Below are 56,137 nucleotides of genomic sequence, written 5' to 3'. Positions count from 1 at the left end.
TTCACTGAACAGCTTGGCAGGATAAGTTGTTCATTGGTTTTCTGGGCAGCTTGTTCCTTGGTTTCAAAGTTTGGTGTATTACTCGGTTACTCTCCTGGACACTTTCCAAGCGCATAACTTGTAGCCGCTGGGGGGGTCTCTCTTTGTTCTTGCTGCATTCTTTTTGGAAATTGGATCTTTCGTTCTAAGGTTACACAGTGAAACTGGTAAGGAAGTAAAATAAGTGTGTGCAGCATGAATGTTTTCAAGTACTAATGTATATGTACATAGATTAGTACAGCCTAAGCTGCACATCTATATTATTTGTTCATGGAAGCGACATAATAAACACAAACATTTGCCCAAAAAAATGCATTGCTTGTTAATGTGGTTATCTATACCCTCAATAGATAAACACATAGCCAATCAATGGGCGTCCTAAAAAACCCCCACAATTAAATAAAATACAATCAATGTGTTTCTTACCTTTGCCGGGGTGAAGATTCATCCTCCTCATCCAACAGCAGCGCCAACTCTTCACCCACGACGCTATGATCCTCAGCTTGACGTACGCCAGGAAGCGCAGACGTCCACGATCCTCAGTTGCTTGCAGAGGAAGCCCTGGTATCTCTCTGCAGGTTTAATTCTCCCACGTACCTTGACTGGGACATTTAAACTTCGCAGAGGTTCCGGCACCCGATAACGGGGCCTTTAACTGGGGAAGCAGCAGGTCCCAGGGGCTGAAATTGATGCAGTTCAGCTCCGGAGACCCCTCTGCTTCAATAATATGTTATTAAAATAAAATAAAAGCAGCGCGATCCCCTGTTAGAGGTGCGCAGACAGAGTGACTGATTCTGTCTACTCTCACTGCGCATCTCTTCCAGGCTGATGCAGCCCGGTTGGACTAACACAGCGAGAGTCCCATTCTGAATAGGGTGACCAGATTTTGAAAATGAAAAACCGGGACATTTTTTTTTTTTACATAACAGTTTATTTATTGTAGTACACTTATACTTACTACCATTAGTCCTTGTTACATAGTTGTGTGTGTGTGTGTGTTGACCTCACTAATCGAACAAAAAAAACCCAGATGTGAATGATTCTGAACCCCTTAACCAGTGTCAGGATGCTCCCTCTTCACAATTTCTAAAGCAGCAATCCCGCCTGGGATCTTACCTGATCCGCAGTCCCTCAAGGTACTATACTGGAGGGGAGGTGTTCCCTACCTGTCTTCCGAGGTCTCCCGTGTGAAAGTTGAGTCAGATCTGGAAGAAAGAAGGGTAGGCTACTTCGGTGAAGGTATACGGCAGTTAAGATAAGACAGGGAGGGTGAGAGAGACAGAGACAGAGAGGGTGAGAGAGACAGAGAGAGAGAGACAGAGAGGGTGAGAGAGACAGAGACAGAGAGGGTGAGAGAGACAGAGAGACAGAGAGGGTGAGAGAGACAGAGAGACAGAGAGGGTGAGAGAGACAGAGAGAGAGAGGGTGAGAGAGACAGAGAGAGAGAGAGAGAGGGTGAGAGAGACAGAGAGAGAGACAGAGGGTGAGAGAGAGACAGAGAGGGTGAGAGAGAGACAGAGAGGGTGAGAGAGACAGAGAGGGTGAGAGAGACAGAGAGGGTGAGAGAGACAGAGAGGGTGAGAGAGACAGAGAGGGTGAGAGAGACAGAGAGGGTGAGAGAGACAGAGAGGGTGAGAGAGAGACAGAGAGGGTGAGAGAGAGACAGAGAGGGTGAGAGAGAGACAGAGAGGGTGAGAGAGAGACAGAGAGGGTGAGAGAGACAGAGAGGGTGAGAGAGACAGAGAGGGTGAGAGAGACAGAGAGAGACAGAGAGAGACAGAGAGAGAGACAGAGAGAGAGACAGAGAGAGAGGGAGGGAGAGAGGGAGGGAGAGAGGGAGGGAGAGAGGGAGGGAGAGAGGGAAGGAGAGAGGGAGACACACACACGGGTACACACACACGGGTACACACACACGGGTACACACACTGGTACACACACACACACACTGGTACACACACACACACTGGTACACACACACACTGGTACACACACACAGACACTGGTACACACACACAGACACTGGTACACACACACAGACACTGGTACACACACACACGCACTGGTACACACACACGCACTGGTACACACACAAACACTGGTACACACACACACAAACACTGGTACACACACACACAAACACTGGTACACACACGCACACACACAAACACTGGTACACACACACAAACACTGGTACACACACACACACACACACACACACACACACACACACACACACACACACACACACACACACACACACACACACACACACACACACACACACACACACACACGTACACACACACACACACACACACACACACACACACACACACACACTGGTACACACACACACACACTGGTACACACACACACACACACACACTGGTACACACACACACATACACACACTGGTACACACACAAATACTGGTACACACACACACACACACACACACACACTGGTACACACACAAACACTGGTACACACACACAGACACTGGTACACACACACACAGACACTGGTACACACACACAGGTACACACACACACACACACACACACACACACACACACACACACACACACACACTGGAGTACAGACAGAGGCAGCCACGAGCAGACGGCTCCCCACCTCCCCCTGCACCCCCCCCACTCGCCCATCTCCCGCACCAAGGGGGGGGGGTGGATAGGAGCGCCGGGACGCAAAGGTACACTCTGCCGCCCCCCCCTGGCGGGCAGCCACGGGTTCCCGGGGCAGAATGGGGGGACACCGCGCAGCCACCACTGCCAGCCCCCGCACCCATCTCCCGAACCAAGGGGACCAGGGGGGGAAGGGAGAGCCAGGACAGGAGGCAAAGGATCAAAAACCCACCTCATATCCCCCCGGGCAGGCAGAGGGGGGGAGACACCGCGCAGAAGATCCAGGAGTGGGCAGACACACACCACGTGTGCTCTGCCGTAGGAAGTGGAAACCCCGCCCCCAGGCACCCTTCCTTCCATCCATTCCACATGCCCGGCCTTGGTGAAGGATGATGCTGGGGGGCGGGGCTTAATGTCGGGACGCAGGGGATTGGCCAACAAGGTAGGAAACTGCTGGGGGGGGGGGGCATTAAAAAAAAAATACTTACCAGCCGGGCTGCTGCAGTCTCCTCCTCCGCGCCGCCGCAGACTCGCGCACTGCAGCTAATCACTCATGCACCGCCGGCGATGCTAAAAAAAAACGGGGATCGTGGAGGAAAAAACGGGACATTTCCGGGACACACAGGAAACCGGGACAGCTCTCGAAAAACCGGGACTGTCCCGGCAAAAGGGGGATGGGTGGTCACCCTAATTCTGAAGCAGGGACCTCTGCTGTTGAGCAATTAGTCTGGTCGCGGTGAATCCATGGGCAGGCAGTTGCCAGGCACGTGCCATCTGCAGTTTCCTGGAGGAATAATGAACAATATATCTATCTACATCTGTGCTTCTAGCTCTTTTACCTCTCTGCTGGGCACTCAAAATGAGCAATACAGTATCTCCCAAAAAAACTGTCGCACTGCACCTCCAATACACTTCCAACTCCAAGAATAATTTTAAGGTCTTAACTTCAGAGTCCTTAGTCCCTGTTTACTAGGAAAAATGTGTACAGTAATTAACACAAAACCTAGTGTAGCAAAATGTGTCCAAAAATGCAGTGACTCTTCTGAAAGGTACTAGGTTCAAATTGGAGCCCAATGACAATACAGTACAGTACTTAAATGTAAAGCTGCAGACCAAGCAATATCCTACATGTTTTTAAAAAAAAAAAAAATCAGTTCTGTACTATGAGAAAATACTTGTAGCATTTAAAAAAAAAACCCATCTGAATGACATTTTTAATGTATTATAATGTAATAAGCATTTTTGGTTTCTATAGCAACCATTTACAAAGTCACATCCCCTTCCTCTTGTGAAACAGGCTCTGGCACACCCCTTTTTGAGCCCCGCCCTCTCTTTAGCAGTGCACCAATTGTATCTAGTGACTTCCTGGTCACATGATCTTCCCCACAGAACTTTGCATCTTTGGTCCTCTTCTGCTGCACTGACAGCCATTTAGTGAACCCCCGAGCCGAATCTTCGCCAATCGATCACAGGAGAATGGATCGATCATCAACTTAGCTAATTACTTCTCATTGTGTGGATTGTATTGATACAAATATTAAAAGGAAACAAAATCAAACATTTTTAATACGGCAGCTTGGACTGCTGCTTTAACAGAGCTTCGTGGATCCGGGCCAAAGCCTCAGATGAACTTTCCATAACATGGAAGTAAGTGTATGAATAAGCATAGGACATAGGCTGATACAGGGTAGGAACAAACCATTTAGTGTACTTACTGGCAGGGGGATAAGGAGCTTTCTCACTCTTGGCTGCGCTCAAAGCAGACTTGAAATCCAAAAAGTTACCTTAAATCTTAACTTTGCAGTGTATGAAATATGTGCAGGGTACATACAGTACGTGTATTTAGGAATCCGGCTGGGTGCAGTAGCTGTAAGTATTGACGCCCCTCTGTTGCAGGATGGGACTTTCTGTGGGTTACAATGTAACTGGCTGGGATACTCCCCTCTGCAGAGGCACATTGACATCTCACAGTGATTAGTATGGCAGGTAAGTCACTGATCTGTATGGCAGGTAAGTCACTGATCTGTATGGCAGGTAAGTCACTGATCTGTATGGCAGGTAAGTCACTGATCTGTATGGCAGGTAAGTCACTGATCTGTATGGCAGGTAAGTCACTGATCTGTATGGCCGGTAAGTCACTGATCTGTATGGCAGGTAAGTCACTGATCTGTATGGCAGGTAAGTCACTGATCTGGAGTTCTTGGGGACTTCTGAGGTTTCCTATTTGGGGTGACATGCCTCATTTTTTGGGGGGGTCAAACTTAAGAGAGTAACATGATCTAGTAATGCTGCTTTTTTTTGCCCCCTAAAATGTTATTTCTGTGTGTAATATATAAGTATATCTTCATTTCCATAGTGCCATCCATGTACACAGCGCTTCACAGCAGTAATACACGTGGCATAATAATAATATAACACATGATGGGAATCAGCTCTGCAGACATGAAAGCAACAATAGGAAAAGGGGTCCCTGCCCCAAAGAGCTTACAATCTAAGTGGGGAGATGTGACAGAGACAGTAGGAGGGTGTTCTGCGCCCTGCAAGGGGCCAAGGTCTATACAGTATATATAGCTCTGCAATGCTGTTACAGGTTAATATTTACCAGTGCAACATAGAACAGGGCGGATAATAATAACGAGTAATTCTGAGGACAGTTTAACCCTTTCAGTTCCGGGGATAACCGCGATCACGTGGTCGGTGATAACATAGGGGGAGGGGGAGTCCTCTTCCCACTACGAAAACGAGTCATTATTTTATGACACAGCTGCTACGTGGTGGGGTCCCCGGAGTGGCAGACCCCATAACGTGCCAGCTACGTCTTTGGGCACCCAATGGGTTAGTGCTTCGGGCACCCAGCGAGTGCCGGAGGTGCCAACCGTCTTCGGGGCGCTCAGCAACGCAATCGCTTGGTGTTGCGATCGGATGATGGCGGGAGGCTCCCCTCTCGTGAAGTGGAGGATACATCAGCTCGCTGGAAGTCGTAGAGCCCCGAGAGCAGGGGTGGCCAACTCCAGTCTTCAAGGGCCACCAACAGGTCAGGTTTTAAGGCTATGCCTGGTTCAGCACCGGTGGCTAAGCCAACGAATGAGCTATTGATTGGGCAACCTGTGCTGAAGCAGGGATATCCTTAAAACCTGACCGGTTGGTGGCCCTTGAGGACTGCACTTGGTCACTGCTGGTATAGAGCGCCGGCCCTTATGACACGCAGACAGAACCGCCGACGGGGGAGAGAGCAGAGACAAGTGTCTCTCGCCCGTCGGCTGCGGGGTGCCTGGCCGGCCGCCGCTGCCAGTTAGGCCCAACCTCTGGCGGGGCCCGGCGGCCGGTCCTCTATTTGCCGCCGGGCCCCCGGTTCTGACCCCCAGCTGTGGGCCTCCCTCGCTGAGACCCACACGGTCCCACACAGAGTTTCTGACTTCAGCGCGCGTCGGGCCCCTCTGACGTTGGCGCGCAACCAGAAGCAAGCTGGGCTCAGCTTCCGGCTCGCACCCGCATGAGAGAGCGGCCCGGCGCTCGCGGCGTCAGAAATGCGGGACGGTGTTTGGTGTCAGGGAGGCCCACAGCCGGGGGAGAGCCGAGGTTCGGCGGGAACGAGGGGACCGGCAGCCGGGCCTGGCCAGAGACCATCCCCAAGGTAGGTAAGTTTGTATTTTTTTTGGGGGGGGTGGGGAAATTACCACAAGGGTGCTCAACTCAGGTCCTCATCCTTACCCTTTTTTTTTTAACTGTGCGGTTCTTTGCCCCAGGCTGGGCTGAAAAAGCTGTGTAATGCTGCGGCCAGGGTGGGGAGACGCGCTCACGAGGCGTGACCTCTGCGTCTGCCTGAGCGGAAGCGATTGGCTGTCCTGCTCAAGGCTGGGTCCCCGCTGGCGCTGACCGCGCTCATGCTTGAGAGCGGTGACGTCGCCAACTCTCCAAGCATGAGAGCCGGGTGTCCTGCCTATTTTGTAAGCGCGCACATGGGGGCTTGTTGAGCGTGCTTCAAAGTCTCTTTTTTTTTTTTGTCTCCCCAATTGCCAAGCTTGGGAAAGCGTGCGTGCCTGCGCACGAGCGCACCACATGGGCGAGGACGGGACAATTTAAATTACAGGAACTAAACTCAGCAAGCGCACAGCGCTAGCGTGGACGCAGCCCAATGCGTGCTCGAGCAGGGGGGGGCGTGCCACAGACGGGAGTGGGGCATGTCAGACTGGAGTGAGAAGTGATGTCATATCCTCCGCTCCATCTGATTGGTTTTTGTGACTGCTGTGCTCTCATTGGCTCACCATAGCGCCGGAAAAACAAATTCTGATGTCTCTCCAAGCACAGCACTGCTCCAAGCGCACGTGCGCACGCACGAAGCAGCACTTTGGACGCGTGCTTAAGGTAACCTGTATTTAAACCCGCCGAGCGTGAGCGCGCATGCGCGTGTCTCCTCACACGGTCCGCAGCCTTAAAGTGGACAAGAGGTAAAGAGTGACTCGCTCTGCATATTTCCCAGAATCCCTTGCTTCAGTGGAAGCACTGCATGCTAGGAGAGAATGGGGAGAGGCAGGGTTGCAGACCTGTCTGAGTGTGTGCACAAGGGGTATTTGTATTTGCTGTGCGCTGGAGGGTTTGTCACTTTTGTTTTACCCACCATAACTTTTTTAATGTCTAATTAAATGACCGAAACGTTGGTTCACAGTGATGTTGGCGATGAACTGAACCATTCCTTTCTCGCAGATAAAATGTTGGCTGCCTTTTTTGATGCTCCGGGAGGGCCGGAAAATCTGTACGTCAAAGAGGTAACTGCACCTAAACCGAAGGAAGGCGAAGTACTTATACAGATCCAGGCCAGCGCTCTGAACCGGGCCGATTTACTTCAGGTTTGTAACACACTTTGTAGCTGCTTTACCAGCCTGCCAAAAAATGTCTTTGGTTCATTATCTGATATCCCTGCTTCAGCACAGGTGGCTCAGTCTTTGATTGAGCCACCTGTGCTGAAGCAGGGTTATCCTGCAAACCTGACCTGTTGGCAGCTCTCGAGGACTGGAGTTGGCCACCCTTGATTTGGAGCAGGGCCGACATATTGCTTCCCCTGCAGAAGAAAACAAAATCTAGGGGGAGTAATATTTTAGGAGCCGGTGGGCCCCCCGGGAATTGCAGCTGTCGCAGTGCAGCTCCTGAGACCTCGGTTTAGATCAAAATAATTACCCAAAAAACCCAGTAGCATGGATTGCCGCTGTAGACTTTGCAGTAATGTAGCCACCGAGTTTAAACCTGTAAGTGCCCTGGGACATAGCTACTACGTCACAGGCTGTGGTACCCTGCGTGCTCCAAGACGTAGTAGCCATGTCCCCTCCCCTCCCCCCCCCCAAGTGAATGCTCGTTGTTTTAACGCAGGGGTGGCCAACTCCAGTCCTCAAGGGCCACCAACAGGTCAGGTTTTCAGGATATCCCTGCTTCAGCACAGGTCAGTCATTTTGACTGACCCACTGATTGAGCCACCTGTGCTGACGCAGGGATAGCCTGAAAAACCCTGACCTGTTGGTGGCCCTTGAGACCCTCCGGTTGAACTTAAATTATTTATGACTGCTGCTGTAAGCCCCCCCCTCACTTAGGAAAACCGCAGTGGACCTTATCTGAGAAGATGAAGATATTGTTTCGGATGAGATCCTTTGCAGGCTTCACGGAAAACAGCTCTGTGCTGCCTGCTGGAGGGGAGTGAACAAACAGCAGGTTCTGCCGTATAAACGCTTCATGGCAGACTTCATTCACATTAAAATAAAAACAAAACCAAATTGGTAATCTGCTATAAAGGGCATCGCAAGGAGCTCGCTTTCAGACTCCGTCATTGTGGGGGAGCGCGCCTTTATGAACGAGGTTTGAGGGGGATATGTTGGAGACACACGTTGACGGGAATGTGTACTGTAGAAGAATGCAGTTTGTAAGGAAGAGAGGAGCCCACGGGTGATATCTACCCTAAAATATATTCACAAACGGGAGAATATTTTCATCCAATTTTTTTCTTCCTTCTTAAGTGACCAGTCCGGTGAAGTTTTCAGGCAGAGAATCAGACGGGAAAATAATCGTTTGATTGTATTTACACTGCACAAATAGTCTGAAAACCCAGGATTTAAACAGAAACAGGCCTAGAACTCCCATCACTGCTGTTTAATGTCAGTACAACATAATACACAAGATTAGAGGTAATAATGGACATGTATGTGTATACCAGTATTACCTCTCTGGACATAGTGACCTGGCCGGCTTGGGGGGGCTGCGGGATTTCCCTGAGCAGGGAGAGAGCAGGGCTGTTGCCAGGGGGCTGGGCAGCTTCCTCCATCCTGATTGGCTACATTACCCAGCAGCCAATCGGTAGGAGGTGTCAGGAGCCTGAGGGTGGGGCCAAGAAGAGGAGGAAACCGCATAGAGCGGAAAGAGGTGCATGTGTGTCTCGTACTTTTCACCATTGTGTCCAGTATTTTTGAGACGCCACCTGGCATCCCTAAGTGATACTATTTGGCAGGCCTGCAATGTGGCCGCTTGGAGCCTGGTCAAGGGGTCCACTTGGCTCCTACCTCGGGGTTTATTGTTTTTTTTTGTCGTTGTAAAAAACGTTAATATTTAAAGGTAATGTCAAAGTAATTTTTTCCCTTTAGTTAGGTATTACAGATTGCATGGTGGAAAAAGCATTATAGCACAACCCACTTCTTGTGCACGCAGCAGATTCGGAAAGAGTAGAGTGATTCTGGCAGCAGCGTTTAGGATAGATTGTAGGGGAGACAGGTGAGAGGCAGGAAGGCCGGACAGCAGGAGGTTACAGTAATCAAGACGGGAGAGAATGAGGGTCAGTGTCGGAGTTTTAGCAGTTGAGTAACAGAGGAAAGGGTGTAGCTTTGTGATATTGCGGAGGAAAAAGCGACAGGTTTTAGATACGTTTCGAATGTGAGAGGAGAATGTGAGAGAGGAGTCGAACGTGACCCCTAGGCATCGTGCTTGGGCTACTGGGTGAATGATAGTACTTCCAACAGTAATGTGGAAGGAGGTACTAGGGCCAGGTTTGGGAGGAAGTATAAGGAGCTCTGTTTTTGCCATGTTAAGTTTAAGTCGGCGGAGGGCCATCCAGGATGATATCGCCGAGATGCATTCAGAAACTTTGGTCTGTACAGCAGGTGTAATAAGGTCAAGGGTTGAAAGTAAATTTGTGTGTCGTCAGCATAGAGGTGATATTTGAACCCAAGAGATGTGATTAGGTCACCTAGAGAGAGTGTGTACAGAGAAAAGAGAAGAGGTCCCAGGACAGAGCCCTGGGGTACCCCCACAGAGAGATCAACAGAGGAGGAGGAGGTGTTAGCAGAAAAGACACTGAAAGTACGATGGGAGAGGTAAGAGGAGATCCAGGATAGAGCTTTGTTCCGAATACCTAGAGTATGGAGAATGTGGAGGAGAAGAGGGTGGTCCAGTGTCAAATGCTGCAGAGAGGTCGAGTAATATGAGCAGAGTGTAATGACCTCTGTCTTTAGCAGCATGGTCCTGGTCAAAGGGCTTATTCCTCCCCCCCCACTCCTTGGTTAGATGACGATGTCCTGCGTTTGCATGGAGCGCAGGACGCGATCATACCGGTGAGGAAACGGAGGAGGAGGAGAGTACCTCCCCTTCCGATTTCTCCAAAATGGCCACCGCGGACACGTGACTGTGCTGGAGGGGCCGTGGCACTCAGGCACCACGACACCTCTGGCAATCAAATGATGGTTAGAACCAAAAGCATAACAGAGGATGTCATGAAGCGGTATCTGGGAAGACTGCCCCTTTCCCCTGCCCCGTGGTATTTTGTGACGTTCCCCACCAGACCTATTCCTGTTTTGCAGAGAAGGGGGAAATATTCTCCTCCTCCTGGAGCCAGCGCCATTTTGGGTCTGGAGGCCGCAGGCACAGTGGTGGGGTTTGGTCCGGGCGCTGATGGACGCTGGAAAATAGGAGATCCGGTGATGGCTCTGTTGTCCGGGGGAGGCAATGCGCAATACTGCACGGTACCCGCGGCCCACCTCATGCCAATCCCCCCTGGCATCACCGTAACGGAAGCTGCTGCTGTCCCGGAGGCTTGGCTCACTGCTTTCCAGCTGCTCCACCTTGTAGGTGAGGCTTATTTTACTTGACATGTGGTTATCAGGGCACATGGGTACTAGTAAGAGGGGTGTGGAGGAGACACGCACTGAGCTCACTTACAATAGGTTTCAGGTACCTAATGGAGAAGTAAAGGTGTCAGGTCACTACCAACGTCCACGCTTATATCTGGACTGTATGGTTTTTCCATATTTTAGCTGTCCATATACTAGCATTGTATGTATGTATATCTTTATTTATATAGCGCCATTAATGTACATGGCGCGTCACAGCAGTAATACACGTGACATAATATAAATAACAAATAGTACAAATAACACATAGTGGGAAGAAGTGCTTCAGACATAAAAGTGACATTTAGGAAAAGGAGTCCCTGCCCTGAAGAGCTTACAATCTAATTGGTAAGTAGGAAGAATGTACAGAGACAGTAGGAAGATGTTCTAGTAAGTGTGTCTGCAAGGGGCCAAGGTTTATGTATGAGGTGTAAAGTATCTGCCAGCTGAGCTACTCATATGCTTCCCTAAGCAGGTGTGTCTTAAGGTGGGTCTTAAATGTGAATAGAGAGGGTGCTAGTCGGGTACTGAGGGGAAGGGCATTCCAGAGGTGCGGGGCAGTCAGTGAGAAAGGTTTAAGGCGGGAGAGGGCTTGAGGCAGAGAGAAGACATCATTGAGCAGAACGCAGGTGTCGGGCAGGTGTATAGCGAGAAATTAGGGCTGAGATGTAAAGCATTAGTTACATGGTTAGTATGATAACAGAATACTGCAATAAGACATTTGTGTTGCTTTAGTAAGAAAATTAAGTGTGAACCTGAATGGGCCATGTTACTAAACGGTGCTATTCCAGAAGACACCTACCTGACCATGTACTTGAGCAGACTTCACTGTGTCTCCCGGCACAGAGAGGTGTGTTATGGCAAAGCACTGCTTAGTAAATATGGAACGTAATCTTGTACTTGTCCAGATTAGCATCTGTACTATTTACTGGGTCAGGTATTGGTTGCTGGGCAGATCTGTGCTGCGGTAAAGGGTAGAAAGGTGCAGTGCCAACTAGCACATAAAGCAGCTATCTCCCCCCTCCCTGCCCCCCACACAAGCCTATATAAGATTAACTCGTATAATAAACGCCCCATGAGCATTCCCAGCTCTTTAAAAAGAGGGGGGGGGGGGGGAATACTGCGGCTGAAAGACCTCTACAGTTTAACTTGTCTTATAATTCAATAGCGGTCACATGACCGCGGCGGCCATTTTGGAGAAAACGGAAGAGGAGGGGCCTACCTTTCCTCACTGGTTAGATGGCGTACTGTGCTCCGTGGGAACGCAGGACGTGATCAAACCAGAGCAACGGTCATTATGTAATCAGTACGTCAGAGGGTCCCCGGAGTGCCAGTCCCCCTGACGTAGTAACTCCATCCTGGGGCACTCAAAGGGTTAAAGGGACCGTCCCTACTACAACCGAAGTGAGCTAATGGCATTGGGATGTTTAATAGGTTAAATGTAGGTGACTGTCACATTAAAGAAAAAAAAGTTGTGCAAGTGAGGATTAAAAAAACAAAATACAATTTCAATGTCTCCACATTAATCACATGCGTTGGAGTGTTTTTACAATCTTTACCTAGCCTCTTATAGTTTTCTTGTATTCTAATTGGCGGTTTTCCATCTTTTTAAAGGCAAAGTGCAGAAGGGGGAGACAGTTTTGGTACACGCTGGCGCTAGCGGAGTTGGCACGGCGGCCATCCAGCTCTGCCGATTGGCTGGGGCAGTTCCCATTGTAACCGCGGGGACGCCAGAGAAGCTGCAGATGGCAGAGAAACTCGGAGCGGCCGCTGGATTCAACTACAAAGAGGACGACTTCGGTGAAAAGTGCCTCGAGTTCACAAATAGTAAGTTCCACTTTGTCTTATCAATGACTAATGAGCAGGAACATTTTTAATATGAGTATAACTTATCAATGACTGTTTTCCCCACGCTACACATTTCATGTCACACCCCCATTTTCCTCTTTCTTCTCCTTCTCATCCTTCCAACTCCACGCTGTCCATCTCTTTCCCCCATTTCTCTCTGTGTCGCTGTCATCTGTCGTCCCCCTGGACATACATCCCAATTTTTTGGCAACTTTGCAGCTTTGCTCCCTCACTTCCTTTCTTCTGACACCTACTGTCATACTGGGAGACTTTATCATACCTATTCACAATCCCACTGCCACCTCAGCTGCCCAACTTATCTGTCTAACCTACGGTCTCTCTCAGTCGACCACGTCTCCCACTCACTGCAATGGACACTCCCTTGACCTGGCTTACTCCCGCTTCTACTAACCGCTCTAACACACCCTTTCCTTTCTCATTGCTCTAGACCCCTCCAATTTTCAATATCTTTACAACCTCTCCTCTTTCCCATCTGTAACCTTTCCTGCACAGAAATGGCAACCTCTCTATACAACAGCAGCAACCTCTCTATACAACAGCATATTCTCATCAGCCTTAGACAAGACAGCTGCTGCCACCACAGTCACAGCCGTGGCACACAAGCGTTTCCCGCTACCTCCAAAAGTGGTCACGCACTGCTCAATGTTACTGGAGGAAATCCCGCTCTAAAGCCGATTTCCGCCACTATAAATTCCTACTCTCCTATAACACTGCCCTTTCCAGGCAAACCTACTTTTCTTCTCTCATACAAACTCTGTCCTCTAATCCTCAATGCCTGTTTGCCACCTTCAACTCCCTTCTTTGCCCAACCGCACCTTCACCCTCTTCCTTCCTCACGGCCCAAGACCTTGTCACCTACAGTACTTCACAGATAAGATTGAGTCCATCAGACATGACATCTCTTCATGTAAAGCTCAACACGCAACCCCTATCACCTCGCACACCTAAATCCACTCTCGGCTCATTTTCCCCTGTGACTGAGGATGAGGTCTCCATGCTCATCATCATCCCACCTTACAACATGCCCCTTTGATCCTATTCCCTCACATCTCCTCCACTCACTCCCTCTTTAGCACACAAAACCCCACCGTAACTACCTTTTTAACCTCTCCGTCGCCTCTGGCAAATTCCCATCTTCTTTGAAACATGCACTCGTCGCACCCATTGTAAAGAAACCCTCTCTTAATCCAGCCTCTCTGTCTAAGTAACTACCACCCTATCTCTTTTCTCCTCTTTGCCTCCCAGCTACTTGAGCAACTTTTATACAACTGCCTGACTCTCTCCTCCAACTCCCTGCTTGACTCTTTGCAGTCTGGGTTCCTCTCTCTATACTCCACCGAGACGGCACTAACAAAAGTGTCCTACTCACCGCAAAGTCTAAGGGTCATTTCTCCTTACTAATTCTCCTTTATATCTCTGCTACCTTCAGCACTGATGATAACCTCTTTCACTTGAACACTCTCCAGACCATTGGCCTCCATGATGAAGCCCTCTCCTGGCTCACGTCTCATCTCTACAACCGCTCTTTTAGTGTTTACTTCTCTGGTGTCTCCTCTTCACCCACTCTTTGTTGGGGCTCCACAAAGCTCTGTCCTTGTACCTCTGCTCTTCTCACTGTGCACCTCTTCTCTCGGTGAACTAATACAATCCTTTGCCTTTCCATGTCATCTCTATGCTGATGACACCCAAATCTACCCCTCCCTCTCTTTCTTGCCCTGTGTCACAACCGTCTCTCTGCAATCTCCTGTATGTCCCACCATTACCTGAACCTTAACATGTCCAAAATAGAATGCATCATCTTTCCCCCCTTCCACTGCCACCCCTACCCCAAACTCTCCCTCACTGTAAATAATACCACAATCTCATCAACACACCAAACCCGCTGCCTAGGGTTATCTTTTGTTTCTGCCCTCTCCTTCATTCCTCATATTGAAGCCCTCAATAGGCCCTGCCGCCTTCACCCTTTTCATCATGTATGTGAGTGAGTCATGATGAAACTAAAATCCTAATACGCTGACTTATCCTATCCCACCTTGACTACTGCAACCTTCTCCTAGCTGGTATTCCCCTCGTCTGCCCGTCCCAACTCCAATCCATCCAAAATGCTGCTGCCAGACTCCTCTACCTCTCTCGGCGCTCTACTTCTGCTGCGCCAATACACAAATCCCTACTCTGGCTTCCTACATCCTCTAGAACAGGGGAGTGCAAGCTTTTTTCCCTGCCGGCTGCCCCCCTCTTACCTTCGATCCGGCATCTGGACGTCATGTTGCTATGGCGTCATTTGACGCCACGTTGCCATGGCGACGTGTCTCCAGAAGCCGTCTGAGGCAAGGTAAGTGCAGTTTTACGGAGGCCTTCCCCGGCACTTCATTTAAGCGCCTTCGGGATGCTCGCGGGGTCTCTGTGAACACTGCGCCCCCAGCAGACAATCTCGGACGCGCCCCCCAATTTGCGCACCCCTGCTCTAGAATGAGATTTAAAACCCTAGTTGTTACTTACAAAGCTCTCAACAACGCTGCCCCCCCCATTACAGCTTATCCCTCGTCCCAAAATGTATTACTAAAGGCCCGCTCTGTTCTGCCCACGACATCCGCCTTTCCTCCTGCCTTATTACCTCCTCTCGCTCCCGCCTGCGCATTCTCCCGTGCTGCCCCCTCTGTCTGGAATGTCCCACCACGCACCATCTGGCCCTCCCCCAGCTTCCAGATGTTTACAAACTCCCTGAAAACTCACCTTTCCAAAGAGGCCTATCACGCGTTCCCCTAACATCCACACCCCCAAACCTGAATAGCTCCAGCAGTGCGGCCGGACCATACTCCGTCCCACACTGGGCAGCCGCTTTATCTTTTCCTTCAACGTTGCCCCATTATTCCCTGTAGCGTGTGCACTCGGGAGCAGGGCCCCCTTTACCTTCTGTATCTGTTTGCGCGCGCCTGTCCTTATTTCTACGTGCACGCCGTATTATTGATGCCATTGCGGTCACTCTGTACCGCGCTGCGGAATATGTTGGCGCTTTGCTAATAAACGGTGATAATAACGATGACTAATAAGCACGCGATGTAATACGAGTGAACGCTTTAGATTTAGTTTCGTTATTACGTGCTCTGCGCTATTCTGCATCACCGCGCCGTTCTAGAATGAAGACAAACGGCGGCGCACAGCAAAAATAACTCCTCGGGGGCAGGCAGGTGTAGTAAGAAAAATGTATTTATTGGCACATAGAGTGGATAAAAAACACTATTTTCATTCATTCAAATCAGCTGCTGCATGTCACTTCCTGACTGTGTTGTGTTGCTGGTTTTTGATGCACTGTTTGAGTTTAGTACTTAGTAAACTCATTATCTGCAAAGCCGTTGTAGTTACATTTCCCCTTTTTCATTTCTGTGAGGGGGGAAGCATAAATGTAGGTGAAATATTTCAAATATACAGCGAGTCCTCGCTTATCCGACGGAATGCGTCCCGCAAACAGCCGGCGGATAACGGACAGTCGGATTGCGGGTCCCATGTTAAACAGGGGTTTCAGTGTTTAGAGCAGTAAGGGACGGAATCAGACATTTGCTCGCAGTTGACTCACCGCGACCATGTCTCCGCCGGCGTTTGGCCACAGAGGGATCTCTGCCGCAGCCGCTCCACCGCTGGACAACCAGCCCCCAGACCCTTCACGAAGGTTTATCAATTGAAGTCCAAATCAAAGTTAATTTAAGAGTTAATTTAGTGATTAGGTTTGTAGGGTAAGGGGTTAAGTTTTTATGGGTAGGGGGTACATTTTTTAGGGTAAGTGGTAGCATTAGTATGAGGGGTTAAGGTGAAGGTTTTTACGGTAAGGGGTAAAGTTAAGGATTTACCTTGGCGATACGGACGGCGGGGCGAGAGGTCCCGGAGGCGAGGTGAGTAGCGGTGAAGATTTGTTCGCGGTATAACGGCCTAGACTGGTAATGGATAAGCCCTCGGTGAGGAGTGAGCTGCTATCTTGGGGGAGATGATGAAAGGAATAGATATTAGTTGGGGTGTAGCTCGGGATATGGCATGCACAGGGATTGCAACATCCGCCCTGCAGAGGTAGTAGAGAAACACACAGCCCGGAAGAAGAAATCCCAGGAATAGCCCCAGCAGGATCCTAAATGCAAAGTAAAAACCGGAAATCACGTACCGGCACCCCATACTAACTCGGGAAGTAGGGGGTCCCCGAGGCTGAAATCAACTTTGTTCAGCTTCGGAGTCGCCTGGTCACGCACACTATGAATACAAATAAAAAGTAAGCAGCTTCATTACCTTAGCAGCTATCCGCTAAGGTAATGATTTTTTATTGGGGGTGGCGGGGATGTTTGATACTAGTGTGAGGGAGCAGGAGTCTCCTGAGCTGAACAAAGTTGATTTCAGCCTGAGGGACCCCCCTACTTCCCGAGATACAGGCCCCGGTATGGGGTGCCGGTATCCCTCTGCTTTGTTTAGATCCCACGGTCACGTGACCCACAGGATTTTAACATGGGGATACCGGCACCCCTTAACGGGGCCTGTAACTCAGGAAGCAGGGGGTCCCCGGACCTGAAATCAATGCGGTTCAGCTCCGGAGACCCCCTGCTACATTACTGTAATGTTGAAATTTGAATAAAACCCCTGCGATCGTGTGTGAGAGGCTCGCAGTTAGAGTGACTGATTCAGCCTCTTACTGCGCGTCTATTTCATAAAGGCAGACCATGGTCGGATTCACACAGCAGGAACCCCTGCTGTGTTACTCCGGCGGGCCATTAGTCTGTCGCGGCGCAACTCGCAAGGATCTCGGGCATATACCGAAATTCCATTTGGAGATTTGTTCGAATAATGGCCGTTGCATCTGTAGGTGTTACAGTAAGTGGGTAACATTGCCCTGTTAGATTATTTGCTACCTTTACTGTAGGTAGTAGGGGGACCTACAATCTTGATTAATGTAAACGTTAGAGAAACTGTACTATAGCTCCTCCTTTTTATCAGAAGGCCGCCAAAGGCCCCCCAACCTCCTCTCCGGTGCTGACGCAGTGAGTGTAAGAATACTGGAGACATGACACTCAGATTAAGGCTTCTATTATATTCCTGCCTCCCCTTTACGTGGTTATTCAAGTCCTGACTTAAATTGAAGTTTTTTTGTTTTTTCCCCCCAACTATTTGTATTTGTGTTTTTTTCAGTTATATTCAGGGTGGGTGGGGGACAATAGAACCAACATAATTCAATTGAATGGTAGTTTTTGTCCAATAAGAGTGCGATCTCCCGCTTCAGGGCATGCAAGGGTGGCGACGTGGGCAACGTGGGCGATGAGGTTCTGATGACCTCAAGTCACTTTAGCAGAACCATGTTCTGCCCACGCCCACCGTTTACACTGTTTAAAGATATTGCCATGGTACAGTGTGTGCACCACTTGAGTACATTAGTCTGCTATCTCTGAACCATCACTGATTACGTTGGCTCACTTGGCATGTAAGTGCCACTTACGTGTGTAGAACACTGTGGGTTATTTATTATGTGCTTTGTTCTGTCCTGACTGTTCCAGTAATTAAGGAACACAGACCCCTTCCCTTTGTCAGATTCAGACCAAGAGTGTTTTTGACGAGTGTTATTCCTGTATCACAGTGCAGTCTTCCCTGCTGTTTATGTTGGCTTCCTGCAGGATGTATAAACCCACTGCATTTTCAATGCCTTATTTTCATAAGTGCGGGGAGTGCCCGTTCTGTTTCAGCCTTTTATTTGTCCTTTCACAAACAAGTACAAATGTACATACAGTATGTTGTACAAATATTTGTACTCTAGATCAGAGGGCGGAGCCTGTGCACACCCGAGCCCTGATACACATTTTCCGCACAAGCTGTGCTTGTATGGGGGGATGTTATCTTGAAGTTAGAGAAAACAGCACGCGTGGGATCTTGGACTCCAGTGCCCTATTGTAATTCTGAAGCTACTGTAGAAACACACGGTATAGAGGTGACATCTACTTCTCACTGTGACATATCGGCAGCCTTGAAGAACACCTGTATACCTTTGAAAAAGCCCAATTTGCGGGTGAAACGCGTTAGAGGGGCAGGGGTATGCGTCCCCCCTCTTTTTAACCATGCTTCATTAAAGGATTTGTTATACAGCACAGTCCAGCTTCAGCAACTTTTTTCTTCTGCATTGTGGTGCCCGCTGAATTGCCTCTCCTCACCGGAACAGGTACACTTCGTCTGTATACCTTTCCCTCTGACGAGACACACTCGCTCACCTGTCTTCCTAATACACTTGCATTCGCTATTTTGTTTCTGTGTGTTTACTAGCATGCCATTTAAAGTGCAAGTTATATATTTATATACCGGTGGTGATCAGCAGGCTTGACGTGCCGACCCTTTGATCCTGCAGTCCTCAGTCAGTGGTACTCCTCCCTTTCGCAAGAAGTAGTCATCAGAAATCTGACGTGCCACATGGGGTATGTAATGCATTGCAGAGCAATGTGTCTCCGGCTGGAACGCTGACCGGTCCTGCATCTCAAGGTCACCCTGGCACAGTGGCCCTCAACACCTGCCCGCACCCCTCCCGTTCTCCTGCTCAACATCTTCCGCCATTACTTCCCACCCCATGCTCATCATGGAGCCCCTGTGGGTAGTGGCTTGACTCCTTACTGGAATACTGGGCTCTAAAATGCCTCTGGGCAGCCCCATCCGACAGTGAAGGGGTTAATGGTAAAACAATGGGGACATCGTCTATATGACGCTGCCGCGTTGTGTATTCATTGGTTCTTATTGATCCTGGAAAACTGCAGGTGTTGAAATGGCCTTCGTGTCAGTTTACAAATAGCTGTGCACGGGTTCTTCTTCATGCTGCAGTACAGAGGTGCGAACGCCCTAAGGGAATGAATAAACGGGCTTCAGCGATTTGATGCAGAACGGAGGTAATACTTTCTCCAACCCGTGCCAAACCTTCCAGGACAGTGTTCAAATAGATATATATATATATATATATATATATATATATATATATATATATATATATATATATATATATATATATAATAAAAAAAACACAGTGTAAACTATTTAATGCTAACATGGACAATAAATTAAAAACACTTACAAGATGCCAGATTAAACCAGGACACAACACCCAATGCTTGTTTGCTCTGGCATCTTGTGTGTTTCATTTATTATCCATGCGTGTTAGCATTAAATAGTTTACACTATGTCCTTTTTTTTATATACAGCATAAGGGAATTTGACTATTTGAACTTTGTCCTGGACGGATTGTCACTGGATGGAGAACGGGGATATTACTACCTCCATTGTACATCACATCACTGACGCATGTTTATTCATTTCCTGAGGGTCTTTGCACCTCCGTAACTTTTTAATATCACTTTAGGATGAATGAGGAGACCGCAAACTGAGAGCAGCATCCCCCACAGCAGGGGTGCGCAAACGCTTTGTCGCGCGCACCCTCCCCTCCTTCTTACCTGCTCTCTGGCATCTCCTTCTCTGCAAACGTCGCTGCGTCATGTGACATCGTGTTCTCATGGCAACGCGTTATCATGATGATGCAGGAGGAGAAGGCAGGTAGAAGGTAAGAGGCCGTTACAGCGGCCTCGCTCTCTTCCCCTGGCAATCAATGTAAATGTTGTGGGGAGAGCGCAGGGCCTCTGTAAGCCCGGGACTCGGTTCGATGCCCCCCAGTTTGCGGACCCCTGCCCTACAGGATATGTATTATCTTTTATTTTGCACATACTCCAGTATATCTGTTGTGCTTTTGCTTGTTGACATCCTGCTACAGTACATCTGGAGCAGAGTGAGGTCCCGAAGCTTGTGGACAGCTATATCTGTGAAGACCTCTCATTTTGCTTCTGTGAAATGTGTCACAACCTGCACCAAACTTGAATTTGAGCCTGATTTTAAGTACTATTTACTCTTCATTGAAGCGACCAGACTATTAAAATGTGGGTATTTCGCTGCTTATCTTTTAACTTGGGATTGGCCATTTTTCGAGTCCGACATGGATCTAGCCGCCTGGTGGGATTTGAGGACCACGGTTGTGGCCCTCTGGTTAAGCTCCGTGCTCTGCTGTGGCAGCACGTAATGCGTTGGGCCGTGTTTCTAGTGGCCGCGCGCGCGACGTCACGCGCGGCTGTCGCTCGTGCAAACCATGCACTGTGCAATTGTGATGTCGCGGGAGGCGTGGCCGTGACGTCACGTGAACGGTTGGCCCTCATTGGCTGAACCACACACACGTGACCTGGCCATCACGCGACAACCACAGAATTTTGTCTGGCCGAGAATCGTGGTCGCGCTTCATCACGCGCGCGCGCGCTCCATGGGCGGCCTCGTAGAGAAGAGGTCTGTTGCTCGTGCCGCGTATGTGCGCGCTATCGCTGCCACTCTAATCGCGGCCTTAGACGCAGTTTTCATGCGCATAATGAATAACTGTGTGCACATGGTTGCATTGGACATCATTACTGCTTTATTGCAGATGTTGGAGCAGACGTCATATTGGACTGCATTGGAGCATCGCACTGGGAGAGGAACCTGAAGTGTCTGAACACCGACGGCCGCTGGGTTGTGTATGGGCTGATGGGCTCCGGGGAGATTCATGGGGACCTGCTGGCAAAGTTGCTTTGGAAAAGGGGGAGTCTCCTGGGCAGTTTACTGAGATCTCGCTCGAGCAAGGCAAGTGGGCACCTGTGATCTGCAGACATTTAAATAGGTAGAAAAAAATCAAGAGACTAAAGGATATCAAAAGCCTCTTGTATGCACAGATGCAGCAGGTTGCAGCACTTTTACATTATGTATGTATGTATGTCTTTATTTATATAGCACCATTAATGTACATAGCGCTGCACAGCAGTAATACACGTGATAATCATATAAATAACAAATAACACATAATGGGAAGAAGTGCTTTCAGACATAAGTGACATTTAGGAAAAGGAGTCCCTGCCCCGAAGAGCTTACAATCTAATTGGCAGGTAGATTGAACGTACAGAGACACAGTAGGAGGGAGTTCTGCTAAGTGCGTCTGCAGGGGGCCAAGCTTTATGTATGAGGTGTATAGTATGAGCCACGGTGCTACTCATATGCTTCTTTAAGGAGTTGGGTTTTAAGATGGGTCTTAAAGGTGGATAGAGAGGGTGCTAGTCGGGTACTGAGGGGAAGGGCATTCAAGAGGTGTGGGGCAGTCAGTGAGAAAGGTTTAAGGCGGGAGAGGGCTTTAGACACAAAAGGGGTAGACAGGAGATATCCTTGAGCAGAACACAAGAGTCGGGATGGTGCATAGCGAGAAATTAGGGCTGAGATGTAAGGAGGGGCAGAAGAGTGTAAAGCTTTAAAAGTGAGGAGGAGAATTGAGTGTGAGATGCGGGATTTGATCGGAAGCCAAGAGAGGGATTTCAGGAGGGGAGACGCAGAGACAGATCTAGGAAAGAGTAGAGTGATTCTGGCAGCAGCGTTTAGGATAGATTGTAGGGGAGACAGGTGAGAGGCAGGAAGGCCTTATTATGGTGTACTGTATGTATGTTACTGATTCATATATACAGACCAGCCACAGAGAACAATAGTGTCTGCGCTCCTGGACTTGGATATGCCGAGGTTTTATGTTGGATACATCCAAATGAAAGATGAAATGCTTCAGTGTGCAGAAGGAAAGTAGGAACACATTTCATAAACGGAATAGTGTAGTAAATAGGTAATAGTATTATGTAAAAAGAGTATAAACCACAGTTGTAAGGAATAGTGCTACCACCCAGTACCATTACACACATTCACTGGGGCATTTAGTATCATTGATTTTATTAGGTGCCAACATATGCCTCAGCGCAGTACAATGGGTGAGAAAGATAATGTAATACTTTACTAGGTTATATTACTTTAACATTAACACACAGTGCAGGGGGGCTCAACTCCACTCCTCAAGACCCCCCCCCCCCAACAGGACAGGTTTTAAGGATATCCCTGCTTCAGCAAAGGTGTCTCAATTAGTCCCTGATTCAGCACAGGTGGCTCAATCAGTGGTTCAGTTTTCAACCGAGCCACTGATTGAGCCACCTGTGCTGAAGCAGGGATATCCTTAAAACCGGACCTGTTGGTGGCCCTTGAGGACTGGAGTTGAGAACCCCTGACATAGTGGTACAACCGTTCGATCAAACCCGGCCCCAAACGATAGCACTGAGAAGTCGCTAATATTGGTCTGTTCTGTGTGTGTTGCAGTACAAGGGGGAGCTGGTAAAAGCCTTCACAGAGCAAGCCCTGCCTCACTTCACCGCGGGAAGCCCCGTTCAGCTGCAGCCGGTAGTGGACAGCGTGTACCCCCTGCAGAAAATCACTGACGCGCACCGGCGCATGGAAGACAACAAGAACACCGGCAAAATCGTTCTTCAGATCCCTCTGTGATACTGAAACCGCAGAGAAAACGGCCACCCTTGTTTTCTTTTAGGATGGGCTGAGGTTTATAATGGACAGGGTTATCATCTCTTTGCAATGCGTTGTTGGCGCCTCTGGTTAATGTGTTACACCTGTAACCTGGAAAGCTTTTACTTCCGTCGGCTCCTCCCTTTTGTGTGATGTCACTGTGTCTTGAGTAGGTTTTCCCCTCTCCTTCCTCCATTTTGTTTCTCTCTGATAGGGAGAGTGGTTCTGCTGACATAATCATGGCGCCAAACCAACTCATACTGGCAGCGCTCTCACAATATAAGGCAGGGGTCTCAAACTCCGTCCTCAAGGGCCACGATCAGGCCAGCAGTTATGGATATCCCTGCTTCAGCACAGGTGGCTCAGTCAGTGGCTGTGTGACTGAGCCACCTGTGCTGGAGCAGGGATATCCATAACAGCTGGCCTGATCGTGGCCCTTGAGGACTGAGTTTGAGATAAAACAAAAATGCCCAAAGCTACTTCCATTGTGACAAAAATACACAGTGCAATACCTATATATCTCTTGTAAAAAGGGTCATTTAGTTTAACCCTTTGGCCAAAGCGTCTTAAGCCTGCTGCCACTTACAAGGCATGAACCTGAACTGAGTTTGAGATCCCTGATCTAAGGTCTCTGCTAAAGAAATAAAATACAGTATACTGTATGTATTTCAGACAATCCAAAAAACATTACATTTGTAAGTTGTTCAAAGAAATATTCTTTTGTTGTCTAAGTGGGATCGTCCCTTTTTAAAATGGGATTTCCGTGACGTGGTTTGCAGGCTTAAAATATTTTGGCCAAAGTATTACACTAAATGGCCCATATTTATAAGGAAAGAATATAGATAAAATACATATTAATTTGTCAAGTTGGATGTAGCATTGTGGCCCTTTTAGACTCTTGTAATATTCAAAGCTGCCTTAAAGCAATCCTCCATAAGGATACAATCATAAATATAAAGTAATATACATACAGAAATAGTATAGTCTCAATGTTTACATACGGTCCTACACAAAAAAAAGGGGGGTTGGGGGTAGAAAAAAGAAAACGTTGTGAGGAATAAAAATAATAATAATAATAAAAAAATAATAATAATTTAAAAAATAATATATATATATATATATATATATATATATATATATATATATATATATATATATATATATATATATATATACACACTGTATAGAAATATACAATACAATAAATGACACAAACCGCATTACAAATAATATAGTTACATAGTTTAACTAAGTGACCCTCGCTTATGAGAAAAGAACAGATACGTATTGTAACTGTATGATTTGTCATGTTGGATGCAGTATCTGGGCTCCTGCCTTCTGTTTAGACATTGTCACATACCCAGGAGCACTCCTCTGACATAAATCTGTATGGTGAGGTGGCTCGGGGTTTAAGCTTACAGGGGTTGTGTGAATAAATTACACAAGTGGGGTGTTTTTTCCTCCCCTAAGGCAGCACCCCTTTCCAAGGCACAATTATCTCAAAAGTCCCATTGTGACGCAGCCCGTCGTCACACAGTAACATTTTTAGTTTTCTTATAAAAATGTCATTTACATAAAGAAGTTATTGGTGTTTCTCGTGTCACTTTGGCTTCGTTAATTACTGACGCGATGATCCAGAGCGGCTGTGTTTTCACCCCTTGGAATTCCCGGTTGTCAAGGCTCCGTATGTGAGGAATAGGATATAGCATCGTTCAATGGTGCAGGAGCACCAGCCGGCATCCCAGAGAGGCCGCCGGCCGGCGTCCCAGAGAGGCCGCAGGACGGCCTCCCAGAGAGGCCGCAGGACGGCGTCCCAGAGGCCACCAGCGCATTGCATAGGTTGTGATACATTGTATGGGGCCAAAATTAGAGTTCTTCATAGAACTGCTTCTTTAAAGCCAGTTAATGCCTTGTGTTTTGCTACAATGTAATAGTGATTATTGATTATTGTAATCATACCAATATGTGCTGTGTTTATTTTGCAACGAATAAAGGATACGGTTCATAGTTCTTATAAATTGTCTTTAATATATGTCCCTAAAGCTTCCATCTTTCCCCCATAACTTACAACTCACTTTTCTATGGTTTATTCTTGTGGTCTGTTTCTAAAAACATTGTAAACAATAGTGATGGCGGAACACACAACTGAAATACGTTTGTGCTGAGAAATGGAAGTGCGATGGTACTAGTGTGTACAGTATACAGAAGCGCTAGTTTTTATTTTCAAACCTAAAGTATCATATATGCCAGGAGATAACAGCAAAGAAGTCACGGGAGACCAGGCATTTACACCTTTTATATCGGGATCATAACACTAACGAGTTGATGAAATAAATTGTCATTTATTCACTTAAACAGGCAAACACACTATGAGACACAAAATACATAAGAAAGACATGTTTATATATATACAGTGCTCGACAAATCCATTAAAATACAGGCCCGTGGCGACTGGATTTGACCCCGTGGCGACCTCATGGCCGACACCAAGCAGGGCGGGACTAGGTTCGGCGAGTAGATTTTTGGGTGATTTGTCAACCACTGTGTGTGTGTGTATATGTGTATATATATATATATATATATATATATATATATATATATATATATATATATATATATATATTTTTTTTTACTAAATTCATTTGAAATAGTCTTTCTCCTTTGTCCACCGTACATATGTCCAATATCTTTCTAAAATAGTGTTGACAAATCTTTTCCCCAGTATTTAATGAATGGGATCTTTTTTTCTTGAAAAACAAAAAATAAAAAACAGGACTGGTCCTTTTCTTTGATCTCTTTGAGTTCTGCGAGTCCCTCCTGCCTGGGGTAGAAAGGGATAGAAGCAACAATAATACTAATAATGGTTGTCTTTTATTTATTTTTTGTATGCGGGTGCTGGTATTTTCAGCGTCACCCGTGAGAACAGACCAATCTTCGAGGAGAAAACTCTGCTACATGTTGGACGGGAAATATTTGTGATGATTCTTTGTAAGTTACATTCTATCTCTATCTGAGCCTCCAGATTGGCTGCAACAATATTGGAAATTGTCTTTCTAAAGTACTTTGGTCCAAGGGCTTTCAGTCCCAGCTGGTGATGTTGACATTGATCTTGGCAAAGATCCACATTATGGATCGAAACGTCGATTGTGTCCAAATAAATCTAGTTTATTTTTGTATCAGACCTCTGGAGTGCTGCTCTTCACGGATCCTTTCTCTGATCATCTATAGGGTTGTCCGGTGGCTTGTCCAAAAATACTGGGCACAACGTTAAAAGATGTAACCCCACCCACCTCCCAAATACATATAAAACATACCCCCACCTCTCCAATACATATAAAAAATACCCCCACCTCCCCAATACATATAAAAAATACACCCACGCCCCTAAATACATATAAAAAATACCCCCACCTCCCCAATACATATAAAAAATACCCCCACGGCCCCTGAATACATATAAAAATACCCACCTCCCCAATAAATAAAAAAATCAAACTTAACTTGGGGATGGTGTCAGGTTGGGCCCGGTGGCTGAATAAGGGCGGAGGGGGGAAAGGGGGGGGTGGCTGCGGAGGGGGGTAGTGGATGCAGGGGTCCGGCGGCCGGTCAGAGCAGTTGCCGCAATGCCCGGCTCTCCCCCCGCTGCAGGCCTCTCTCTCCCTGTCTGTCCCACGCTGAGGTGTCTGATGCTGACGGGTGCCGGGCCTGCCTCTCACACCGGCGCTCACCGGAAGCTGAGCCCAGCTGATTTCCGGCACTGACGTCAGAGGACCCGGCACGCGTCAGCAGCAGACACCTTAGCATGGGACAGACCGTGAGGGAGGAGCCTGCATCTGGGGGAGAGTCGGGAACGGAGGCAACTGCTCTGACTGGCTGTCGGTCCTTCCTCCCCCAGTCACCCAACTGTACATACATGTCCGGTATTAGCTTTCATTTTATACCGGACACATGGGCAAAATGCCGGGCTGTCCGGTTCAAAACCGGACACCTGGCAACGCTAGGTGTGTTATATATGGCTACTGCGCATGGGTTACCTTGACTCGGGCTGGATTGAGGCGGCTGGGCGATGAGGTAGGAAGGTTGTAGTATAATGGGCACCAGGAACGTTTGTAGTACCACAGTAATTTATTCGTGTCCCATGGACATGGACCACTCATACACATATTAACAACGTACTGTATTTTATAATAGATCTACATGAATACAATTCTTCCATCAGTGCCCACTCATAACACTCCAGTGAAGGTACTTTGACTTAGTTGCTCTGAGTAAGTGTGGGACTCAGCCCCCATTGTTGCTTCGGAACCATCATGGGTATTAATCCGATTACTCCTGGCCCCTTAAGGAATCCTGGCTGGTCTATCTTACTTGCTCCAATACCTCTTGCCTGTTTGGTAATTGCCACTGATGAATATTAGCGCCGATCCGCTGTTAGGGCAGATGCCGGCACCCGGGAGCCCTCTTTCCTGAGGCCCTCTATGGCGTATCGTATTCCATTTCATTACCTATTCAGAACTCCATTCCTTCTTTCGGGGATGCTAACTTAACGGGTATTGTCCCTATCTACAACATGATAAACAGGGGGGCCTGGTCAATACTATTACTTCAGGAACATCACTTATCTACTCTCCCCGAGGGTCCTCCGCTCTTGTCATCCTGGAACCTAACCTTCTGGACTAATTCCTCCTCCTTAAATACCCCTGCATGACATCTGGAGCCCCATAGCAACCCAGGGTGGGGCCCAGCATAAACCAGCCATGTTAAGCGGCTTCACAGCATAGCCAGGATCTCAGATCCGAAATCACGGGATTAACTAAACTAGTACCATTTTATTTCAAATCAATTAATTTTATTAGAAAATACTTGACATGGAAACATTGAGACGTGCATCCCATTTTCAGACTTGCTGGTATTCAGCACAAATAAGACAGCCATTCGAATAAAAATCCAAACTTAAAACTCAGAGATCACACGTCTCGTGACACAGGACAGGGAGCTTCCGTTTACCGTGGAAACTCTGTGGGACGTCAGTATAAAAGTACAACCTTTATCAAATAAATAAGAAAAACGTTGAACATGATGGCGTATTTATGTCTTTTGACTGCTCCATATTGCTGAACATGATGGCGTATTTATGTCTTTTGACTGCTCCATATTGCTATTATTTTGTTCCTGTGTTTTGCAGCTGTGAGACTTGGATATTTCAAAGCCTCCTTACAATTACTACTCTTCGATGATAAAGCACCTGCACAGGCGTGAAACGCGTCAGGGGAGCTTTTTCTTGGATGTGTTGACCCGGCGCACAACACATTATTTTTAATATCTCACGTCCAGCAATTCATTGGATGTTGTTTGTCCTTACAAATACTAACCCCTTCGCTGCCAACGGGGACCACCAATATATCAGATTTATCATTCAAAAAATATCAGATGCCTTCAAATAAAATTTTTCGGTGATGCACGTGTGTGCCTACATATATGTGTTATTATATATCTATATCTCACCCCCAAAGATATTTAGAAAAGCTCTTATTGTTGTTTAATGAGAAGTCTGATGGTGTTTATTATTTATTCTATTCCCAGCGGTGTACACGTAATAATTTATGTTCACAGTCTGGAAACCGTCTTCTGCCCAAAACAAAGATGGCCGCCGTGCACGCGCGCGCACCTGTCACGTGACATTTCCTGGGTCCCTGCTCCGATGCGACCGGAAGGTGTAGAGTGGCCGTAGGCAGGTTGGTGGGTGCGTCACTTCCTGCGCGCCTCACTTCCGCTTCGTGTTCGGTAGACGCTCGTTCTCTTTTTTGTTGTTGCTGCGTGTCTCGGGTCCAGCGGTCATCATGGCGATGCAAGCGGCGAAACGTGCGAACGTGAGTGTGCGGGACCGGGGGAGGGAGCGGGGGACCGATATATATATATATATTCCCACACAAGTGACGAGCTAGCATTTCACTGACGTGTGTGTGTCTCTGTGTGTGTGTGTGTGTGTGTGTGTGTGTGTGTGTGTGTGTGTGTGTGTGTGTGTGTCTCTGTGTGTGTCTCTCTGTGTGTGTGTCTCTGTGTGTGTGTCTCTCTGTGTGTGTGTGTGTCTCTGTGTGTGTGTCTGTCTGTGTGTGTCTGTCTGTGTGTGTGTCTGTGTTTCTCTGTGTTCATGTGTCTATGTGCGTGTGTTAGTTTGTTCCCACACACCTGTTAATATAGCATTCCATTAACTTGTGACTGTCTGCATACAGATCATTGAGGTGATATAATATGAGGTGTGTATGTACAGTATATGTGTATACATATCCTGTGACAATATATACACACCTGCAACTGTTTAATCTTTCTATATGTATAGCTATATATTCTGGCTACAGTCTGTGTATATGTATGTATGTGTATATACTTTTCTAACTATGTTTAGAGATGTACATTTGTATATTGATATATTTTTTTTCTTTAATTACAAACAAATATAGCATAGACATTTTAAAACCGACTCAACCTAATTTGTAGTAAATATGCACCAAAAACAATGCATTGGCTACTGTCCCATTATGTATTGTTAATGGGTAATAATATTATGGTCTACATTTGGATTAGTTTCAGGTGACTGTTCTGAAGCAGCTTGTTCTTAAAAGTGACTACATGTCGTTTATTTTCCTTAAGATTAATGTATTTCAGTCTTTAATATTAATTCCTTATTGCCTTTTATGCTGTAGCACATAAAGAGAAATAGTCACTTTTGTATATCTCATTCAATGTATTGTATACTGTACTGTACGTCTGATAATCAAAATGCGATCTTCCCTCCTAGATTCGCTTACCACCTGAAGTAAACAGGATTTTGTACATCAGGAACCTGCCGTATAAAATTACAGGCGAGGAAATGTACGATATATTTGGCAAATATGGACCTATTCGGCAGATCAGAGTGTAAGTTGACTTTCCTCTGGACTTGTTCTTTTAACCACCTTGGTTGCTGTAGGTAATCTGGGTAAAGTAGTATTTCATGTTCAGGACTGTCCAAAAATGAACATGTGGTGATATAAATCACTGCTGCGGTTGACACCCAACTGCAGCTCTTCTGTCATTTATGCAGAGCAATACAACCATAACCATAGTGCAAGCAGTTTTTCACCATTGTCTCTCCCCAACTTCAGCTCCTACACAGTCCTCTTACCAAGAGCGGGATAATAATTATTTTGTTGCTAGGTGGCAAAGTGTGTGGACTCTGGAACATTACAAATGCACAATGGCAGTGCTATCTATTTAATTGATTATTTTATTCAAGCACTAGTTTTAGTGGGTCTGAAAATATACATGTCTCCTAATACTAGTAATGCACGACCGAAAGTACAGGCAGTCCTCGTTTTACAACGAATGGCTTATCCAACGCTATGAAATGCATACCTATATTCATTTTTACAACGCCAAAATGGCTTATCCAAAGCTCTTACAACGCTTTGCAACGTTGTGTATGTGTGTATATATATATAGACATTCACATAAACAACGTTGCAATGCGTCGTAAGAGCGTATATATATAATATTATACTATATAATTATATATTATACTATATAATATATTATTTATTATGTTATATTATATATATATAATACAGTATATACACTATATAATTTATGTGTGTGCTGCATATCTTATTGCCTGCATAAAATATTTGGTGTATTTTAGTGTTAAAAATGCCTTCAGGAACGGAACCTTTCATTTAAACAGTGTTCCTATGGGAAAATGTGTTTCGCTTTACAACGTTTCGCTTTACAACGCCATTTTGAGTAACGCATTGTGTCGGATAACCGAGGACTGCCTGTATGTATGTTTTTATTTATATAGTGCCATTAATGTACATAGCGCTTCACAGTAGTAATACACGTGACAATCATATAAATAACAAATACAAATAACAGGTCATGGGAATAAGTGCTTCAGACATAGAAGTAACATTTCGAAAGAGTCCCTGCTCCGAAGAGCTTACAATCTAATTGGGTAGTAGGGCATTCTGGTAAGTGTGTCTGCAGGGGGGCAAGCTCTATGTATCATGTGTATAGTACTAGCCACAGTGCTACTCATGCTTCTTTAAGCAAGTTAAGTTTGTCGGCGGAGGGCCATCCAGGATGATATCGCAGAGAGACATTCAGAAACTTTTGTCTGTACAGCAAGTGTAAGGTATGGGGTTGAAAACTAAACTTGTGTCATCAGCATAGAGGTGATATTTAAACCCAAGAGACGTGATTAGGTCAACTAGAGAAAGTGTGTACAGAGAAAAGAGAAGAGGTCCCAGGACAGAGCCCTGGGGTACCCCCACAGAGAGATCGATAGAGGAAGTGTTGGCAAAAGAGACACTGAAAGTACTATGGGAAAGGTAAGAGGAGATCCAGGATAGAGCTTTGTTCCGAATACCAAGAGTATGGAGAATATGAGGAGAAGAGGGTGGTCCACGGTGTCAAATGCTGCAGAGAGGTCGAGTAATATGAGCAGAGTGTAATGACCGATGTCTTTGGCAGCATGGAGGTAATCAGTTATTTTAGTGAGGGCTGTTTCCGTGGAGTGAGCAGTGCGAAAGTCAGATTGTAGAGGGTCTAGGAGAGAATAGGTGTTGAGAAAATGGAGCAAACGAGAGAATACAAGACGTTCAAGGAGTTTAGATGCAAAAGGCAGGAGGGAGACAGGTCGATAGTTAGGCTAAGGCCATACAACCTTCGCCCGCGCAGAGACGGGCGAAGGACATACAGCCTTCGCGGGCGAAGGCTGTGACGTCACCTGCGTGAAGCTGGTGCGTTTAGTGTCCATGTTGGACGCGCTGTGGGGGGCGTGCCTAGGGGCGTCATAGAGCTGGTTCACCCTCATTGGGCGTGCCACTCACGTGACCTGCCTGTCGTGCCAAGAAATCTGCGCCCGTGCAGTCTGTGTGCGATCAATGCCTTTAGGCAATGTGATCACGCCCTGCGCGGACACCGCCGTGCTGTCTGCAGCAGTATGGACCTGCCATTAGGAAGACAGGTAGGGTCAAGCTTGCGGTTTTTGAGTAATGGTATAACTGTTCAATGTTTGAAGGAAGAGGGAAAGGTACCAGAGTAGAGGGAGGAGTTAAAAATGTGTGAGAGCGTAGGGATTATAGAAGGAGCAAGAGGTTTTAGGAGATGGGAGGGAATGGGGTCTAGAGGGCAAGTGGCAGAGGGAGAAGAGAAGATCAGCAATGACACATCATCCTCTGAGATAGCATAAAGAGTCAAGGAAGGCATGAGGAGAGTTGGGAAACGGTATCAGATGGGAGGTGGAAACAGAGGGGATGTTCTGACGTATGGATTCCACCTTTTCCTTAAAATAGTCAGCAAAGTCCTGAGCTTAGATGGAGGAGGAAGAGGCATCTGAGGGTGGTTTTGAGTAGAGTCAAAGACAGAGAAGAGTCGGCATGGGTTAGACTTGTGCGTGTTGATTAGTGAAGAAAAGCAGGTTTGTTTAGCCTGAGTGAGGGCAGGGTTGAAACAGGATAGCATAAATTTGTAGTGAAGGAAGTCTGCGAGCGTGTGAGACTTCCTCCAGAGGCGTTCAGAGGAACGAGTGGAGGAACGCAGCATGCGCGTGTGGGAATTTAGCCAGGGTCTGGGGTTAGAAGGGAGAGGACGGCAGAGAGAAAGCGGCGCATGTAGATCAAGAGAGGAGACTAAGGCAGAGTTGTAGTTCCTGACCAGGTTGTCAGGGTCTGTAGCAGAACTGAGGGAGGAGCGTAAAGTGGAATCAAAGGCTGGTAGGTTAATAGAACGCAGAACCGTGGGGTAGATGGAGAAGGGGGGAGAAGCGAGAGAGAGAAGATGAGGTGATGGTCAGAGAGAGGAAAGGGAGAAATGGATAAATCAGAGAGAGAATTGGTTTAGTGAAAACCAGGTCTAGGTAGTGGCCATCCTTGTGGGTGCTGGCTGCAGTCCACTGTTGAAGGCCAAAAGAAGAGGTTAGAGAGAGAAAGCGGGTCATAAGGGGTCATCAATGTGGCAGTTGAAGTCCCCAAGGAGAATAACAGGGGAGTCTGAGGAGAGAAAGCAAGAGCCAGGATTCAAAGTGAGAGAGGCAGGAGGGGGATGAGTAGAGGTAGGTGGGCGATAGATGCCCGCCACATGGACAGGGAGAGAAGATCTGGACAGTGAGCCTCAAACGAGGGAAAAGCAAGAGAGGGAGGAATAGAAATGGTACGGTAACTGCAGAGAGGAGAGGTGGAGCCCCACACCTCCACCCCTACCATCAGGGCATGGAGTGTGGGAGAAAGAAAGGCCACCATAAGAGAGGGCAGCTTCCTGGGCAGAGTCAGACTGAGGGACCCAAGTCTCAGTTATAGCAAATAGGAGCAGAGTGAGAGAGAAAGTCATGCACAGAGAGGAGCTTGTTAGCGAGGGAGCGTGCATTCCAAAGGGCACAGAAGGAAAGGGAGGGAGGGTGACAGGGGATGGGTATGGGTTGGAGGGGTTGACACCAGGAGGAGTAGAAGTTGCATGTGGGAGGCGAGGATGAGAGCATGTAGAAATAAGGCAGGGACCGGGATTGGGAGAGATATCCCCAGAAGCCAGGAGGAGACGCATGGATAGAAAGAGAATGTGTGAGGATGATTTGTAGGGGTGTGTTTTAGTGCAGGGGATATAGCTGTGTAGTGACAGAGGGCGCAGGTAAGAAAGTAGTTCATGTGAATTGTGAAGTGGCGAAGAGAGGAGAGATGGAGATATATTCATAGAGTTGGAGACATATTGAGGCTGGTAGAAAGAAGTGCATAGTTTGAAAAGAAGCGAGGTCACAGCAAATATAAAAAGTAAAGGTGGCATCACAGCAATCGTAAAGTGCTGAGATGTGCAGTCTGGGATAGATAATATCCTCCTTTCCAGCGTAGATCAAAAGCAGGAATCAGGCCAGTAGGTGTTGTCCACTCCTTTTAAACTCCAGCACTACATACAGGCATACCCCGGTTTAAGGACACTCACTTTAAGTACACTCGCGAGTAAGTACATATCTCTCAATAGGCAAACGACAGCTCACGCATGCGCCTGTCAGCACGTCCTGAACAGCAATACCGGCTCCCTGCCTGTACCGAAGCTGTGCGCAAGCAGGGAGACTATAGAGCCTGTTACACATGTGTTATTTACATCAGTTATGCACGTATATGATGATTGCAGTACAGTATATGCATCGATAAGTGGGAAAAAGGTAGTGCTTCACTTTAAGTACATTTTCACTTTACATACATGCTCCGGTCCCATTGCGTATGTTAATGCGGGGTATGCCTGTACTACTTTTAACCTGGCTACTTCAGACTAGGCTTTATTTTTATAGGTCTAAAATGTAACCTGACTGAATTAAGTTCAGCCCAGGCAACTTAATTAGCACATGTGAGGCACATTAAAACAAATTGTTTTATATATAGCCCTCATATACCCCCACGGTGACCAATTAACCTAATTACAAGCGTTGGAAGCTAAAATCCCATTTTAAAATGTAAAAGCTATAAAATGGTGTGTAAAGTTATCTACAAAAGAACGAGTTTCATCTTTTGCAACACTTTTCTGAGGATGAAGAATATCGTATATGGCCTGTGGGAGCAGGTTGCAGTGTAATGTGTTTAGGCCGAGGGTTCAACGTCGTGAATACACTGCTAATCATTTTCTCTTTCTGCAAAACAGTTGTATTAAGCATACAGATTTTCCTCCTTATTGTTTAATGTGAGTTTTGGTATTTAAGGGTCTTTCTACTGCAAAACAATGGCTACACATCTTCTCAGTCGGAAAAGGGTTAGTTGGTTAGAATGGTAATGATTTACAGTGGGGCACAATTATCCATCCATATACCAGAGAGAACATGCTGGCTAAGGCCTTGCCCCCGCTGTCTACTACAGCGTCCGCTGTGGCGGACGCTGCGCACACGGGAGCCCTCCCCGCAATGGCGCCGGGCCCGCTGTGAGGGGGGGGCCGCAGGACTCGCGTCGAGCGATTAGGCACGCCCCCCGGCGGTTCAGCCAATGAGGGCGAACCTGCCGGGTGACGTCATGGCCGCGCCCCCGTCACTCCTCCGCCACGCCCCCCCCCCCGGTCTCTGCTCCTGCAGTGAGCTGCAGACCGGGGAATCGGCTGAACGCGCCGCCAAAAGCGCGGGCGCGCGTTACAGCTGAGATACCGGGGCCTTAGCCTAAGGGCTAGGTGACAGCTGCTGGGGTGGAGCGTAGTTGTTAGAGATTTCAGGATATCACAAGCCTGGAAGAATATTTGTGGCGTTTTGGCTGATGTTTGGGTAATGTTTTCTGTGGCTTAATCTCCAATCATTCCAAGGTTCAAACAGTTGTATTTCAGATGGCTTCATACAGTGCCACCTTATTGAAAGTGTCATCCTTAGAACTAAAAAGGTCAAAAAAGAGCCATTTGATAGTGGAGCTTATTAGCTGATTGAGTGACAGGTCAATGTATTACAGAGCAGCGAGCTCATAGCAGAGGAGCTTAACCCAGGGGCTCTCAATGCCAGACCTCAAGACCCCCTTCCCCTAATAGGTCAGGTTTTAAGGATATCCCAGCTTCAGCACAGGTGGCTCAATCAGTGGCCCAGTCTTCGACTGGGCTGGACTGGAGTCCCTGGCTTAAGGGATTTGGAAAAGAATACAACACAAACGTCATTATTTGGGTTTTAATGGCCAAACAACAAAACTAAGTTCCTGTCGAGTTACTTTCCTCCGTGTTGCAAGATGCTATAGATCATAAAATGCATAAAGGTCAGGAGTTTAATAACGGTGTTTGTTACAGCGGGAACACCCCAGAGAGCAGAGGCACAGCATATGTGGTCTATGAAGACATCTTTGATGCCAAAAATGCCTGCGATCACCTCTCGGGTTTCAACGTCTGCAACAGATACCTGGTCGTCCTGTATTACAACGCAAACAGGGTAAGTAAGGTGCATGATGCAATTTCAGGGTTTACCTCTGTCTGCATTTGCAAATGTGAAGAAACTTGGCACAAATAGCATTTTAAATCATTGCTGGGTACATTTTGTTTCAGGTTATTTCACCATTGATGCTATTAATTAAAGAAAACAAGACGCAGCATACAATTGTTTATTTATAGAATACAACATGAATTCACAGAATATGAAATCTCATGTAGGCTAAGTGGGGACGCATTACGCATCTGGAAGTATAAATGAAAAGAGTGAGAGAGTTGTCTTTCCCCCGCGCGGCCTCTATTCTGCGTGGTGGTGCAGCGAACAATCTGATAATGCGTCTAATCAGTGCCAGTAAACAAAACTGATCTCGTGTGTCGTTTGCAGGGGCAGCATTGAAGCACGGGGGGTGTGGTAGTCAGTGGCCAGGCCTGTAATATTAAGGGGTTTGACATTGCTGTCTGAGGTCATTCCCATGATGTCCAGGCAGGGTGAGCACCTGCCAGTAGTGTTCTTATGTCGTCAGGGAGCATAGCTGTGCTGGGTGTCTTCTGGAAATGTGTTTCAGAGGTGTTTATTGTTCCTGACAAGCCTTCCATGTACTGGACTTTACAGAATGCACGAAATGTATCGTTTTTGTAGCCATTTTTGGTTTTGCGGAGGGGGGAAGAGTGTGTGTTTGTACTGTAATGTATTAAAAACCTGTCTGCAGTGTCCTTGTAAAGTTATCAGAACAAGCAGTGAACCTACGCTAATATGCAGATAAAACCCGGGTCACGGACATTGTTACCTTCAGTCCTCATAGCTATATTAAATCAGGAGAATATTAAGTATTTTTGCCGGTTGCAATATCTCATGGAAAATCGTATCCTGAATGATTACATGTATGTGTAGTGATACACTGCTCACACTAGTTTACTTAGAAACTATACACATTCACACATGCTGTCTACATATTTACACACACGGGTGTGTGTATATGTAAATTCTTAAAATCTACCCCATATGTCTTTCCTAATGAAGCATCTTGAGTGAAAACATTGAGTTAGTATCCATGTTAGAAGTAGATGCACCTTGTTTTTAGTGTTTAGATCTATAGTAACTATAAAAAGAGCACGTCTTGAATGCATCGAAGATGTAGACACCATTTCTCTGTGACTCATCACTAGGATAGAAAATAAAGTATAATATCTAAAACTGCTAGTTGTACATTTTATGAAACACTACAGGCGTAAATATGATATATCCTAATTACAATTCTCTATCAAGTATTTAGGAAGCCAATCATGCGAGGAGGAGTAGTGGTGGTAGGATTTAAAGAGTATTTCTCAGAACACACATACGTGTGTATGTGTGTGTCCATCTATATATCACTGTGTATGTTATTATAGTAGTACTAAATGTCACCTACAGCTCATTAAACACCTGTCTTGCATTTTGTTGCTTGCAGGCTTTCCAGAAGATGGACACAAAGAAGAAAGAGGAACAGCTCAAACTTCTCAAAGAGAAATATGGAATCAACACCGATCCCCCCAAATAGTCTATTACCTCTTTTTTGTTTGTGTTCGGGATTTTCTGTATGGTTGCCCTTAAGTTGCTCCAGCCTTTTATATCTGTCTGATTGTAGTGTATCTATTGTTTAATAACAAAGACTGTTTGATTATGGACGTCTGTATTTTGTTCGGCATTGACAGCATGGCAGAATATTAACTTGAGTAAAGTGTTTTTTTTTTTTTTTTTCTAAATCTGCTTTTCCTTGTTCACATGTGGATATCAACATGAGTGAAAGAGGGGCGTATTGTTCCAATGGAACGAGTCCTTACAGATTACCGCAGCATCGGAACTTTTGTTTTTAGGTCCATTGTTTATAATGAAAAATCCAAATCCCCTGGTATCTTACCTGTGAATAGGTTCATGGATAGGGATAGTAACTCCCCCCCTCCCCCCCCCCCCCCCCCCCCATTATGCGGGTCTCTTTGGCAAAGCTGTCCTTTAACAACTAATGAGGCGGAATGGGACGTTTCACCGCAGGGGCACGTTGCTGCGATGTCCGAGACGTACGACCCAACAAGCCAAGCCAGGTCTGCCGCTCCGACTAGTGCATGTTTAACTGCGTGTGGGACCGCTACACTGCCTAGACAGGACACTCCGCACCTTCTTTAAATGTCCCACGGGATGTTTAAAGATGGCGCTTTGGTGCGGGCTGTCTAGGTCCCGCGCAGGACACTTAAACATTCAGCGGTCTGGCGCAGCAGACCTGGATTGTTGGGGCGCCAGAGTTGACACCGTGGGAAAGTGTCCCTGCGGCGCAACGCCGGGGGGGAGGGGGGTGTTTTGGTTGCGGCGGAACATCCTAGACCGTTCTGAGGATCCTGTGAGGGAGCTACATTTTTATTATTCATGATGTTGGAGCACAAAGAAAGGGTAGCTTTGACAAATCGGGGGCTATTATCTGAATGAAACAAACATGTACAAAGACAGAATGTACCGTAGAAGTCAAATTGCAACTCTCCCATGTGTTGTGCACAAGGTGGAGTGTTTTGACCGTATACATATGAAGACTGAACCAATAATTGCCCATGTCTGATTTTGTGTATAAGGCCCCCTGTTGGGAGAGATATATCTGTAAGCTATGCATAATGGAACATTAATGATTAAGAAATGTCAACACACTTAATTTTAATAAATTGTTTACACTTTCGTGCAGTTGGTGATGTATAATACATTGCAATCTGTTACAGGCCCTCTAATTTCTGTAACAAACTTGTAAGCCTCTTTGAAGCTGCCCTATTTCACCAATCAACTCACGGTACACAGAACCCCATCAAAATGTGTTTTCATTTGTAATATTGCTTAATGATATGACCTAGTTCTTATGTTTGCACAGATGAGGCTAATCTTGCTAGACTAAGCATGTGCTTCAGAGGTTTTTGAAACCATTATATAAATTGCTCAACATGAGCGCTAGCACTGCTCGATTCCATTTTTAAATGATATAAAGTATCATACATTTGCTGTTTATGGGGGATGTTTCTACTTGTGTAACATTCTAAATACTATTATCTATTTCTTTTTTCCAATGCGATTCGAGTAAATCTAATTGCAGAAGGAACGTATGTGCAAAACTCTTGTAGTAGACAAGTTTCACTATTGTATGCTATACCAGGGGTGGTTAACTTAGGTTCTCACGCCGCGCCCCCCAAACAGGTAAGGTTTCTAGGATATCCCTGCTTCAGCACAGGTGGCTTTCTGCACAGGTGGCTCAATGAGAGGCTCAGTTGAAGATTGAGCCACCTGTGCTGCAGCTGGGATATCCTGAACACCTGACCTCTTGGTGGGGCTTTAGGATTGCAGTTGAGCCCCCCCGTTCTTTACCATATAAAAAAAAAATGATCATTTTCATGATTCTACGAGAGCACAGACAGGTCACCTCTGGCATAACGCAGTGTTTAGTTTCCTGTGGGCATCGCTATCTTCTGAACATTTCATCCTCTGATTAAAAATGCCCTGTTTCTTTTCCATGGTTTTTGCTATATTTTTTGCCTGCAGCATGTTAACTGGTTAATTTTGAGGAACAATCCAATTGCAAGTCGGCTTTAAGACTGACGCTTTAGATCTGTAACTGTGGTCTTTAATTGGTCACCACCCCCAAAAAAATACGGGGCTACTTTATTGCTGTATTTTCTTGATTGAATGGATTGCAATATCAGAGAATGTTGAGATTAAATAACTATCCCTTCTGTCCTTCCTAATGTGGGATATTTTTTTCCTTTCCCCATCCTCCCTAATTTAGGCGTATTAGTCAAATGTATGGATCCTGTAATTGTTCATACAAGCAGTAATGCAGTTCATACAAGCAGTAATGCACAGACCCACCCAAATGATTTAAAGTGGCTTTCTTGGTGTGGAGCAGATTTAAGTACCATTCTTTCACACAAATAGAGGATGGTACTGTGTAAGCACATAAAATGGATAACCCCAGTCTTTACAATGGAGATGAACTCTTCTCCAGTGCAGGGAAGGGGTGTCGCAGAATATTAAATTGAACCACAGTGCAAATTTCCAGTTGAGAGTAATCTCTTTGGGCACCAAATGTTTCTTACATTTGCACATGACTCTTGAAGGTGCAATCTTGCTCAAAAACAAGTTGGAGGTGCAGTAATCCCATCATGTAAAAAGCATCCATCATCATTTCTTTGTAACGTGCTAACATATTCCCCAGCGCAGTATAATAAAATATTGTACATTGGTACACTAGCTAGTGAGTCGGGGAGGGGAGAATCTGAAAACATATAAGGTACAGGGTGAAACGGTTGGTGTGTTACCGAGAGCTGCTTGTTATTTGAAATAGTTTGAGTTGAGAAGTAAACAAAAGCAAGGTAACGTGTGCAGGTGGAAAGGCTCAAGCCTAGTAAGGCTTTGTCCATAGTGCAGGTCGCTACCGAAACAAACACCATGACGCCAATGCATAGTGCGCGTGCACATGCGGTACAGGGAGAGCGGCGCTTCGCAATACAAAAAAAAGCTGCGTGTGCTGTGCACGCGCATAGTAAGTGAAACTTCTTTGACTTTTGTCGCAGAAATTGACTTATAACGCGCGTGCTCGGCACACGTGTCAGTCAGTGTATGTCAATCAGTGAGTATGTATGTGCGTGTGTGTCAGTCAGTGTGTGCATGTGTGTCAGTCAGTCTGTGCATGTGTCAGTCAGTGTGTGTGTGTATGTGTATGTGTGAGTCAGTGTATGTCTCTCTCTGTGTTGTGTGAATGTCTCTCTGTGTCGGTCAGCGTGTGTGTCAGTCAGCGTGTGTGCCAGTCAGTGTGTGTGCCAGTCAGTGTGTGTTCGTGTTTGTGTCAGTCAGCGTGTGTGCGCGTGTTTCAGTCAGAGTGTGTGCGCGTGTTTCAGTCAGCGTGTGTGCGCGTGTTTCAGTCAGCGTGTGTGCGCGTGTGTCAGTCAGCGTGTGTGCGCGTGTGTCAGTCAGTGTGTGTGTGTGCGCGTGTCAGTCAGTGTGTGTGCGCGTGTGTCAGTCAGTGTGTGTGTGCGCGTGTGCGTGTGCCAGTCAGTGTGTGTGTGCGAGTCAGTGTGTGTGTGCGAGTCAGTGTGTGTGTGTGAGTCAGTGTGTGTGTGTCAGTCATTGTGTGTGTGTCAGTCATTGTGTGTGTGTGTGTCAGTCAGTGTGTTTGTGTGTGTGTGTCAGTCAGTGTGTGTCTCTCTCTCTCTCTGTGTTGTGTGAATTGCTCTCTGTGTTGTGCCCCCCACCCCTCCCCCAGGCGGAGCTGCGGACTCCCAGCCCCCCCCCCCGGCGACACGGTGGTCCCGTTACCCCCTCCTCCCGACTCCCACTACCCCCGGCTTAGCTGCGGACACGGAGCTGCGGACTCCTAGCCCCCCCGGCGACACGTGGTCCCGTTACCCCCTCCCGTTACCAAAGCAGGACATTATTGGGGGTCTCCCTCACCTAACGGGGGCGCGCATGGCTCCTCGCAGCTGCTGCTGCCGCCGCCGCCCTCTCCTGGCCTGAGGTACCCGGCGGTCACATCTGCGCATGCCCCCCTCAGCTCCTAGGTCTCCTCCGCCTGCTCACCTCCCCTGCACGGGGGTCCAGGGGGAGAAGCAGGATCCCGGGACTCAGGTCGGGCAGGATCCCTGCACGTCTGCCTCCCCCCAGATATCCAGCAGGGCGCGGGTCTCCATGTCCGACAGACATCCCGCCGGGCACGGGGTCGGTGACCGGCCTGGAGATGAGCTAGCAGCAGGAGGCAGGCATGTGGCGTCCGTGAGCGTCACCATGACTACCGCATGCGCGGCATGTCAGCGGGCGCGGGGAACAGCGCATGCGCGGCATGGCAGTGCACGTTTGGGGGGAATGGCGCCGCTGCCTGACGCTTCTGCGCATGTGTGGCGTCCGTCAGCGGCGCCATCACAACTGCGCATGCGCGGCATGGCAGCTGGGACCGGCGGACGTGTGAGGAGAGCGGCACCCTTTAGTCAGCGGGACACGGAAGCGGAGGTAGGGAAGAGGGCGGAGAGAGGCTGAGCAGCGGCTCCTCCTCTCTCAGCCGGAGTACTTGCGGGGCTTCCGCCATCTTATTACACCCGCAGCACCGGAAGCTCTGCGGCAGCCATCTTGCTATACCCATGGCAGTGGCCGTTAGGAGCGGCGCCGGCGGCTATCGCCGCCGCCGCTGCATGTCACAGCAGGTGTGTGGGCAGCATGTCACAGCGGGTGTGTGTGGGGGAGCAGCGGCTGTTAGGAGCGGCGCCGGCGGCTATCGCCGCCACCGCATGTCACAGTAGATGCAGGGGGGGGGGGAGGGGGGGAGCCGTGACGTCACTTCCGTTTCACATTTGTCCCCCATCTCTCCCGTTTTACCCCATCAGAATAGGTGCCACTAAAGAAGTTTCACTTCAAAAAGTTTGTATTTCAAGCACGACGGAGGAGCGCGGAAGCTAGCGCTTTCTATGGACGAGGCCTAATGGACCAGTGGTAACATAAGCGAATGGCTGCCATCCGTAGGCTACTGCCTTGCTGCAACTCTGGTGTTGTATCTGTAACCCATCTGTATCTCCTTACATGTATTAGAGGAGCTATCCAAGCAATATCCTGTCTGATTACAAAATAAAAAAATTAGTTCTGTAGTATTAGATAATACTTACTACATTTTCTTTTTACTTGAACTCCATGCCATTTTAATTAGTTTTAATATACCGAGCATCCTTTTCTATAGCAGGCGTTAGCGCACTTCCCCAGAAGTGCAAGATATTTGTAACACTTTCCTGTTTGTGATAATCTGTTGACAATATTCACAGCAGTTTGAGCTGCAAACTGTAACATTAGGTAATGTTGCCTTAGTAATATAAGAATACATTCTAGCTGCTGAGTTACACTGACTGAACGATTGATTGAAACTGAAAAGCAGCCATTTAGTGATCCCTGGCAAGCAGGGTCCTTGCTGGTCCATCACAGGAGAACAAATCAAACAGCAGCTTTGGTTATTAGTTTTCAATAAAGGTAATCAAAGTGTGTGTGTCACCTCCCCCCCCACCCCATGGAGATTTGCATGCTATGTACGTTATGGTGCTAACCTGCAGGCTCACTGAAGGCCTGGGCCTCCGCTTGTAGGGAGCTTGGTGGTGCGGGGATCCCAGCGTAGGCAGGATGGCTTCTCACAGGAACATATACAGCAAATAACCACAACACACAGCAGTGATAAGGAGTACTTTTTACCAACAGGTCTCTCCTGATACATATACAACAAAACAATAGGAACAGTATACACAGACCGTGATATACCCAAATACCTATTTAGCAGGCTAGGTGTCCAGCAAGGCTACCCTGAATGTATGAGGGCTGCGCTATCCTCCCAGGTGTATTTGGTGGTGCGCGTGGGTACCTTCCTGGTTACAACGATGTAGCCAGGGAATCTGCCTTAGGCTGCGCTTATAGTGCCGGCGACGCGACGTCGTGGCAAAACAAAGGTGTTGCCGCCGTAGCTTGTGCTTATAGTAGAAGCGATGCGACGGAGCGACAGCTTGGTCACGATTGCTGGAAGTCAATTTGATTTTTCCAGCGACCCCAGGATGATGTCACTGTCGCGTCAGCTTTGCCGGCACTATAAGCGCAGCCTTATATAGCAGGAGCCACATCCGTGATCCCACGTAGCGGGGCCTCCCAACAATATTCCCCTCACTCCTTACTTCCGGCTGCCGCACGGTAGTACTCCTTAGCCTGGGGAATCGTCCTTAGCGATTCGTCCTGTCCGTAGCTCCGCTGGTAATCAGCTACCAGGAATGTCCCTGATGTATGGCCGTCCCTACAGTACTCAGCTATGGTGGCTCAGGGCCTAACTCAGGCTTACGGGGATCTCTGGCCTAGTCTTGGGCAGCCTAATTGGGCTCCCGGACACAACCTTCTATCCTGCGGTCTCCAGGGGATATCCTCTCTAGTTCTTTGGGGAGTGCCAACATGGCTGCCGCACCTCCGCTATAGAGTCCGAGGAGGACTACCCTGCTACATATATTACATATATATATATATACAGGCATACCCCGCTTTAAGTACACTCACTTTAAGTACACTCGCGAGTAAGTACATATCGCCCAATAGGCAAACGGCAGCTCACGCATGCGCCTGTCATCACGTCCTGAACAGCAATACCGGCTTCCTACCTGTACCGAATCTGTGCGCAAGCGGGGAGACTATAGAGCCTGTTACAAATGCGTTATTTACATCAGTTATGCACGTATATATCGATTGCAGTACAGTACATGCATCGATAAGTGGGAAAAGGTAGTGCTTCACTTTAAGTACATTTTCGCTTTACATACATGCTCCGGTCCTATTGCGTACGTTAATGCGGGGTATGCCTGTATATATATATATATATATATATATATATATATATATATATGTGTGTGTATATATATATATATATATATATATATATATATATATATATATATATATATATACACACATATACACAGCTCAACCTCGCTATAACGCGGATTCGCTTATTACACGGTTTGCGCATGGACCCCGAATTTAAAAAAAAAAATTACTTTTTTTGCACACTGCACACACTGCACACTGCACACACTCACACTGCACACACTCACTGCACACTACACACACTCTCACTGCACACACTACCTGCACTCTGCACACACACTCACTGCACACACTCTCACTGCACACTGCGCACACTCTCACTGCACACACTCACTGCACACAGCACACTCCACACAGCACACTCTCACAGCACACAGCACTCTGCACTCAAAGCACTCTACACTACACTGCACAGCGCACCACACTCACACCCCCCCTCCCACTCCCTACCTTTGGTGTCAGCTGCTGAGATTGGAGCGGAGCTGGCATCGGGAGGAGGAAGGGGGGTGTCGGTAGGGGGGGGTGAGTGAGGAGCAGGCTGGAACTCGGAAGGCCGCGTGGGCTAGGCCCAAAACTGATTATGCCGTGGAGGGCGGGCGCGGAGGACCGGTAGGTGTGGGGGCCTCGGGGGGGGGGGGAGGAAGTGGATGCCGGTGGAAGGGGATGGATGCCGGTGGTGGGGGGAGGAGGTAAGGAGCAGGCTGTGGCTCGACTCGGAGGGCCGCTGCTGGGGGACGTGTAGGGCTTCCGCCCACCTCTTCCCTCCTTCCTCCCTCCTTCCTCCCTCCCGATCGGGCGCACGGCGGCCATTTAAAAAAAAAATAAGCGCAACCCCGGTACTAGCGCGGTCGGATCGGGTTGCCCCCGAGGACCGCGCTATAATGGGGTTGAGCGGTATATAAATATATATATACATTTTTTTAAAGTTACGTTTGGACTGCCTCTTTAATATCTATATAATAGGGTGCGGGCCTGAGTGCACATCCCCTATACCTGAGAGAATTTTCATCTGGCGAAACACCAAGCTGTGGTCAGACAACGCAGCTGGACACATATCTTATGAATAACGGTGCTTTATAAGTAGAGTACACAGATATCACCTACAGTGACCCCCCCGGTACGTGCTTGTCATGGGAGAGGGGGTTTGGCCCGGGATTAAAGAGGTTACACCCCATTTGGCCACCCCCTACTCTCACCTGGGAAGCAAGGGGTTAACTATACTGTGGTCCAGTAATGTGTTTTTACCTTGCTTCAGCATCCTAATGTATATTCCCCTGTAAAAATGTATTGTTTCTGTTCCAGTGTTTGCACCAACACATACACTGGGATTGATGCAGGAGGTAAAGGGTTAAGGTTAACTTAGTGTTTATAGCTCTTTGTTCCATGTTCCCGCCTTTTAAGGCACCATTTTGCAGTGTCCCATAAGTCGTCATTGGAGCTCCATGCATTCCAATGGCAGAAGTAGCGGTTTTGGACCTGTTTTCCAGCGACGACCAGCAGGTGGCATCAGAGAGGAGGAGCGGCGGTTTCCCATTGTAAGTCAATGGGGCCATTGACTTCAATGGGGATTCCTCAACACCGATCTCCAGGAACAGGTTGGCAGCCATCCAAACCGCAGACCGCAAAAGCGGATACAATGTCTTTGAAAAGAGCTTTATCACTTGGTTCAAGTTCAATGACAATTGGCATGGGAATCTTAGGTTCTAGGGCACCTGGGAATAAAATTATTTTTGCCCCTAGCCCCTAGGAACCCCCACACACGACCCCCATCGGGTCCAGGAATGAGGGACCCCCGTAAAGGGTCGAGCGGAGAAAGAGGGTCCCGCCATTTACTTTGATGGCGGAGCGGAGGTCCCATTGAATCCAATGGCGGCGTGCGCCCATGCATTGTCTATGGCGGCGCCGGCCATTGATTCCAATGGGGAACAGCCGCGTGGCGTTAAAACGGCTTAGTCCGGAATGGTGAAAAAGGTAAGTCCATATCTCCGGTTCTGGAGGGGCCAGAGGGCTGGGATTTGGGTGGCATGTAGCCAAGGTTCCGGCATGAATGCATGGCCATTCCCAGCCCTCTCCGAACAACCCGACGGAGTGTGGGCAAATGTAAAGTTTGGTGAATGTCCCCATAGCCGTCAATGGTGGCGTTTTCCCATTGAAAGGCTATGGCGGAGAAAGCCCATTGACTTCAACGGCAAAGCACCCCATTGAAGCCTATGGCGGCGGAGACCATTGATTTCAATGGGGAAAGAGTGAAAGGCAGAGATTCATTTTTAAAGGGAAGAATCCTGTATTTTAAAAGTGTTTTAACCTGCATTTGCGTATCTCCGGTTCTGGGGGGTTGCAGAGGGCTGAGACTTGGCCACAATGGAGATACAGTTCCGGCAAGAAAAGCTGGCAAGTATCACCCCACTGGGCCCAACGGAACCGATTATATTAATATGTGAAGATATTAAGCTGTGAATAGTATTTTGGGTCTGGTATGAAAACGCAGAGCCGATCTGCTATGTTAATAGGTCAGGAGGGCAGACGAGTTGTCTAGCATAAGCCCTCTGATCAAAGGTTGACCGCTCTGATTGCATACACTAGGGCGGAAGAACAAAGGGGCTGAGTGGTCTGTAAGTGTCATAGTTCACACTTGCCGATGAGGGAGATTCTACTTCAAAGGAATTTGCTAGCCAGCTAGGCGCCCCAGGGTTAAGAGATAGGCATGAGATGGTATATAAATGAGGCTCAGCCTATACTCATTGTCTTTTGTCATCCTGAGATTGCTGTATGAACTGCTAATCAAGATTTCTGATTATTTCGTCATTCCAATTCTAAGTAAGTGCCTATTTTGTCTGTTATTTGTATATCTCGTGTGTTCACCTTTTTCAAGTAATAAATTATATTTTATCATATCTAGTCGTGTTCAGTTCAACCCATGTATTTTGGTGTATATTATAGCTTGTCATAAAGTTACCATGACAGTGCTCTTCTGCCAGACTAGGAAGGCTCTGCCACCGCGCTCATTCGCTCCTCGGCACAGGTCCTACTTCCTTGTGGGTCTCTCTCCTGCTCACATGCTCCTCTCAACCGATATCTCTCTCTACTACACTTTCCGTGATGTCATTCTTCTCAATGTGCTATGAGCTCAGTCCTTAACCTTGGTTCACAGTCATTGGCTGGAGGGCATATCCATCAATATACTTGTGTGTGTTCATAGGGGTGTTACATATCTGAGTGATAGAAACCTTCCAAAGCAAATGCATACACCAAGCACTATACCTACTGCAATGTGTCATTTTAAACACTTTGCGAATGGCAATTGGATGTGATCAAGTCCACCTGGTAAAGACCAATATCCCTTAACAGGGATGGAAGCCTGGAGAACTTAAAGGTTCTTCTCCCAAAATCCAAAAAACAGAAAACAGAAATACTTTACGGCAATATAGTTCTCCTTGGCGCCAGATCCTCAGTGAAGGAAATGCCAGAATACAATCTTTGTGTCCAAATGTTCCTTGTGTTGATTCAGATGGTCTGTAAGCTAGTTCAGATGGGCTGTAAGCTAGTTCAGATGGGCTGTAAGCTAGTTCAGATGCATAGATGCTGTTGTGAAACAAACAGAGAGAGAGAGAGGACCTAGCGCAATATGTCTGGTTATATACAGAATTAAATGTCTTCTTATAAGGATCCACTTACACTTGTGTAATAAAGTATATGAAGATCACTTGTTCAACAGACTTGTCCTTAAGATATTGTACCGAGGTATGTTCACCCTAATGCAGCTCAGTAATTCCCCCAAAATAAAAGAGATGTGCACATAGTATACAATTTTCAATACATTTAATATGCACTCCCGACCAAATGCAAACGTACATGTAACGGTGTTTCCCCCACCCGGTGGGAGATTTGGCCATTACAACGTATGTGGTGCAGGATACCTGCTGGTAACAGGAGGGCTGAGCTGTCCGCCGATGGTAGTGGGGACACAGGATCAGGTTTCTGGGGTACTCTAGCAGTGCAGCGCCTCCATCTACCATAAGCTCCAGATGAATGGAGGCGATCTCCTACAGTAGAAATACTCTCCTCCCAGTAAGATCACACACCGGGCAGGAGGTATATAAACAGGAACTGTCTTTATTGGGTCAGCACTCACAGCACAGCAGTGGTCTGCCAAATACAGTTTTTCTGGTTGGGCTACCCAGCTGGAGGATGGTCCCTGGACAACCCACTACGGCCAAGGGCACCACAGCTGTCCTAGCTTTTCCCAACCCCTCGATCAGGAGCCAGGGTATAGGTGCACAGTCACTCTCCCCCAAGGGAAGAGGAACAGAGAAAACCCCAATCTCAGGCACTCTGCTGTGTCACCTGCCTCAGTGGGGAGAGGAACACCTACAGAGTTTGGGTGGCAATCCCCTTAAATACAGCCAGGAGGAGGGCACTAGGTCTGATCCCTGATTGGGGATACTCAGGCGTAGCTGATACCGCCTCCCCTGTCACGTAAGGGCACTGCAGGGAGTGGGGAAAACCCATGATTACTACTGGCAGCCGGCTCTTATCAGGGCTTACTGCCAGTGAGGGCAGACTGGTAGCCAGAAATCCTGTCCTGGCTTCATACAGTACAAAGTTTCTAGTCAGTTGGTGTCTTTATAAAATGCCGTCCACAGCATGAGCAGACTTGGGTTGTCAGATGCCGTCTTCACTTGTGGCCTCGCTGTACACAGATCTGGAAGACAATCTGTCTACAAAGATTGTATTCTGACATTTCCTTCAGTAAGAATCGAGCGCCAACGAGTACTACCGTATATTCCAATAAAACATTTCTAAGTGTGTCTGATTTGAAATGAAGATAGCTGAACAACAACCACAAACCCAGAGCAATTAGGTGCAGGGGAGGAGATGTTGGTTCTCAGGTCTTTGGTGGGTGCCAGGCAAACACCTAGAATGTGTATTATATCTATAGATATCCCATTTAAATCAAATTCACAACCACTTTGGTAGAGAATGCTCTGGTAAAGTATTCTTCCCACTTTTAAAACAATTTTGAATTCACCATTACCATTTTATCTGAGGGAACCCCTGGTTGTATATTGTGGGAGCCCCTGAAACGCACGTGGAAACCCACTGTTTTCAGATTTAAAACTTACCCAAACCAGAGCTTTCGGGAGGTGTTTAATGTTTTCTGCTGCTTAATATTGTAGTACGCATGTGTGTGCGGGGCACACAGCACTGTGATGGATGCCATGGAAACACCTGGAATGTGTATTATATCTCTAGATATCCCATTAAAATAAAACGCACAACCACTTTGGTAGACAATGTTCTTGTAATGTATACACATCCGTCTAAAAACAAGGAGACAAAGCCAGAGTGAGTTCAACTAGGTACAACTCTTCTCATTTCAGTATAAAAGGATGCATTCCCCACTGTGTGTGTGTGTGTGTGAAATATATATATATATATATATATATAACAAAAAGGGACAGCGCAAGCGCCATAGTGTAAATAGTAAAGTTTTAATATACACAAGATAAAAAATATTCACTCACAACAATGAGGTAGGACATGCGCGTCGGATAGAGCTCCAGTAACCCGTTCTTCATCTGTTGGTATGAAGCTGTAGTCTCGTGGCTGCAATCAAACTGTTCTGTTCATGCAGCCAGGCACCTCCGTGATGTGCGTCCACTCAACGGCCCCCCGGCTGAACGGTACACGCTTACTCAGTTCCGCAGCACAACAGCTCCCCTCCAATACAGCAAAGGTACAACGGAAAGGCTCCTGGTGCTGACCATGGCGCTAACACCTTGACGCGTTTCGTCGCAAGTAAAACGGCGACTTCATCAGAGGATAAGGAATGAGATCATACTCAAACCTTATAAAGTCCACATGACTTCATTGTTTCATTGATGATTTATATCCCCACCCATAATGAGTGGATCTGAGTGATAACCATTGGCTAAATGGAATTGACTAATCACATACAAGGGGTAAAACAGATGCATCACGGGCAGCTGGTGGTGCATCACGGGCAGCTGGTGGTACATCACGGGCAGCTGGTGGTGCATCATGGGCAGCTGGTGGGGCATCACGGGCAGCTGGTGGTGCATCACGGGCAGCTGGTGGTGAATCATGGGCAGCTGGTGGTGCATCACGGGCAGCTGGTGGTGCATCACGGGCAGCTGGTGGTGGAGTTTTTAAAAAGCCCATAAGGAACAGGGTTTGCGATGTACAAGACATGGAGATAGATAATTAGGGATGTAAGGTGGGTTTAGCACTTGCCCTCCTGACAGAGAAGGGAGGAAAAGAATGAAAAGACACTATTTAAAGTAAAGGGAATGAGGGTAAATGTAAGAGAGCTTGCCAGAGTAGATAAAGAACAGTTAGAGAATAGGGACAGTGACACAGATGAGGTTTTAAGTATGTTTACAGATTATGGCATCAGCTATATATTAGGCTATTTATGTAATTTAGAATGTTGTTATATGTGTAGCCTAGCCTCCCAGAGGCTTCTTTTCCTGGGCCCTTCCAGTGTAAGTCCTGTTAGGTGCAGGCAGTGGAGGGGTAATTTCTTCAACAAGGCCTGTGTGCTTTTGCAGCCTTGGATGTATCAGCAGTATCCAAGGGCGGGCCTTAGCAACAGCCAGAGCATGCCAGCCTGAGGGAAGGATACTGATTGGTTCATCTGTAAGTTATGATGACCAATGAGAATTCAACCTGCTCTGTTAAGGGGCAGGGTTACAATCACCAACCCCAGGTTATAAATTCTGGCACCTTCCTAAATTCTGGGCTCTCTTGTCTCTCTCCCCTCCTTTTGGGGAGTGAGCACCAGCTACCCTCTGTCTCACTAGGAGGCAGAGGAGGAGTCCATAAGGCATGGTCTGGGCCTCAAGCCTTAGCCATGGCCTTGTATCAAGGGAAGATAAGAAAAGGATGCATCTGATTTGCTGTTCCATCTACATGCAATAAAGATTCAGTTGCACCAGAACCTGTGTGCGCCAATGTCTCTATCAAGAACAAAGGTGTCAGTATGGGCCATCCCCTGCTATCACAGAGGATCCATGCAGACTGGAGGCGCTGCACCAATAAAGAACTAAGGTAACCTGTGATCCTGTCCTGTTTCTCCCCACAACATCGCGGAGCACTCAGCCCTCCTATTTACCAACAGGTACAGCACAACATCTAGAAAGTAGCCAGATAAGAAGCAGACCCCCCAATATCACTTAGGGTGGGGGTACAAGGGCTACATTTGTTTAGGTATTTATTGTAACATTGTAATAAATATTATTATTTTCTGTCTAGCTTCCTTTTCATCATGAGTGGGGAAATACTCGGCCTGAGGTACTAACTCATCCCGAACAGGGAGGTCTGTACTCTGTATTGGTATATAAAGTTGACCACTGAGGCTAATGTGAATACATTGCGCTATTGTGATTCCTGGAGGGTGTACACTCTCATAGAGAGGAAAACCAGGTAGGCGCTATCTTCGTTATTTTGCCTATGACCAAGCCCCACACCTCTCAACTAGACCACATGTGGACCGGTATGGGATGCTCCTTTAAGAATTTTCAAGAAGAAAATGATTTAGAAAATGTGCAGTTCCATTTTTTCTGGTTCTTTGCTGTTACAATACTCGAGCCCCAGAATCCTATCTGGACTTTCAGCCTCTGTAGATGGCACTGTGTGGGGAGATCTGGAAAAAAAACCCCAGCTGTAACTGCGTGCACCTTTGAATAAAGAGCTTGGGTTGTCCCTGAGCTTTTACTGCTGTTAAGGATAATTATAGGTTTCCAGAAGACGCATTGTGATAGAATTTCAGAAGAGAAGGTTTGGAATTAGAGAGGAAACTAGGTTACATTAGTCACGGCAGAGAAAAAAAGAATAGGTGCAAAACAGCGCTAATAATATTAAATGAAATTGAATGAATGTTCAGGCAGCCAGGTGGAAGACTGGTGGTACAACCAGTCAGGGAAACAAATGAAAAAAAGGGGGTTAACCGGCGCCAAAGAGGGGTAAATACCAGACCAGTAGAAGGTGTAACAGTCCAAATACAGTCCTTGGGATGATGAATAGTGATGATTCTCACCTCAGCAGTGCATATGTGGAAAAAGAAAAAGAAAAAGAAACAGATAATAGTGCAGTAAATCAACACAGGGGGGGATTGCACAGATACTAGCAATGAAACAAACAAGACATACAAACATGAAACACTAGCACGGCCTAAATATTAATAAAAAGCATATTTATTGGTGTGGAAAGTGCATAAACCGCATCCGGAGGGGTAAAATTACAACCCTACTCACAAAATGCTGGAAGGGTACAGGCAACGATCTGATGCGTGCAGCTGGGCTCTCAAGATGCATCCCTTGAAGAAGTACGCGCATGCGTACGAAACGCGTCGGGAAGTTTCAAGTTTTTAGAGTGTTCCAGTGTGGTGAAGTCTGCAGTTCCAAAGGAGAAATCTGCAGTCTCCAATAAGTGCTTTAAACCGAGGTGCGGCGACATTGCGGCTGCTGAGGAGGACTGGAGGACTGGAGTCCTGTGAGCCGGTGGAGAAATTACAACGGAGGTGACGTCACGTCCACTCAGAGGCCTCGTCATCTGAGTCATCTGCCTGGCATCTCAGTCACGTGTAGACGCCAGCCCAAGTGCTCCAGTCGCCATCTTGAGAGCCCAGCTGCACGCATCAGATCGTTGCCTGTACCCTTCCAGCATTTTGTGAGTAGGGTTGTAATTTTACCCCTCCGGATGCGGTTTATGCACTTTCCACACCAATAAATATGCTTTTTATTAATATTTAGGCCGTGCTAGTGTTTCATGTTTGTATAGATTCCTACGTACGGCGAAACTAGTAGAGCGTAACCCCTCGTGTGAGATCCAGAGGGAGAGAGCCTGCTGTGGAGTTCCGGTGGCGTCCGCAATACGAGTTGAAGAACCCGGAAGTGACGTATCGGCCCCCTGAAGCAGCGCAGGTCGGAGACTGGATGAGGAAGCAGCATCGTGCAGAGATCCCGAGAACGCGACTCGAGTGAACCTTCATGTGTACAAACTTGCTGTTACCTTTCCGGAATCCTGTAAGCCTCCAATTTTTATCAATGCTGGATAAATATCTACATTTTTTAAGTATTGGATTGGTGTCTCTCTTTTGGATTCCTACCTCCTATTTATGTTCCTGTGTGTATGGGTCATTAGAGATGCCCATACACAGCTAATATTTCTGATACTTAGTGATCATTAATATCTAGCCTCACTGTGCTCTTATGAGAGCTCTGCCTGTGTATGTGTATTGTTAACATATTGCACTATGCGAGTATCACATTTTTTCCTTAGGCACTGACGCTCCCCTAACCCCTCCCCATCTCTTGGAACCTCTATCCCCTGACACCAATGACAACTTCAAAACGAGCGGTAACTCTCAATGTATTACTTCCTGGTAAAATATTTTATAAATATTTAACCCTGTTTCCCCCCCACCCCCCAATCTCATGTAGGGTATACTAGGGGAAATACTACACTGGTTACAGGCTAAAGTTTGGTGCAAACCTGCTGGTAAATAGTAGCCCTGAGCCTCCCACGATGGCATGGGGAATATCAGGACAGGCTTCTGAGGTGAACATGAGTGATTCTTACAACAACAGCGCCTACATCTCTTGCAGATCCCCAGACTTGTAGGGAGGAATCTCTGTAGGAGAATCTCTCTCAGCTTCTCCCTGATAGATTCCAGTCTCAGGCGAGAAGTATGTTGAATCATAAGATTACTTTATTGGACCAATGCATGGCAGACTGCCCATCATACAGTAATGTGCTTAGCAGCACATCAGGTCTCCATCCGTAGGATGGCCCTAGACATTCACTCCCAGCCAACGTGCACTGAGAGCAGTCCCAGCTCTTCCCTTATTCTCTAATAGAATAAGAAGTATGATGTCCCTCCTCTCCCCAGAGGGGAGGGCTACAGACTGGCAGAGCCCTGCACAGTCCAGATAGGGTAGACCAGTCTCGCTCAAGGGTAGAGACACTGACTAAATTTAGGAAGTGCAACTCTCTAAGTACAGATCCAGTAGACCCACCCCTGTGCCTCTGACTGGACACAAGGCCTGAGCACACTACCTTCCCTGACTCACTGAGCTGCAGTGTGTGGGGAAAACCCGTGATCACTCGTGGCCAACCTGCCCTTACCAGGTATTACTGCACAGGAGGAGGCAGACTCATAGCCAAAAATTACACAGGGCTACACTCTCCCTCTGGTGGAAATCAATGGCCCCCAGTTGGTCCTAAATTTTGCACGACCTACAAAAAATCTCAGTAGTGCCTCCAATGTAACCCCTCTTTATACTGGCCCCAGACTGATACCTGAGTCCACTATTTCTGGGTGGAACACCACACATTGTGTTAGGTCAGACAACGGGAGACAAACTACAATGGTGTTTGTAATATAACTATTTTTATACAACATATATGGATAAACCTTAGGTACGTTTTGACCCTTAGCAAAGGATCACTACATTCATATTATTACACATCAAAATAACTGTGGGAGATGTGGGCAGAGGTTTTTTTGCAGAGGAGACATTTTTAAGGAAAATAAAACAGGCTTTTATTCGCCACAACTTTCAAAACATAAAATAGGTGTCACCAGCAAAACAGGGTTAAATGGAAACAAAAATAACCTGGCCCCTATAGGGAGCTCTGACTATAGAGCATAGTCCCTGGCATAGACCTAAGAGCACAGTCTACTGGTTGGGGGGCTGCGTACCTTAACAAAAACAACAAATATATCAAACTTGGTAATGTGCAAGTGTAACGCATATTCCCCCACACCCAGTCGCAGATAGAGTGCATGTGAGGGGGAACCTATATATATGTTACCAGGTGTGTGGTGCGTTTACCTGTTACATCAATAGTCCCAAGTGTCCCGCAACCCACACCTTAGGCGTGATCAGAGCCTCAAAGGAACCGGTATGATGGTTAAAGTTGGTGCACTTGATGATTGTACCTGCCCGGGGCTCCTGCACCCGGGTACAGCAAACAACAAGAAAGGACCCGTCTGCGTCCAGCGCTGAATCCACAGCAATGGCGTCCGCTTCCAATCCAGATAGTCTCACCCACACAGTCTCTATCTTGAGTAAGGCAAGTCTGATCCCAGACCACACTTGTCAGGAGCTCCCAGTACTGCAGCTGTGTCCCTGATCTTACACTCTGCTAAGGGCAGGGTCCCTACCTAAGAGGCCTTCCCTACTGCAGCACAAACTGAAAGGTGAGTTGGGCCTAGCTGGGGCCTAGGGAGTAACCTGGCCCTGCTCCCTACACACACCTTCCCCTACCTTATCCCAGCACCAACTCACTTGCATGGTCTGTTCACAACAATGTATCCTTCTCCAGCAGGAGAATCTGCAAGCCCTATTGGCTGTCTGGCTGCATGTGATCTGGGTGAAAGGGCAGTCCCCAGAGGCTGCTGGGAGTTGTAGTCCTTTGCAGCGCTCTTTAACATTAGGACCGCGTGCGCGAATTTTAATGGTTGCCACTACTTTCAACTGCGCAGGCGCAACCTTGGAAAGCCCCTGCGCTACGGAAAGCCTCTTTTGCCATTTCCCAAACACTGTAATAGCCGCTGCGTCGCTTCGGCGCGAACCGTCGCGCGTGCACGGACACATTAAACATGGCGGCATCCTGGCGCAGCTGCCACCGGGAGCCCCCGGGGACGCGCTTGCCCCCACAGCAGCACACACATAAGGGGGAAAGGCACCAGAGGGAGGGACCCAGGCTACACAAGTTTTTAACTTTGGGCC

At 47.3% G+C, this 56,137-nt stretch overlaps 2 protein-coding genes across 3 annotated transcripts; both read left to right on the top strand.

Annotated features, from left to right (window-relative positions):
• Window positions 1–4,154: 4,154 nt before the first annotated feature.
• Window positions 4,155–23,420, top strand: TP53I3 (tumor protein p53 inducible protein 3). 2 transcript variants are annotated; one of them, XM_075598474.1, is made up of 7 exons: window positions 4,155–4,328; window positions 4,578–4,667; window positions 7,386–7,528; window positions 10,514–10,781; window positions 12,437–12,649; window positions 21,150–21,346; window positions 22,883–23,420. In XM_075598474.1, the coding sequence occupies exons 2-7, from the start codon at window positions 4,661–4,663 to the stop codon at window positions 23,063–23,065; spliced, it is 1,011 nt and encodes a 336-aa protein (XP_075454589.1). In that variant the 5' UTR covers window positions 4,155–4,328; window positions 4,578–4,660; the 3' UTR covers window positions 23,066–23,420. The 2 variants fall into 2 exon arrangements, with proteins under 2 accessions (XP_075454589.1, XP_075454587.1); XM_075598472.1 differs by lacking the exons at window positions 4,155–4,328; window positions 4,578–4,667 and adding an exon at window positions 4,476–4,550.
• Window positions 23,421–28,794: 5,374 nt separating this feature from the next.
• Window positions 28,795–39,506, top strand: SF3B6 (splicing factor 3b subunit 6). Its single transcript, XM_075598471.1, has 4 exons — window positions 28,795–28,953; window positions 29,883–30,001; window positions 35,855–35,993; window positions 37,438–39,506. Exons 1-4 carry the CDS (start codon window positions 28,924–28,926, stop codon window positions 37,525–37,527), a joined length of 378 nt encoding a protein of 125 aa, XP_075454586.1. The 5' UTR covers window positions 28,795–28,923; the 3' UTR covers window positions 37,528–39,506.
• The last annotated feature ends 16,631 nt before the right edge of the window (window positions 39,507–56,137 follow it).

This window comes from Ascaphus truei, chromosome 4, assembly GCF_040206685.1.
Source record: "Ascaphus truei isolate aAscTru1 chromosome 4, aAscTru1.hap1, whole genome shotgun sequence".
NCBI classification, from domain to species: Eukaryota; Metazoa; Chordata; class Amphibia; order Anura; family Ascaphidae; genus Ascaphus; species Ascaphus truei.
The sequence above is the reverse complement of the archived record's forward strand: the minus strand, read 5'-3'. Positions and strand labels throughout refer to the sequence as shown.

What these genes read in the sequence shown, in the direction of transcription:
- TP53I3 (XM_075598472.1), top strand. Translation starts at nt 4,496, where the DNA reads ATGTGCAGGGTACATACAGTACGTGTATTTAGGAATCCGGCTGGGTGC. An exon ending in ACCGGGCCGATTTACTTCAG is followed by an intron (nt 7,529 to 10,513) that starts GTTTGTAACACA and finishes CCTGTTTTGCAG; the next exon opens with AGAAGGGGGAAATATTCTCC. An exon ending in TGAGATCTCGCTCGAGCAAG is followed by an intron (nt 21,347 to 22,882) that starts GCAAGTGGGCAC and finishes TGTGTGTTGCAG; the next exon opens with TACAAGGGGGAGCTGGTAAA.
- SF3B6 (XM_075598471.1), top strand. Translation starts at nt 28,924, where the DNA reads ATGGCGATGCAAGCGGCGAAACGTGCGAAC. An exon ending in CCTATTCGGCAGATCAGAGT is followed by an intron (nt 30,002 to 35,854) that starts GTAAGTTGACTT and finishes TGTTTGTTACAG; the next exon opens with CGGGAACACCCCAGAGAGCA. An exon ending in TGTATTACAACGCAAACAGG is followed by an intron (nt 35,994 to 37,437) that starts GTAAGTAAGGTG and finishes TGTTGCTTGCAG; the next exon opens with GCTTTCCAGAAGATGGACAC.